General features: G+C 42.9%; 1 long non-coding RNA gene across 7 annotated transcripts; it reads left to right on the forward strand.

Moving 5' to 3' along the window:
* The first annotated feature begins 8,434 nt into the window (after positions 1 to 8,434).
* Positions 8,435 to 38,575, forward strand: LOC106730947. 7 transcript variants are annotated; one of them, XR_004317881.1, is made up of 7 exons: positions 8,435 to 8,635; positions 26,297 to 26,388; positions 26,939 to 27,041; positions 28,900 to 28,991; positions 32,312 to 32,414; positions 35,989 to 36,109; positions 37,826 to 38,575. It is a non-coding gene; the product is annotated as an uncharacterized LOC106730947 (long non-coding RNA). The 7 variants fall into 7 exon arrangements; XR_004317882.1 differs by lacking the exon at positions 8,435 to 8,635 and adding an exon at positions 22,409 to 22,425; XR_004317877.1 differs by lacking the exon at positions 8,435 to 8,635 and adding an exon at positions 23,726 to 24,087 and having other exon boundaries at positions 37,826 to 38,572.
* The last annotated feature ends 33,514 nt before the right edge of the window (positions 38,576 to 72,089 follow it).

Genomic DNA, 72,089 nt, shown 5'->3' on the forward strand with positions numbered 1-72,089 from the left:
GAAATTTCATTGCCCTAAAATCCCTTCTGCTCCATCTATTCATTCCTCTCTGCCTCCCTCTCCCTAAGCCCCTGGAAACCACGATCTTTTCATTGTTTCTGTAGCTGTGCCTTTTCCAGAATGTCATTGTGTTGGAAAGGTACAGTTTGTAGCCTTTTCAGTCTGGCTTCTTTCATTTAGTAATATGTCTTTGCAGTTTCTTCCGTGTCTTTCATGGCTTGATAGATCATTTGTTTTTACTGCATGTATAGTTTTGAATTTCCATATATGTACTCTTCATTGTTTCCAAGAACGCTGAGAATTTTAGCTTTTTTTTTTTTTAAATTAAGTTTCAGAGTTTATTAGGGAAATAAGAGAGGCAAAGACACCCCAAATGACAGAAAGAAAACTCTGAAAACATCCCTTTGCAAGCCAAGTGGAGGCCTGGACTTGACCTCCCGCAAAGGACAAGAAACTGGTGTGTTAGCACCAACATTCTCTGGCAGCCACCTTGCCGGAGTGTGAGCGTCTCAGCCAGGACTGCTTCCCACCCCCAGCCAAAGGTGGGGAGGAGACAAAGGCTGTAGAGTCAATGCAGAGGCGATGAGAGCTGCAAGGAAAGGCTGAGAGAGGGAGAGAAGGAGGTGGGGAGGACCGTGACAGAGTCTCAAGCTTTTGGCTCTTAGCGCCTCAAATAGTTGACAAGTAATTCTGCAAAATGTTTCTGAAAAGGTAAAAACGCCTAACATTGTTGCCGAGAGTTCCCCTGGTCCTCTCCCAACGTGCCACCTCACGCTCCTGGGTGTACATGGCAGAGGCCAAAGTCCACTGTTTTGAAAATAAGAAAAAATGAAGAAACCCCGTTGTCCTGTAAGGAGAGAGGAAGGAGCCGGACCTTTGGTGCTTAGGGCCTTGTCTAGAATTGTTTGTGGCTTAAGAAGTGGGCTGATGGGTGGGGCTGTGTTGCTACCCTGTATGTTGTTTGGCCTGAGGCTTCCCTACAGGCTGTTGGGTGGGGCTAGGTCTTGGTGCTGATGATGCAATCAAGATGTCAGCCTCCAGGACAGCTCATGTAGATGAACACTCCCGGAATGTCCGCCACCAGCTTTTATGTCTCCTGGGTGAGCCGCAGCCATTCCCTACCACCCCAGGAGAGGTTTCCAAACCAGCCGGCAGGCCTGGCACAGGTTCCTATGAAATCACTGCCTCTGCCTTTAGACCTGGCACACGCCAGATTCTGTGTTCACTTCCCAAGTGAGTGAAGTCTCTGTTTACCCCATTCCCAGAGGGCTCCTGGAACTAAGCCCCACTGGTCTTCAAAACAGGTTGTCCTGGAGTTTCCTTCTTCTCCCAACACCAAAACCCTGGGCTGTGGAGCCTGTCATGGGGCTTAGAACTCTCACTCCTGTGGGAGTGCTTCTGCGACTTAATTATCCTTCAGCTTGTGGGTGGCCAAGCTGGGGGATATGGGGCCCAATTATATCAAGAGCACGCCCCTCCTACCATCCTGCTGCGGTTCTCTCTTCATGTTTCCAGTTGAAGGCGATCTTTTTTTCTAGGTTCTAGTCTTTTTTCTTTGAATAGTTGTCTAACAGTCAGTTGCAGTTTCTTTGTAGTCGTGAGGAGAGGCAAGCTCGTGGTCCTGCCACTCTACCATCTTGACCAGAATACGTATCTATTGTGTTTTTAACTTCATCTCTGTATAGTTTTTTAAAGCGTTTCATCTAGGAATTGAAATATATATACTTAACTCTTCGTAGACTACTGAGAATCAACATCTCACCATTTTGCATGTAAGTAGAAATCATACCACCATATAGGTCCCTTTATTCTCCCACTCTTTATGTTATAGCTGTCTTATATATTACAACGATATACATTGGAATCCCATCAGACAATGTTTAAATTTTTCCTTTCAGTCATCAAATATATTTTATTTATTTATTTATTTAGTTTGTGTGTGTGTGTGTGTGTTTGAGGGGAAAGGTAATTAGGTTTACTTATTTCTGTGTTTTTTGGAGGAGGTACTGTGGATTGAACCCAGAACCTCATGCTTGCTACGTATGCAGTCCACTACTTGAGTTTACCCTCCCCCTCAAATATATTTTTAATTACTTCAAAAAGAGAAGTCTAGTCTAGTATACGCGGCCACATACTTATCAATTTCATTGCAGCGCTTCCTTCATCCCTGATGTTCAAAGTTTCCTTCTGGTATCATTTCCCTTCTAGCTGAAGAATTCTGATTGCAATTCTTTCAGGTCTGCTAACCACATTTGTCATTTTTCTTCATCTGCAAATTTTTTTAAACATGTGCTTTCCTGAAAAACATTTTTACTAGACAAAGAACTTGGGGTTTACATTTCATTACTTTCAGCATTTAAAAAATGTTGAGAGAGGGGGCCAAGATGGCGGAGTAGAAGGACGCTTGTAGCTCACCCTCTCCCACAAACACACCAAAACTAACATCCACGGAACCACCCAGCCAATCAGAGCACCTGCCGCACTCTGACAGAACATTGCCCTCTTGAATAGATGAAGACGCCACAAATCTGGTAGAAGAAAAGGAAAGAAGAAAGAAGAAAAAGCAGAACAGTGTGGGATCGGTCCCACGAGGAGGGAGTGGCAAAGCAGGAATAGCGCTCATTCACTGGGTCTCACCCCTCGCCAACGGAGAGGTCAGCGGGATGGAGGGGGACCCTCCGAGGCTTGGATCTGTATGGAGCACCCCTTGACTGACAGAACTAAGTTAAACAGGCACAGGGGGTCTCTACAACTCCCAGCCCTATAGGCTAAGTGATAGTTGGGGGACAGGACAGGCTGCCTGAGCCAGGCAGAGGACTGGGGCAGGCTGCACAGCGGCAACCCCAGGGAAATGCAAGGTGCTGTGTGCCTGAGATGAGTGGGTACACAAGGCAGAACAAACTGAGCCCTGCATAAAATATGAAAAAAAAAAAAAAAACAAAAAACGCAGCTTATGTTCCCTGGGGGGAAGAGGGCCCATACCGCCATCTCCAAAAACCCGTGGAATGTTTTCTGGAGAAGAGAGGCAGAACTCACCCACTGCCGCCATATCCTCTGGTGCTTAGCACCCAGCAGGGGTGAGGTCAAAACCTGAATCCGTACCTAAGGGCTTAGCAGCCTCAAAGGCGAGAATGAGACTTGTTTGTAGCCCGAGGCATATAGGATCTTTTTGTCCTGGTACCTCAGAGAACTTGTTCTGCCAAAACAAACAAGGAGCTGAGTTTTGGCTTGGAGCAGGGGCGGGGCTGTTCCTCTGTCTTCCCCAAGCCTGTGTACTGAGGGCGGACCCAGGGTGGAGTGGGCAGCTGCACAGAGCAGGGGAGAGACCAGGTGCCAGGAGTGGGCTGGTGGCCACCTGCCTTCCCGGCAGGAGCTCAGAACCTGACCGTGGTGCAGGGAGCGGGTGTGATTCACCCGCCTACCTCCCATGAGCACAGGATCTGACCGCGTCATCAGGAGGGGGAGTGACCTGCCTGTCCACCATGTAAGAGTGTACCACCTGACCGCAGTCTTGGTAGGGGGCACGATCTGCTTGCTGATAGACAATGGGAGCAGCACAGACCAGGGTTGCCAACGGAGGGCCTCTGGAAGCAGCAAGCTGAGTTCGCGAAACAGGGCAAAGACAGGAAGACCTCGCATTAAAATCATTAAGAGCGCGGGGTCTCCATGAGAACACATTCCCGCCTTTTTAAGACGTCTCAACTCAAGTGCTAGTCTGATTCAACTTACTCTTCTGTTATTGATTATACACTGTTTTCAAACCTTTCTTTCTCACTTCTTTTAAAATTCTCTCTTTTTAAAAAGTTTTATTTCTGCATAGTCGTGACATATGTAAATAAATAAACTCCTTAAGGACCATAATAGATAACTGATACTGCATAAGCCACAGTGCCAGAGAGAGATGGGCAAGATGAAGAAGCAGAAGAACCACTCCCAATTAAAAGAGCAAGAGAAATCCCCTGAAAGAACTATCAATGAAATAGACATTGATGGCCTACTAGATGAAGATTTCAAAAAAGGAGTGATCAAAGTACTGAAGGAACTAAAATAGATAGAGTGTAGAGATATAAAATATGCCAAAATGAAACTGAAGCTATAAAGAAGAACCAAGTAGAATTGGTAAACTCATTTGCTGAGATGAGAGCTGATCTAAAGGCTGTACAAAGCAGGCTAGATAAGGCAGAGGAACGAATAAGTGACCTAGAGGGCAGGTTAACAGAAAGCATCCAAAAAGAAGAGCTGAGAGAAAAACAAATAAAAACCAATGAAAACAATAGAAGAGACCTATGGGATAATATAAAGCATGACAATCTACACATAATAGGGGTTCCAGAAGGGGATGAGAGAGCAAAGGGGATTGAGAAGGTATTTGAAGAAATCATGACTGAAAACTTCCTAAATTTAAAGAAGGAATCAGATATCCAAGTACAGGAAGCTCAGAGGGTCCCAAACAGGAAGAACCCAAACAGATCCACAGCAAGACATATCATAATCAGGATGGCCAGAGTCAAGGATAACGAAATGATCCTAAAGGCAGCAAGAGAAAAACAAAGAGTGACTTACAAGGGAACCCCCGTAAGGCTTTCAGCTGATTTCTCTACACAAACACTGCAGGCCAGAAGGGAGTGACAAGGATGCCCACTATCACCACTGCTATTCAACAGAGTCCTGGAAGTCCTAGCCACAGCAATCAGGCAAGAGGGAGAAATAAAGGGATCCAAATCGGAAAAGAAGAGGTAAAAGTGCAGTATATGCCGACGACATGTTACTATATATAGAAAACCCTAAAAGGTCCAACAAAAAATACTGGAGGTGATCGAGGAATTCAGCAAGGTAGCAGGTTACAAGATTAACACTCAAAAATCAGTTGCAGTTCTTTACACTAATGATGAATCAACAGAAATAGAAAGTAAAGAAACAATCCCCTTTAAAATAGCACCCAAAGTAAAAAAAGTTAGATTTTTACTAACCAAGTAAAAATCTAACCAAGGAGGTGAAAGAATTATACACAGAAAACTATAAACCAGTGATGAAGGAAATTAAAGACGACTTTAAAAAATGGAAAGATATCCCATGCTCTTGGATTGGAAGAATCAATATTGTTAAAATGGTCATACTGTCCAAGACAATCCACAGATATAACCAATCCATATCAAATTACCCAGGACATATATCACAGAACTAGAACAAATCATAATAAAATTTATATGGAACCTCAAAAGACCTAGAATTGCCAAAGCATTACTGAAGAGAAAGAAAGAGGCTGGAGGAATAACTCTCCCAGACCTCAGACAATTCTACAGAGCTACAGTCATCAAGACAGCATGGTATTGGTACAAGAACAGACATATAGAACAATGGAACAGAATAGAGAGCCCAGAAATGAACCCACAAACTTTTGGTCAACTAATCTTCGACAAAGGAGTCAAGAATATACAATGGAATAAAGACAGTCTCTTCAGCAAATGGTGTTGTGAAAACTGGACAGCGGCATGTGAAGCAATGAAGCTAGAACATTCCCTTACACCACACGCAAAAATAAACTCAAAATGGATCAAAGACTTAAACATAAGACAAGATACAATAAGCCTCCTAGAAGAAAATATAGGCAAAACATTATCTGACATACATCTTAAAAATGTTCTCCTAGAACAGTCTACTCAAGCAATAGAAATAAAAGCAAGAATAAACAAATGGGACCTAATGAAACTTACAAGCTTCTGCACAGCAAAGGGAACCATAAGTAAAACAAAAAGACAACCTACAGAATGGGAGAAATTTTTGCAAATGAAACCGACAAAGGCTTGATCTCCAGAATATATAAGCAGCTCATACGACTTAATAAGAAACAACCAAACAACCCAATCCAAAAATGGGCAGAAGACCTAAACAAGCAATTCTCCAAGGAAGACATACCAATGATCAATAGGCACATGAAAAAATGCTCAATATCACTAATTATCAGAGAAATGAAAATCAAAACTACAATGAGTTATCACCTCACAGCAGCCAGAATGGCCATCATTCAAAAGTCCACAAATGACAAGTGCTAGAGAGGCTGTGGAGAAAAGGGAACCCTCCTACACTGCTGGTGGGAATGAAGTTTGGTGCAGTCACAGTGGAAAACAGTATGGAGATTCCTCAAAAGACTAGGAATAGACTTCCCATATGACCCAGAAATCCCGCTCCTGGGCGTATATCCAGAAGGAACCCTGCTTGAAAAAGACACCTGCACCCCAATGTTCATAGCAGCACTATTTACAATAGCCAAGACATGGAAACAAACTAAATGTCCATTAACAGATGACTGGATAAAGAAGAATTGGTATATTTATACAATGGAATACTATTCAGCCATAAAACCCGACAACATAATGCCATTTGCAGCAACATGGATGTTCCTGGACAATGTCATTCTAAGTGAAGTAAGCCAGAAAGAGAAAGAAAAATACCATATGAGATCGCTCATATGTGGAATCAAAAAAAAAAAAAAAAAAGAACATAAATACAAAACAAAAACAGACTCATAGACATAGAATACAAACTTGAGGTTGCCAAGGGGTGGGAGGTGGGAAGGAATAAACTGGGAATTCAAAATTTGTCGATACTGACAGGCACATATAGAATAGATAAACAAGATTATACGATAGAGCTAGCACAGGGAAATATATACAAGATCTTGTGGTAGCTCACAGCAAAAAAAATATGACAATGAATATATGTACATCCATGTATAACTGAAAAATTGTGCTCTACACTGGAAATTGATACAACATTGTAAAATGACTATAACTCAAGCAAGAAAAGTTAAAAGAAATGTTGAGACACTTCCTCCTTGCCTACATGATTTCTGATAAGAATTCTGCAGTCAACTGAATCCTTGTTCTCTTGTAAGTAATGCATCTTATTTCTCTCTCTGCTTTCAAGATTTTTTTTTGTCTTCAGTTTCCAGCAGTTTCATTCTAATATGGCCAGGTATGGATTTCTCGGGGTCTAACCTGTTTGGTGTTTGCTGAGCTTACTGAATCTGTAGGTTTATGTCTTTTGCCAAATTTGTGTAGTTGTCAACAATTATTACTTGAAAATTTTTATTTTTAATTTCCATGTTCTTTCACTTTTCCTAGGTTTCTGAAGGAAAATTATATATGTTTTGTTTAAAAATTATACATCTTTTGGTATTTTCCCACAGGTCCTGGAGATTTTGTTTATTTTTCTTTCAATCAATTTTTTTCCTGAATCGTTCAGACTGAATAATTTCTGTTGTTAACCTTCTCATCTCCATTGTGCTATTAAACCCATGCAGTGAGATTTTTATTTGGTTATCATATTTTCACCTTCTAAAATTTCCATTTCTTTCTTGAAATATAAGCTCTCTCTCTATGTGTTTTGGTGTTAAGTATTTCTGTTTTTACATTTGTTTCAAACGTGAGCATGATTGCTTTGTTGAAGTATTTGTACAGTAGCTGCTTTGAGGATGTTGTCAGATAATCCCAGCATTTCATTCTTTTCTGCATTGATTTTCTTTCCCATGTGAGCTTAGATTTCCCTGTTGTTTTCATAGTCTGAGTATTTTTACTTTAATTTTAAATAGAATATTAGAGGTCACTTTCCACTTACAGGTATTACAAAATATTGGCTCTTATTCCCCATGTTGTACATCCTGGAGCATATCTTACATCCAACAGAGTGTTCCTCCTACTGTCTGACTTCTATTTTGCCCCTCCTACCACTGGTAAACACTAGTTTGTTCTCTGTATCTGGTTCTAGTATTTGGTTATATTCACTGGTTTATGTTTTAGCTTCTACACATAAGTGATATTGTCCGGAATTTTCCCTGTTAGACTTATTACATTTCGCATAATCACCTCCAAGTTCATCCACGTTGCTGCAAATGGCAAAATTTTGTCCTGTTTTAAGGCTGAGTAACATTCCATTCTTTATGTATGTATATAGATCTATGTCTATCTGTATAGACACTATATATATATAAAATAGCTTCTTTATCCAGTCATCTGTTGGTGGACATTTAGGTTGCTTTTATTGCTGTGCAATTGTAAATAGTGCTGCTACGAACATTGGGCTGCATGTATCTTTTCGAATTAGTGTTTTTGTTTCTTTTGGATATATACGGAGGAGTGGAATTGCTAGCTCATGTGGTAGTTCAGTTTTTAGCTTTTTGAGTATTCTGAGTAATTTTTAATCATATACTGGACACTGTGAATATTAGGTTAGGAGATTCTTGATCTTGTGTAAATCCTATGGAATATATTGCCAGTTTATTTCAGAAGGGATTCTACTGGCAGCCACCACAGCCATCGTCTTCATGGTGGGGTGGGACAAGGGAGGATGGTGGGCGGCGGAGGGGAGGGGTGACTCTTGGGGGCGTTAATTGCATATCTGAGCCCTGGAGGCACCAGGAACTGTCCATAGAGCAAAGATCCGGGAATCCTGGTGGGGTCCCATGGGAGGTGGGGAATCCGGCCCATTCGGCACAGGAGAGAGACAGTGCGCATGTTCGTTACTGCTCGCCTCCCATCTTCCCTTGTCGTGTAGCGTGTGCAGCACATTCTGGGTGCTGAACTGTGCGCCTGGCGTCTCACTGTCTGGCCTGTTTCTACTCGGCTGCGATCAGCTGGTAGGTCCACAGATCTGTCCTGCCGGGAGTTTAAGTGTGCATTCGTGTAAGGGGGTGCTAGTGGTCTTTGTGTGGATATGGGGCGGTGGCAGATGGTCGTGCGATCTGTGGACTATGAAGAGGTGGGTCCTCGAGGTTGTTGTCCTCACAGGTGTGGCGACAGCCATTGCTGTCGTGGTGGCAGGTCTGGGAGAAGGAACGATGGTGGGCGGTCGAGGGGTGGGGGTCAGATGAAGATGGGGTGACTCTTGGGGGCGTTATTTGTGTTATCTGAGCCCTGGAGGCACCAGGAACTGTCCACAGAGCAGAGATTCGGGAATCCTGGTTGGGTCCCATGGGGGACGGGAAACCGGCCCACGTGGCTCAGGCCAGATACAGTGCGCATGCCTGGGGCTGTGCACCTTCCCATCCGCCCTTGGCATGCAGTGTGTCAACGCGTTCTGGGTGTCAAGCTGTTTGCATTGCATCTCACAGTCTTGTCTGTTTCTTCTCGGCTGAGATCAGCTGGTAGGTCCACAGATTCATCCTGCCGGGAGTTTCAGTGTGCGTGCGTCTGAGAGGGAGCCAGCAGGCTTCTAGCGGTGCGATCTGCGGCCTTGGAGGAGAAGGATTCTCGAGGTCATTGTCCTTCTCACAGGTGTCACGGTGGTCATGGCTCTCGAGGTGGCGGCTTGAATAGGGGAACAGTGGGAGGTACAGGGTAGGGAGACAGGTGATGACGGGCTGCTACTTGAGGGCGTTATTTGAGTCATCTGGGTCCCGGAGGCCCGAAAAATGCCGACAGGGCACAGAAACCAAAGAAGGCAGTGGGGCCACAGACAGTGGGTAGTGAGCAAGCTGCCGGTAAAGAAAGGCCTAGAAATGCACCGATGTTTGATTTTGATTGTGTCCTGAAATTAGCAGTGCCCCGAGCAGAGTACCAGGGAGGAGACTGATACAAGAGATTTTACTACCACCACTCAAAGCTGCCATTTTAGTTCAACAATAGACGGAGACAGTTTGTAAAAGAACAAGTGTGGCTTTGTGTTTCAATAAAATGTGATTGCGGGGGGACCGAGAAAGGCCTTAATAAATGAAAGTGTGCCAAAAATGGTAGTTACACAGGTATTAATTCTCTAGTGGTAATTTCTTTTTCCTTTAAATTAAGTATAGTTGATGTACGATATTAGGTGAGTTACAGGTGTACAATATAGTCATCCACATTTGTAAAGGTTTTAGTCTGTTTATAGTTATTATGGAATATTGGCTATGTTTGCCATGTTGTACAATATAACCCTGTAGTTTATTTTATACCTCAAGTTTGTAGTTCTTACTCCTCCCCCAGTATATTACGCCTCCTCCCTTCCTTCTCCTAAGTAGCCAGTAGTTTGTTCGCTGTATGTGTGAATCCGCTTCTTTTTTGTTATATTTACTGGTTGTATTTTTCAGATTCCACATGTAAGCGATATCATACAGTATTTGTCTTTGTATGTTTAACTGATTTCACTTAGGTCAATATGCTGCAAGCCCATCCCTGTTGCTGCAAACGGAAAATTTTGTTCTCTTTTATGGCTGAGTAGTATTCCATCGTATATATGTACCACTTCTGTATCCCTTTGTTGATGGACAGCAGGTTGCTTCCGTATCTTCCCAGTTGTAAATAGCGCTGCTCTGAACATTGGGGTGCATGTATCTTTTTGAGTTAGTTTTTTTTTTTCTTTTGGATATATATCGACGATTGGAATTGCTAGGTTATATGGTTGTTCTTTTTTTAGGTTTTTGAGTATTCTCAGTAATTTTTAGTCACACGCTGGGCATTTTGAATAATAGGTTATGACTCTCGGTGTTGTGTAAATCCTATTGAGTATATTGCCATTTCTGTTTTAGCAGGCATTCTGCTGGCAGCCACCACAGGCCTGGTCTTGGTGGTGGGCTTGGAACAAGGGAGGACGGTGGGCAGGGGAGGGGAGGGGGTGACTCTTGGGGGCATTATTTGCATATCTGAGCCCTGAAGGCACCAGAAGTGCCACAGAGCACAGATCCAGGAATCTCGGTGGGGGCCCCTAGAGGGCGGGGAAACCGGCTCACGCGGCTGAGGCAAGACACAGTGCGCATGCCCGGGGCTGCCCGCCTTTCCATCGGCCCTCGGCGTGCAGCGTGTGCAACGCGTTCTGGGTGCGGAGCTGTGCACATCGCGTCTCACCGTCTGGGTTGTTTCTACTCGGCTGCGATCTCCTGGTAGGTCCACAGATCCGTCCTGCCGGGAGTTTAAGTGTGCGTGAGTGTGATGGGGAGCTAGCAGGCTTTGCACGGATCGGGGCTGCGGGGGGTCATTGTGCGATCTGTGGCCTCTGAGGAGGAGGGTCCTCGGGGTCGTTGTCCTCACAGATGCGGCGACAGCCATTGCTGTCGTGGTGGCATGGCTGGGAGAAGGGAAGATGGTGGGCGGTCGAGGGGTGGGGGTCAGATGAAGATGGGGTGACTCTTGGGGGTGTTATTTGAGTTATCTGAGCCCTGGAGGCACCAGGAACTGTCCACAGAGCAGAGATCCGGGAATCCTGGAGGGGTCGCGTGGAGGGCGGGGAAACCGGCCCACGCGGCACAAGAGGGAGTTGGTGCGCATGCTCGTTACTGCTCGCCTCCCATCGTCCCTCGTCGTGCGGCGTGTGCAGTGCGTTGTGGGTGCTGGGCTGCGTGAATGGAGTCTCACCGACTGGGCTGTTTTTACTCAGCTGCAATCACCTGTTAGGTCACAGATCCGTCCTGCCGGGAGTTGAAGTGTGCGTGCGTATGAGCGGGAGTCAGCGGGCTTCGGGCGGTGCGATCTGTGGCCTTGGAGGAGAACGGTTTTCGAGGTCGTCGTCCTTCTCACAGGTGTCACTGCCGCCATGGCTGTCGAGGTGGCAGTGGGAACAGGGGGACAGTGGGAGGCGGACGGCAGGGAGTCGGGTGAAGACGGGTTGAGCCTTGAGGGCATTATTTGCGGAATCTGTGTCCTGGAGACACTGAAAGTGCCGACAGTGCAGAGAATCCGAAGTCGCCACTGGGGCCCCTGGGTAGGGACAGGGGACAAGGTGACGGTAGAGGAAAAGCCTAGAAACGGATGGATGTGTGGTTTTGACTGTGTCCTGAGACTTGTAGTGCACTGAGCATTGTGCCAGGTTAAGAGAGTGCTACACAGAGGTTTTATTGCCACCAGTCAACGCTGCCGTTTCAGTGCAGACAAAGAACAAGTGTGGCTTTGTGTTTCAATAAAATGTGATTGCGGGGGGACCGAGAAAGGCCTTAATAAATGAAAGTGTGCCAAAAATGGTAGTTACACAGGTATTAATTCTCTAGTGGTAATTTCTTTTTCCTTTAAATTAAGTATAGTTGATGTACGATATTAGGTGAGTTACAGGTGTACAATATAGTCATCCACATTTGTAAAGGTTTTAGTCTGTTTATAGTTATTATGGAATATTGGCTATGTTTGCCATGTTGTACAATATAACCCTGTAGTTTATTTTATACCTCAAGTTTGTAGTTCTTACTCCTCCCCCAGTATATTACGCCTCCTCCCTTCCTTCTCCTAAGTAGCCAGTAGTTTGTTCGCTGTATGTGTGAATCCGCTTCTTTTTTGTTATATTTACTGGTTGTATTTTTCAGATTCCACATGTAAGCGATATCATACAGTATTTGTCTTTGTATGTTTAACTGATTTCACTTAGGTCAATATGCTGCAAGCCCATCCCTGTTGCTGCAAACGGAAAATTTTGTTCTCTTTTATGGCTGAGTAGTATTCCATCGTATATATGTACCACTTCTGTATCCCTTTGTTGATGGACAGCAGGTTGCTTCCGTATCTTCCCAGTTGTAAATAGCGCTGCTCTGAACATTGGGGTGCATGTATCTGTTTGAGTTAGTTTTTTTTTTTCTTTTGGATATATGTCGACGATTGGAATTGCTGGGTTATATGGTTGTTCTTTTTTTTTCGGTTTTTGAGTATTTTGAGTAATTTTTAGTCACACGCTGGCCATTTTGAATAATAGGTTATGACTCTCGGTGTTGTGTAAATCCTATTGAGTATATTGCCATTTCTGTTTTAGCAGGCATTCTGCTGGCAGCCACCACAGGCCTGGTCTTGGTGGTGGGCTTGGAACAAGGGAGGACGGTGGGCAGGGGAGGGGAGGGGGTGACTCTTGGGGGCATTATTTGCATATCTGAGCCCTGAAGGCACCAGAAGTGCCACAGAGCACAGATCCAGGAATCTCGGTGGGGGCCCCTAGAGGGCGGGGAAACCGGCTCACGCGGCTGAGGCAAGACACAGTGCGCATGCCCGGGGCTGCCCGCCTTTCCATCGGCCCTCGGCGTGCAGCGTGTGCAACGCGTTCTGGGTGCGGAGCTGTGCACATCGCGTCTCACCGTCTGGGTTGTTTCTACTCGGCTGCGATCTCCTGGTAGGTCCACAGATCCGTCCTGCCGGGAGTTTAAGTGTGCGTGAGTGTGATGGGGAGCTAGCAGGCTTTGCACGGATCGGGGCTGCGGGGGGTCATTGTGCGATCTGTGGCCTCTGAGGAGGAGGGTCCTCGGGGTCGTTGTCCTCACAGATGCGGCGACAGCCATTGCTGTCGTGGTGGCATGGCTGGGAGAAGGGAAGATGGTGGGCGGTCGAGGGGTGGGGGTCAGATGAAGATGGGGTGACTCTTGGGGGTGTTATTTGAGTTATCTGAGCCCTGGAGGCACCAGGAACTGTCCACAGAGCAGAGATCCGGGAATCCTGGAGGGGTCGCGTGGAGGGCGGGGAAACCGGCCCACGCGGCACAAGAGGGAGTTGGTGCGCATGCTCGTTACTGCTCGCCTCCCATCGTCCCTCGTCGTGCGGCGTGTGCAGTGCGTTGTGGGTGCTGGGCTGCGTGAATGGAGTCTCACCGACTGGGCTGTTTTTACTCAGCTGCAATCACCTGTTAGGTCACAGATCCGTCCTGCCGGGAGTTGAAGTGTGCGTGCGTATGAGCGGGAGTCAGCGGGCTTCGGGCGGTGCGATCTGTGGCCTTGGAGGAGAACGGTTTTCGAGGTCGTCGTCCTTCTCACAGGTGTCACTGCCGCCATGGCTGTCGAGGTGGCAGTGGGAACAGGGGGACAGTGGGAGGCGGACGGCAGGGAGTCGGGTGAAGACGGGTTGAGCCTTGAGGGCATTATTTGCGGAATCTGTGTCCTGGAGACACTGAAAGTGCCGACAGTGCAGAGAATCCGAAGTCGCCACTGGGGCCCCTGGGTAGGGACAGGGGACAAGGTGACGGTAGAGGAAAAGCCTAGAAACGGATGGATGTGTGGTTTTGACTGTGTCCTGAGACTTGTAGTGCACTGAGCATTGTGCCAGGTTAAGAGAGTGCTACACAGAGGTTTTATTGCCACCAGTCAACGCTGCCGTTTCAGTGCAGACAAAGAACAAGTGTGGCTTTGTGTTTCAATAAATGTGATTGCGGGGGGACCGAGAAAGGCCTTAATAAATGAAAGTGTGCCAAAAATGGTAGTTACACAGGTATTAATTCTCTAGTGGTAATTTCTTTTTCCTTTAAATTAAGTATAGTTGATGTACGATATTAGGTGAGTTACAGGTGTACAATATAGTCATCCACATTTGTAAAGGTTTTAGTCTGTTTATAGTTATTATGGAATATTGGCTATGTTTGCCATGTTGTACAATATAACCCTGTAGTTTATTTTATACCTCAAGTTTGTAGTTCTTACTCCTCCCCCAGTATATTACGCCTCCTCCCTTCCTTCTCCTAAGTAGCCAGTAGTTTGTTCGCTGTATGTGTGAATCCGCTTCTTTTTTGTTATATTTACTGGTTGTATTTTTCAGATTCCACATGTAAGCGATATCATACAGTATTTGTCTTTGTATGTTTAACTGATTTCACTTAGGTCAATATGCTGCAAGCCCATCCCTGTTGCTGCAAACGGAAAATTTTGTTCTCTTTTATGGCTGAGTAGTATTCCATCGTATATATGTACCACTTCTCTATCCCTTTGTTGATGGACACCAGGTTGCTTCCGTATCTTCCCAGTTGTAAATAGCGCTGCTCTGAACATTGGGGTGCATGTATCTTTTCGAGTTAGTTTCTTTTTTTTTCTTTTGGATATATGTCGACGATTGGAATTGCTGGGTTATATGGTTGTTGTTTTTTTTTTCGGTTTTTGAGTATTTTGAGTAATTTTTAGTCACACGCTGGCCATTTTGAGTAATAGGTTATGACTCTCGGTGTTGTGTAAATCCTATTGAGTATATTGCCATTTCTGTTTTAGCAGGCATTCTGCTGGCAGCCACCACAGGCCTGGTCTTGGTGGTGGGCTTGGAACAAGGGAGGACGGTGGGCAGGGGAGGGGAGGGGGTGACTCTTGGGGGCATTATTTGCATATCTGAGCCCTGAAGGCACCAGAAGTGCCACAGAGCACAGATCCAGGAATCTCGGTGGGGGCCCCTAGAGGGCGGGGAAACCGGCTCACGCGGCTGAGGCAAGACACAGTGCGCATGCCCGGGGCTGCCCGCCTTTCCATCGGCCCTCGGCGTGCAGCGTGTGCAACGCGTTCTGGGTGCGGAGCTGTGCACATCGCGTCTCACCGTCTGGGTTGTTTCTACTCGGCTGCGATCTCCTGGTAGGTCCACAGATCCGTCCTGCCGGGAGTTTAAGTGTGCGTGAGTGTGATGGGGAGCTAGCAGGCTTTGCACGGATCGGGGCTGCGGGGGGTCATTGTGCGATCAGTGGCCTCTGAGGAGGAGGGTCCTCGGGGTCGTTGTCCTCACAGATGCGGCGACAGCCGTTGCTGTCGTGGTGGCATGGCTGGGAGAAGGGAAGATGGTGGGCGGTCGAGGGGTGGGGGTCAGATGAAGATGGGGTGACTCTTGGGGGTGTTATTTGTGTTATCTGAGCCCTGGAGGCACCAGGAACTGTCCACAGAGCAGAGATCCGGGAATCCTGGAGGGGTCGCGTGGAGGGCGGGGAAACCGGCCCACGCGGCACAAGAGGGAGTTGGTGCGCATGCTCGTTACTGCTCGCCTCCCATCGTCCCTCGTCGTGCGGCATGTGCAGTGCGTTGTGGGTGCTGGGCTGCGTGAATGGAGTCTCACCGACTGGGCTGTTTTTACTCAGCTGCAATCACCTGTTAGGTCACAGATCCGTCCTGCCGGGAGTTGAAGTGTGCGTGCGTATGAGCGGGAGTCAGCGGGCTTCGGGCGGTGCGATCTGTGGCCTTGGAGGAGAACGGTTTTCGAGGTCGTCGTCCTTCTCACAGGTGTCACTGCCGCCATGGCTGTCGATGTGGCAGTGGGAACAGGGGGACAGTGGGAGGCGGACGGCAGGGAGTCGGGTGAAGACGGGTTGAGCCTTGAGGGCATTATTTGCGGAATCTGTGTCCTGGAGACACTGAAAGTGCCGACAGTGCAGAGAATCCGAAGTCGCCACTGGGGCCCCTGGGTAGGGACAGGGGACAAGGTGACGGTAGAGGAAAAGCCTAGAAACGGATGGATGTGTGGTTTTGACTGTGTCCTGAGACTTGTAGTGCACTGAGCATTGTGCCAGGTTAAGAGAGTGCTACACAGAGGTTTTATTGCCACCAGTCAACGCTGCCGTTTCAGTGCAGACAAAGAACAAGTGTGGCTTTGTGTTTCAATAAAATGTGATTGCGGGGGGACCGAGAAAGGCCTTAATAAATGAAAGTGTGCCAAAAATGGTAGTTACACAGGTATTAATTCTCTAGTGGTAATTTCTTTTTCCTTTAAATTAAGTATAGTTGATGTACGATATTAGGTGAGTTACAGGTGTACAATATAGTCATCCACATTTGTAAAGGTTTTAGTCTGTTTATAGTTATTATGGAATATTGACTATGTTTGCCATGTTGTACAATATAACCCTGTAGTTTATTTTATACCTCAAGTTTGTAGTTCTTACTCCTCCCCCAGTATATTACGCCTCCTCCCTTCCTTCTCCTAAGTAGCCAGTAGTTTGTTCGCTGTATGTGTGAATCCGCTTCTTTTTTGTTATATTTACTGGTTGTATTTTTCAGATTCCACATGTAAGCGATATCATACAGTATTTGTCTTTGTATGTTTAACTGATTTCACTTAGGTCAATATGCTGCAAGCCCATCCCTGTTGCTGGAAACGGAAAATTTTGTTCTCTTTATGGCTGAGTAGTATTCCATCGTATATATGTACCACTTCTCTATCCCTTTGTTGATGGACACCAGGTTGCTTCCGTATCTTCCCAGTTGTAAATAGCGCTGCTCTGAACATTGGGGTGCATGTATATTTTCGAGTTAGTTTTTTTTTTTTTTCTTTTGGATGTATGTCGACGATTGGAATTGCTGGGTTATATGGTTGGGTTTTTTTTTTTTTCAGTTTTTGAGTATTTTGAGTAATTTTTAGTCACACGCTGGCCATTTTGAATAATAGGTTATGACTCTCGGTGTTGTGTAAATCCTATTGAGTATATTGCCATTTCTGTTTTAGCAGGCATTCTGCTGGCAGCCACCACAGGCCTGGTCTTGGTGGTGGGCTTGGAACAAGGGAGGACGGTGGGCAGGGGAGGGGAGGGGGTGACTCTTGGGGGCATTATTTGCATATCTGAGCCCTGAAGGCACCAGAAGTGCCACAGAGCACAGATCCAGGAATCTCGGTGGGGGCCCCTAGAGGGCGGGGAAACCGGCTCACGCGGCTGAGGCAAGACACAGTGCGTATGCCCGGGCTGCCCGCCTTTCCATCGGCCCTCGGCGTGCAGCGTGTGCAACGCGTTCTGGGTGCGGAGCTGTGCACATCGCGTCTCACCGTCTGGGTTGTTTCTACTCGGCTGCGATCTCCTGGTAGGTCCACAGATCCGTCCTGCCGGGAGTTTAAGTGTGCGTGAGTGTGATGGGGGAGCTAGCAGGCTTTGCACGGATCGGGGCTGCGGGGGGTCATTGTGCGATCAGTGGCCTCTGAGGAGGGAGGGTCCTCGGGGTCGTTGTCCTCACAGATGCGGCGACAGCCGTTGCTGTCGTGGTGCATGGCTGGGAGAAGGGAAGATGGTGGGCGGGTCGAGGGGTGGGGGTCAGATGAAGATGGGGTGACTCTTGGGGGTGTTATTTGTGTTATCTGAGCCCTGGAGGCACCAGGAACTGTCCACAGAGCAGAGATCCGGGAATCCTGGAGGGGTCGCGTGGAGGGCGGGGAAACCGGCCCACGCGGCACAAGAGGGAGTTGGTGCGCATGCTCGTTACTGCTCGCCTCCCATCGTCCCTCGTCGTGCGGCGTGTGCAGTGCGTTGTGGGTGCTGGGCTGCGTGAATGGAGTCTCACCGACTGGGCTGTTTTTACTCAGCTGCAATCACCTGTTAGGTCACAGATCCGTCCTGCCGGGAGTTGAAGTGTGCGTGCGTATGAGCGGGAGTCAGCGGGCTTCGGGCGGTGCGATCTGTGGCCTTGGAGGAGAACGGTTTTCGAGGTCGTCGTCCTTCTCACAGGTGTCACTGCCGCCATGGCTGTCGATGTGGCAGTGGGAACAGGGGGACAGTGGAGGCGGACGGCAGGGAGTCGGGTGAAGACGGGTTGAGCCTTGAGGGCATTATTTGCGGAATCTGTGTCCTGGAGACACTGAAAGTGCCGACAGTGCAGAGAATCCGAAGTCGCCACTGGGGCCCCTGGGTTAGGGACAGGGGACAAGGTGACGGTAGAGGAAAAGCCTAGAAACGGATGGATGTGTGGTTTTGACTGTGTCCTGAGACTTGTAGTGCACTGAGCATTGTGCCAGGTTAAGAGAGTGCTACACAGAGGTTTTATTGCCACCAGTCAACGCTGCCGTTTCAGTGCAGACAAAGAACAAGTGTGGCTTTGTGTTTCAATAAAATGTGATTGCGGGGGGGACCGAGAAAGGCCTTAATAAATGAAAGTGTGCCAAAAATGGTAGTTACACAGGTATTAATTCTCTAGTGGTAATTTCTTTTTCCTTTAAATTAAGTATAGTTGATGTACGATATTAGGTGAGTTACAGGTGTACAATATAGTCATCCACATTTGTAAAGGTTTTAGTCTGTTTATAGTTATTATGGAATATTGACTATGTTTGCCATGTTGTACAATATAACCCTGTAGTTTATTTTATACCTCAAGTTTGTAGTTCTTACTCCTCCCCCCAGTATATTACGCCTCCTCCCTTCCTTCTCCTAAGTAGCCAGTAGTTTGTTCGCTGTATGTGTGAATCCGCTTCTTTTTTGTTATATTTACTGGTTGTATTTTTCAGATTCCACATGTAAGCGATATCATACAGTATTTGTCTTTGTATGTTTAACTGATTTCACTTAGGTCAATATGCTGCAAGCCCATCCCTGTTGCTGGAAACGGAAAATTTTGTTCTCTTTTATGGCTGAGTAGTATTCCATCGTATATATGTACCACTTCTCTATCCCTTTGTTGATGGACACCAGGTTGCTTCCGTATCTTCCCAGTTGTAAATAGCGCTGCTCTGAACATTGGGGTGCATGTATCTTTTCGAGTTAGTTTTTTTTTTTTTTCTTTTGGATGTATGTCGACGATTGGAATTGCTGGGTTATATGGTTGGGTTTTTTTTTTTTTCAGTTTTTGAGTATTTTGAGTAATTTTTAGTCACACGCTGGCCATTTGAATAATAGGTTATGACTCTCGGTGTTGTGTAAATCCTATTGAGTATATTGCCATTTCTGTTTTAGCAGGCATTCTGCTGGCAGCCACCACAGGCCTGGTCTTGGTGGTGGGCTTGGAACAAGGGAGGACGGTGGGCAGGGGAGGGGAGGGGGTGACTCTTGGGGGCATTATTTGCATATCTGAGCCCTGAAGGCACCAGAAGTGCCACAGAGCACAGATCCAGGAATCTCGGTGGGGGCCCCTAGAGGGCGGGGAACCGGCTCACGCGGCTGAGGCAAGACACAGTGCGTATGCCCGGGGCTGCCCGCCTTTCCATCGGCCCTCGGCGTGCAGCGTGTGCAACGCGTTCTGGGTGCGGAGCTGTGCACATCGCGTCTCACCGTCTGGGTTGTTTCTACTCGGCTGCGATCTCCTGGTAGGTCCACAGATCCGTCCTGCCGGGAGTTTAAGTGTGCGTGAGTGTGATGGGGAGCTAGCAGGCTTTGCACGGATCGGGGCTGCGGGGGGTCATTGTGCGATCAGTGGCCTCTGAGGAGGAGGGTCCTCGGGGTCGTTGTCCTCACAGATGCGGCGACAGCCGTTGCTGTCGTGGTGGCATGGCTGGGAGAAGGGAAGATGGTGGGCGGTCGAGGGGTGGGGGGTCAGATGAAGATGGGGTGACTCTTGGGGTGTGTTATTTGTGTTATCTGAGCCCTGGAGGCACCAGGAACTGTCCACAGAGCAGAGATCCGGGAATCCTGGAGGGGGTCGCGTGGAGGGGCGGGGAAACCGGCCCACGCGGCACAAGAGGGAGTTGGTGCGCATGCTCGTTACTTGCTCGCCTCCCATCGTCCCTCGTCGTGCGGCGTGTGCAGTGCGTTGTGGGTGCTGGGCTGCGTGAATGGAGTCTCACCGACTGGGCTGTTTTTACTCAGCTGCAATCACCTGTTAGGTCACAGATCCGTCCTGCCGGGGAGTTGAAGTGTGCGTGCGTATGAGCGGGAGTCAGCGGGCTTCGGGGCGGTGCGATCTGTGGCCTTGGAGGAGAACGGTTTTCGAGGTCGTCGTCCTTCTCACAGGTGTCACTGCCGCCATGGCTGTCGATGTGGCAGTGGGAACAGGGGGACAGTGGGAGGGCGGACGGCAGGGAGTCGGGTGAAGACGGGTTGAGCCTTGAGGGCATTATTTGCGGAATCTGTGTCCTGGAGACACTGAAAGTGCCGACAGTGCAGAGAATCCGAAGTCGCCACTGGGCCCCTGGGTAGGGACAGGGGACAAGGTGACGGTAGAGGAAAAGCCTAGAAACGGATGGATGTGTGGTTTTGACTGTGTCCTGAGACTTGTAGTGCACTGAGCATTGTGCCAGGTTAAGAGAGTGCTACACAGAGGTTTTATTGCCACCAGTCAACGCTGCCGTTTCAGTGCAGACAAAGAACAAGTGTGGCTTTGTGTTTCAATAAAATGTGATTGCGGGGGGACCGAGAAAGGCCTTAATAAATGAAAGTGTGCCAAAAATGGTAGTTACACAGGTATTAATTCTCTAGTGGTAATTTCTTTTTCCTTTAAATTAAGTATAGTTGATGTACGATATTAGGTGAGTTACAGGTGTACAATATAGTCATCCACATTTGTAAAGGTTTTAGTCTGTTTATAGTTATTATGGAATATTGACTATGTTTGCCATGTTGTACAATATAACCCTGTAGTTTATTTTATACCTCAAGTTTGTAGTTCTTACTCCTCCCCCAGTATATTACGCCTCCTCCCTTCCTTCTCCTAAGTAGCCAGTAGTTTGTTCGCTGTATGTGTGAATCCGCTTCTTTTTGTTATATTTACTGGTTGTATTTTTCAGATTCCACATGTAAGCGATATCATACAGTATTTGTCTTTGTATGTTTAACTGATTTCACTTAGGTCAATATGCTGCAAGCCCATCCCTGTTGCTGGAAACGGAAAATTTTGTTCTCTTTTATGGCTGAGTAGTATTCCATCGTATATATGTACCACTTCTCTATCCCTTTGTTGATGGACACCAGGTTGCTTCCGTATCTTCCCAGTTGTAAATAGCGCTGCTCTGAACATTGGGGTGCATGTATCTTTTCGAGTTAGTTTTTTTTTTTTTTTCTTTTGGATGTATGTCGACGATTGGAATTGCTAGGTTATATGGTTGGGTTTTTTTTTTTCAGTTTTTGAGTATTTTGAGTAATTTTTAGTCACACGCTGGCCATTTTGAATAATAGGTTATGACTCTCGGTGTTGTGTAAATCCTATTGAGTATATTGCCATTTCTGTTTTAGCAGGCACTTCTGCTGGCAGCCACCACAGGCCTGGTCTTGGTGGTGGGCTTGGAACAAGGGAGGACGGTGGGCAGGGGAGGGGAGGGGGTGACTCTTGGGGGCATTATTTGCATATCTGAGCCCTGAAGGCACCAGAAGTGCCACAGAGCACAGATCCAGGAATCTCGGTGGGGGCCCCTAGAGGGCGGGGAAACCGGCTCACGCGGCTGAGGCAAGACACAGTGCGCATGCCCGGGGCTGCCCGCCTTTCCATCGGCCCTCGGCGTGCAGCGTGTGCAACGCGTTCTGGGTGCGGAGCTGTGCACATCGCGTCTCACCGTCTGGGTTGTTTCTACTCGGCTGCGATCTCCTGGTAGGTCCACAGATCCGTCCTGCCGGGAGTTTAAGTGTGCGTGAGTGTGATGGGGAGCTAGCAGGCTTTGCACGGATCGGGGCTGCGGGGGGTCATTGTGCGATCTGTGGCCTCTGAGGAGGAGGGTCCTCGGGGTCGTTGTCCTCACAGATGCGGCGACAGCCATTGCTGTCGTGGTGGCATGGCTGGGAGAAGGGAAGATGGTGGGCGGTCGAGGGGTGGGGGTCAGATGAAGATGGGGTGACTCTTGGGGGTGTTATTTGAGTTATCTGAGCCCTGGAGGCACCAGGAACTGTCCACAGAGCAGAGATCCGGGAATCCTGGAGGGGTCGCGTGGAGGGCGGGGAAACCGGCCCACGCGGCACAAGAGGGAGTTGGTGCGCATGCTCGTTACTGCTCGCCTCCCATCGTCCCTCGTCGTGCGGCGTGTGCAGTGCGTTGTGGGTGCTGGGCTGCGTGAATGGAGTCTCACCGACTGGGCTGTTTTTACTCAGCTGCAATCACCTGTTAGGTCACAGATCCGTCCTGCCGGGAGTTGAAGTGTGCGTGCGTATGAGCGGGAGTCAGCGGGCTTCGGGCGGTGCGATCTGTGGCCTTGGAGGAGAACGGTTTTCGAGGTCGTCGTCCTTCTCACAGGTGTCACTGCCGCCATGGCTGTCGATGTGGCAGTGGGAACAGGGGGACAGTGGGAGGCGGACGGCAGGGAGTCGGGTGAAGACGGGTTGAGCCTTGAGGGCATTATTTGCGGAATCTGTGTCCTGGAGACACTGAAAGTGCCGACAGTGCAGAGAATCCGAAGTCGCCACTGGGGCCCCTGGGTAGGGACAGGGGACAAGGTGACGGTAGAGGAAAAGCCTAGAAACGGATGGATGTGTGGTTTTGACTGTGTCCTGAGACTTGTAGTGCACTGAGCATTGTGCCAGGTTAAGAGAGTGCTACACAGAGGTTTTATTGCCACCAGTCAACGCTGCCGTTTCAGTGCAGACAAAGAACAAGTGTGGCTTTGTGTTTCAATAAAATGTGATTGCGGGGGGACCGAGAAAGGCCTTAATAAATGAAAGTGTGCCAAAATGGTAGTTACACAGGTATTAATTCTCTAGTGGTAATTTCTTTTTCCTTTAAATTAAGTATAGTTGATGTACGATATTAGGTGAGTTACAGGTGTACAATATAGTCATCCACATTTGTAAAGGTTTTAGTCTGTTTATAGTTATTATGGAATATTGGACTATGTTTGCCATGTTGTACAATATAACCCTGTAGTTTATTTTATACCTCAAGTTTGTAGTTCTTACTCCTCCCCCAGTATATTACGCCTCCTCCCTTCCTTCTCCTAAGTAGCCAGTAGTTTGTTCGCTGTATGTGTGAATCCGCTTCTTTTTTGTTATATTTACTGGTTGTATTTTTCAGATTCCACATGTAAGCGATATCATACAGTATTTGTCTTTGTATGTTTAACTGATTTCACTTAGGTCAATATGCTGCAAGCCCATCCCTGTTGTTGCAAACGGAAAATTTTGTTCTCTTTTATGGCTGAGTAGTATTCCATCGTATATATGTACCACTTCTCTATCCCTTTGTTGATGGACAGCAGGTTGCTTCCGTATCTTCCCAGTTGTAAATAGCGCTGCTCTGAACATTGGGGTGCATGTATCTTTTCGAGTTAGTTTTTTTTTTTTTCTTTTGGATGTATCTCGACGATTGGAATTGCTAGGTTATATGGTTGGGTTTTTTTTTTTCAGTTTTTGAGTATTTTGAGTAATTTTTAGTCACACGCTGGCCATTTTGAATAATAGGTTATGACTCTCGGTGTTGTGTAAATCCTATTGAGTATATTGCCATTTCTGTTTTAGCAGGCATTCTGCTGGCAGCCACCACAGGCCTGGTCTTGGTGGTGGGCTTGGAACAAGGGAGGACGGTGGGCAGGGGAGGGGAGGGGGTGACTCTTGGGGGCATTATTTGCATATCTGAGCCCTGAAGGCACCAGAAGTGCCACAGAGCACAGATCCAGGAATCTCGGTGGGGGCCCCTAGAGGGCGGGGAAACCGGCTCACGCGGCTGAGGCAAGACACAGTGCGCATGCCCGGGGCTGCCCGCCTTTCCATCGGCCCTCGGCGTGCAGCGTGTGCAACGCGTTCTGGGTGCGGAGCTGTGCACATCGCGTCTCACCGTCTGGGTTGTTTCTACTCGGCTGCGATCTCCTGGTAGGTCCACAGATCCGTCCTGCCGGGAGTTTAAGTGTGCGTGAGTGTGATGGGGAGCTAGCAGGCTTTGCACGGATCGGGGCTGCGGGGGGTCATTGTGCGATCTGTGGCCTCTGAGGAGGAGGGTCCTCGGGGTCGTTGTCCTCACAGATGCGGCGACAGCCATTGCTGTCGTGGTGGCATGGCTGGGAGAAGGGAAGATGGTGGGCGGTCGAGGGGTGGGGGTCAGATGAAGATGGGGTGACTCTTGGGGGTGTTATTTGAGTTATCTGAGCCCTGGAGGCACCAGGAACTGTCCACAGAGCAGAGATCCGGGAATCCTGGAGGGGTCGCGTGGAGGGCGGGGAAACCGGCCCACGCGGCACAAGAGGGAGTTGGTGCGCATGCTCGTTACTGCTCGCCTCCCATCGTCCCTCGTCGTGCGGCGTGTGCAGTGCGTTGTGGGTGCTGGGCTGCGTGAATGGAGTCTCACCGACTGGGCTGTTTTTACTCAGCTGCAATCACCTGTTAGGTCACAGATCCGTCCTGCCGGGAGTTGAAGTGTGCGTGCGTATGAGCGGGAGTCAGCGGGCTTCGGGCGGTGCGATCTGTGGCCTTGGAGGAGAACGGTTTTCGAGGTCGTCGTCCTTCTCACAGGTGTCACTGCCGCCATGGCTGTCGATGGTGGCAGTGGGAACAGGGGGACAGTGGGAGGTGGACGGCAGGGAGTCGGGTGAAGACGGGTTGAGCCTTGAGGGCATTATTTGCGGAATCTGTGTCCTGGAGACACTGAAAGTGCCGACAGTGCAGAGAATCCGAAGTCGCCACTGGGGCCCCTGGGTAGGGACAGGGGACAAGGTGACGGTAGAGGAAAAGCCTAGAAACGGATGGATGTGTGGTTTTGACTGTGTCCTGAGACTTGTAGTGCACTGAGCATTGTGCCAGGTTAAGAGAGTGCTACACAGAGGTTTTATTGCCACCAGTCAACGCTGCCGTTTCAGTGCAGACAAAGAACAAGTGTGGCTTTGTGTTTCAATAAAATGTGATTGCGGGGGGACCGAGAAAGGCCTTAATAAATGAAAGTGTGCCAAAAATGGTAGTTACACAGGTATTAATTCTCTAGTGGTAATTTCTTTTTCTTTTAATATAAGCATAGGGGATGCATGTATTAGCTAAGGTGATACGTGTAAAATATAGTGAATCACATTTTTAAAATTTATAGTGTGTTTAAAGTTATTATAGAATATTGACTGTATTCCTCGTTTTGTACAATATGTCCTTGTAGCTTAATTTATAGCTAATTATTTGTAGCTCTTACTCCTCCCCCTGTACATTGCCCATCTACCACTCCTTCTCCACACTAGTAACAGTAGTTTTTCTCTATTTTGGTGAATATAGTGTTGTTTTTATATTGAGGTGTTCTATTTTCTAGATTCCATATATAAACGATATCATACAGGATTTATCTTTCATTGTTTAACTTATTTCACTTAGCGTAACATGCTGCAATCCCATCCATAGTATTGCAAATGGCAAAGTTTTGTTCTTCTTCATGTCTGAGTAGTATTCCATTTCATGTATATGTGTGTGCGTGCAACGTCTCCTTTATCCGTTTGTCTGTTGATGGACATTTATGTTGCTTCTATGCTTGGCAGTTGTACGTAGTGCTGGCATGAACATTGGGGTGCATGTATCTTTTTGAAATAGTGTTTTTCTTTCTTTTCAATAGATCCCCAGGAGTGGAGTTGCTATGTCATTATGGTAGTTCTATTTATATTTTTTGAGACCCCTTTACTGTTTCCACAGTGGCTGCAGCAATTTACTTTTCTAGCAACAGTGTGTAACGGTTTCCTTTTTCCCACATCCTCCCCAACACATGTTGACTTTTGACTTTTTAATAATAGCCGTTTTCTCTAGTGGTGTTTTCATAAATGTCTCTATAATGGTCAATCAACTTGTGAAAGCAAACTCTTTCAGAAATGTGCTCTTCTCTTCCCAGGTGCCTTATGTTGATTTTCCTGTCAGCTTGGGCATGACATAAACAATTGCTTTTGCAAATTTCCACATTTTGTGTGATTGGGAAGCACACAGGATAAAATTACTTTCAGACTTATTTTCAAACTATTTTCAATATTCAAAAATCAGTGTGCATCACCATTTGGGCATGGAAGTGTTCAATTATATTCATTCTAATAAATGCAATTTCCAAATCACAATATTGTATTTTCAGTGGGAAATATGAGTTGGAGCATAAAGTCAACGTACAAACGTAAGGAAAGAGGTTATGATGAAGGATGTGACAATCCAGTTGAGCCTGTGGTTGTAAGTGCTTTAACAGTTGATTTTTTTGGTGGGGGAGGGGTATAGCTCAGTAGTAGAGTGGGTGATTAATATGTACAATGTCCTGGGTTCAGTCCCTAGTACTTCCATCAATAAATGAATGAACATTTGATGTTTTTATTAGTAGAAATTATATTTTGTGAAAAGATGTTGAACTAACAGAGACGCACTTTGAAAGGTCTTCTGTGTGATACAGAACGTTGATCCAGGAAGATGACATTCTGATGTTGTCTTGATGGATGCTGTTATATTCCCTGGGAATATAACTGATGACTTCCTTCCCATACTTATAAACAACGAATTCACACATCCCTCCCAACATTGAGTAAAATAGCTTCCAAAATCCTTGTAACTTTTCTTAGAGTAGCGTCTCTGTTGGAAAAGTAAGTTTATTAAAAGTAAGTATACCAACTAGTATTGAAGAAGTAATTTTAGATTTGCTTATAGTCAAATATATCTCTGTATTCTGTATATTTATTTTGTTGACATTTAATGGTAACAAAACTTTTTATTTGCACACACATATGTGTAGGCCCACGGTGATAAGCAACCTGAAGAATGGGAGCCACCAAGTACAAGTCAGGACATTAGACCTGGTGAAGAGGAAAAGGATGAAGGAGCATCTTCATTTCAAGGTGAAGGGAAATGGAAGAGGAATGCCTCTTTTGGGTGTGTGTGTGTGTGTATGTGTATGTGTTTGTTTGTGTGTATGTGTGTGTTGTGTATGTGTATGTCTCATACGTGGTGATATGCCAATAAGAGAAAGAAAGAAAACAGTAGAAATGGATTCCAAACACTGCCTGAAAATTGGCTGGAAAATTGAAGAGAGTATAGTTTGCAGCTTCAGCCAATCCTTCACTAGAATACATTTCCTCCATTTTATAAATGCAAAAATTGAAACTCAGGGATCGTGTTTAATAGAGAGCACTTGACTCTTGATGACAAAATTTGTATTTCATTGCAAAGTTTGTGTATTACTGCAACCTATGTTATTGTGAAAAAAAAAAAAAAGGTGAATGATTTTGCTTAACACTCAAATGTGTGTACTATAATTCAGCTCCGTTTTGGCCCAGGAGTAGATAGGTCAAGTGGAGCAGGATGGAGACTTCAGAAATGAATCATGAATGATGGCCACTGTTAATTGATATTTTTAATGGTAAGTTAGATAAAAGCTGGGTAATTCAGGATACTGGCATACAAGTAACTGGTTTTATATAAAATTAATGCAGCTTTTAAAAGGTGGGTGTATACTTCTATGGTCAGAAAAATCAAAAGATTAGTTATTTTAAGATTAACATGAGACAAATTATTTTTCCTGGATATCTAGTATTTTGAAACAAAATATTTACATAATTCCTGCCACTGTTAAAGGATTCTAGACTGTAACTCACAACAATGCCAGTTCATTTCTTTCTACCCGATTTCCTTTATGCTCACTGCTAGACAGTATATTTTCTGTTATTCATAAATAATTTTGGTATTAATTTTGGTACTTTCTTCTACATGGGTGTCATTTGTGGAATGTTGCATAGAGGACCTTTGGACCTAAATATAGCGTTAGTTTTTCTTTTTAATTGAAGTGTAATCAATTTGCAAAGTTGTGTTAATTTCTGGTGTAAAGCCTAGTGATGTGTATAGTTATGTATATAAATTTTCATATTTTTTAGTTAAAGACTGTTACAAACATTGAATATAGTTGCTTGTGCTGCACATTAGGACCTTGTTCATCTGTTTCATTTATATATAGTAGTTACTGTCTGCAAATCCAGAGCTTCCAGTATATCCCTCCACCTCGTCTTTCCCCATGGAAATCAGAAGTTTGTTTTCTATGTCTGGGAGTCAGTTTCTGTTTTGTAAATAAGCACATTTGTGTTATTTTTTTAGATTCCATATATAAGTGATATTGTATGGTATTTTTTTTTCTCTTCTGGCTTACTTCACTTAGAATGACATTCTCCAGGGCCATCTGTGTTGCTGCATATGACATTATTTCATTTCTAATGCTGAGTAGTATTCCACTGTGTGTCTGTGTGTGTATATTTTTAAGATACCTCTACGGTTTCCACAGTGGCTGCAGCAATTTACATTCCCAGCAACAGTTGACAAGAGTTTCCTTTTTTCCACATCTTCTCCAAGAACATGTTGTCTTTTGACTTTTTGATAATAGCCATTTTCTCTAGTAGCATTTTCCTAAATATCTCCATGATGGTGAACCATGTTGTGAAACTCAACCCTTTCAGAAATGTTTTATTGTCTTTTCCTCATGTGCCTATGGTGATTTTTCTGTCAGCTTGGGCATGACATAAACAATTGCTTTTGCAAGTTGCCAGATGTGGTGTGACTTGGAAAGTCACACACAATTAAATTACCGTGAGACTTATTTTCAATATTTTCCAATTAAAATTAGGTTGCATCGCCTTTTGGCCACTGAAGTATTGAAATATAATTATTCTCTTAAATGTATTTTCCAAAGTACAAGTATTTTATTTTCAGTGGGAAATATCTTTCGGAGAGTAAAGTCAACATACAGACCTAGGAAAAGAAGTTATGATCAAGCATTTGTCAATCCAGTTGTGCCTGTGGTTGTAAGTGTTTTGACAATTGATTTTATTTTTCTGGAGGGGAGTGGTATAGCTCAGTGTTAGAGTGTGTGCTTAACATGTACACGTCCTGCGTACAATCCCTATTACCTCCATTAATAATAAATAAAACATTTGATGTTTTTTATTAGTAGAAATTAATTTCTGTGATAAAGTTGTGGAACTAATACAGGTATACCCTTGAAAGGTCCTTCTGTGTGATACAGAACGTTGATCTAGATGGATGAATTTCTGGTGTTGCCTGGATGGATGCTGTTATATTCCCAGGGAATATAACTGATGACTTCCTTCTCATGCTTATTAACAACCGATTGCACACATCCCTCCCAACATAGATTAAAATAGCTCTCCAAGTGCTTGTAACATTCCTTGGAGTAGCATCACCATGGGGAAAAGTAAGTTTATGAAGAAAAATTATACCCAATAGTATTGGAGAAATATCTTTCGATTTACTGATAGTAATATATCTGTGTATTGTGTATATTTATATTGTTGGCATGTGTTAGTAACAAAACTTTTTAATTTACACACACATATGCTGTAGGCCCATGGTGATAAGCAACCTCAAGAATGGGAGCCACCAACTACAAGTCAGGACATTAGACCTGGTGAAGAGAAAAAGGATGAAGGAGCATCTGCAGTGGAAGGTGAAGGGAAAGGAGAGGAATGCCTCTTGTGGGGTGTGTGTTTGTGTGTGTGTGTGTGTGTGTATGCATATGTCTCATGCATGTTGATATGCCAATAACAGAAGGAAAGAAAACAGCAGAAGGGATCTCAAACACTGCCTGGAGAATTGACTGGAAAAGTGAAGAGAGTAGTTTGCAGCTTTAGGAGAATCCTTCACTAGAATAAATTGCCCCACCCCCTTATAAATGAGAAAATTGAGGCACACGGATCTTTTTTATCAGAGAGCAGTTGACTATTGAATACAAAATTTGTATTTCATGCCAAAGTTTGTGTCTTTCCTGCCACGTGTTATCCTGAAAAAAAAAGGTGAATGATTTTGCTTTATAACTCAAATGTCTGTAGTATAATTTAGCTCAGTTTTGGCCCAAGAGTTGATAGTTAATGGAGTACAATAGAGAGTTCCGAAATGAGGCATGAGTGATGGCTCCTGTCTCTTTAATTGAAATTTTTATATGTTAAGTTTGATAAAAGCTGGATAATTTAGGATACTTGAATACAAGTAGCTGGTTTTATATGACTTTAATGCAGCTTTTAAATGGTTGTCATACCCTTTAAGGTCGGAAAAATCCACAGGTCAATTATTCTAAGATTAACATGAGACAAATTATTTTTTTTGGACATCTAGTATTTTGAAACAAAACATTTGTATAACTCAGACCACTCTTAAAGGATTCCAGATTGTAACTTACAACAATGTCGGTTCATTTCTTTCTACCCCATTTCCTTTATGCTCACTGCTAGACAGTGTATTTGCTGCTATTCATAAATAATTTTGGTATTAATTTAGGTAGTTTTTTCTAAATGCGTTTCATTTGTGGAATGTTGCATACAGGACGTTTGGACCTATATATAGCTTTAATTTTTTTAAATTGAAATGTAGTCGATTTGCAATGTTGTGCTAATTTCTGGTATAAATCATAGTGATTCAATTATGTATATATGTTTTCATATGTTTTCATTATAGGCTATTACAAAGTATTGAGTATAGTTCCCTGTGCTGCACAGTAGGACCTTGTTTAGCTGTTTTATTTATATATAGTAGTTACTATCTGCAAATCCGGAACTCCCAGTTTATCCCTCCACCTCGCCTTTCCCCATGGTAACCATATGTTTGTTTTCTATGTCTGCGAGTCTGTTTCTGTTTTGTAAATAAGCTCATTTATGTCATTTTAAAAAGATTCCACATATCAGTGATATCATATTATATTTTTCTTTCTGTTTCTGGCTTACTTCACTTGGAATCAAATTCTCCTGGGCCATCTATGTTGCTGTGTATGACATTATTTCATTTTTTATTGATGAGTAGTATTCCATTGTCTATATATATACATATATATACACCACATCTTCTTTATCCCTTTGTCTGTTGATAACATTGAGGTAGCTTCCATATCTTGGCAGTTGTAAGTAGTGCTGGTATGAACAGTGGGGTGCACATATCTTCTTGAATTAGTGTTTTTCTTTCTTTTCAATAGATACTCAGGAGTGGAATTGCTAAGGCACTTGTGGTAGTTCTATTTGTAGTTTTTTGAGACACCTCTACTGTTTCCACAGTGGCTGCAGCAATTTACATTCCCAGCAACAGTGGGCAAGGGTTTCCTTTTTCCACATCCTCCCCGATACTTGATGTCTTTCCACTTTTTGATAATAGCCATTTTCTGTAGTAGTATTTTCTTAAATATCTCCATGATGGTGAATCACGTTGTGAAACCCAACCCTTTCAGAAACGTGTTTCTTGTGTTTTCCCATGTGTCCTATGGTGATTTTTCTGTCAGCTTGGGCATGACATAAACAATTGCTTTTGCAAGTTGTCAGATGTGGTATGATTGGAAAGCACACACAATTAAATTACCTTGAGACTTATTTTCAAAATTCAAAAATTAGTGTGCATCACCATTTGGCCATGGAAGTGTTCAGATATAATTATCCTCTTAAATGCATTTTCCAAAGCACAATATTTTATTTTCAGTGGGAGATATCTTTCGGAGAGTAAAGTCAACATACAAACCTAGGAAAAGAAGTTATGATCAAGCATGTGTCAATCTAGTTGGGCCTGTGGCTGTAAGTGTTTTGACAATTGGTTTTTTGGGTGGGGAGTGAGTGGTATAGCTCAGTGGTAGAGTGTGTGCTTAACATGTACAGTGTCCTGGGTACAATCCCCATTACCTCCATTAATAAATAAATAAAACATTTGATGTTTTTATTAGTAGAAATTAATTTTTGTAAAACATTGTGGAACCAATACAGATACACCTTGAAAGGTCTTCTGTGTGATACAGAACGTTGATCCAGGGGGATGATGTTCTGGTGTTGCCTGGATAGATGCTGTTATATTCCCTGGGAATATAACTGATGACTTCCTTCTCATGCTTATTAACAACTGATCACACACATCCCTCACAACATAGATTAAAATAGCTTCCAAAGTGCTAGTAACTTTCCTTGGAGTAGCATCACCATGGGAAAAGTAAGTTTATGAAGAAAAATTATACCCAATAGTATTGGAGAAATATGTTTTGATTTACTGATAGTCAAATGTATCTCTGTGTTGTGTATATTTTGTATTGTTGGCATGTGTTAGTAACTGACCTTTTTAATTTACACACACATATGTGTAGGCCCACGGTGATAAGCAACCTCAAGAATGGGAGCCACCAACTACAAGTCAGGACATTAGACCTGGTAAAGCCAAAGAGGATGAAGGAGCATCTGCAGTTGAAGGTGAAGGAAAAGGAAAGAGGGATGCATCTTGTGGGAATGTGTGTGTGTGTGTGTGTGTGTCATGCATGTTGAGATGCCAATAACAGAAGGAAGGGAAACAGCAGAAAGGGATATTAAACACTCCCTGAGAATTGACTGGAAAAGTGAAGAGAGTGCAGTTTGCATCTTAGGGCAATCCTTCACTAGAATGAATTTCCCCCTTCTTTATAAATGAGAAAACTGAGGCACACGGATCTTGTTTATCAGAGAGCAGTTGACTATTGAATACAAAATTTGTCTTCCATGCCAAAATTTGTGTCTTTCTCCCACCTATTTTATCGTAAATAATGGTGAATGTTTGTGCTTAAAACTCAGATGAATGTACCATGATTTAGCTCAGTTTTGGCCCAGGAGTAGATAGTTCAATGGAGTTGGATAGAGACATCAGAAATGAATCATGAATGATGGCCACTGTTTCTTTAATTGATATTGTTAAATGGTAAGTTTGATAAAGGCTAGATAATTTAGGATACTTGTGTACAAGTAGCTGGTTTTATATGATCTTAATCCACCTTTTAAAAGGTGGTTAAATCCTTCTATGGTTAGAAAAACCCAAAGCTGAATTATTCCAATCAGCATGAGATAAATTATTTTTCCTGGATATGTAGTATTTTGAAACAAAACATTTGTATAACTCAGGCCACTGTTAAAGGATTCCAGATTGTAACTGACAACAATGTCGATTCATTTCTTTCTACCCCGTTTCCTTTATGCTCACTGCTAGACACTATATTTGCTATTATTCATGAATAATTTTGGTATTAATTTTGGTACTTTTTTCTACATGGGTTTCATTTGTGGAATGTTGCATAGAGGACTTTTGGACCTAAATATAGCTTTCATTTTTTTTAATTGAAGTGCAATCGATTTGTGACATTGTGTTAACTTCTAGTGTAAAGCATAGTGATTCAGTTATGTATATAAGTTTCCATATTTATTCATTATAGGCTATTAAAAAGCATTGAGCATAGTTCCCTGTGCTGTATAGTAGGACCCTGTTTATTTGTTTTATTTATATATAGTAGTTAATATCTGGAAATCCAAAACTGCCAGTTTATCCCTCCACCTCGCCTTTCCCCATGGTAACCATTTGTTTGTTTTCTATGTCTGTCTGTTTCTGTTTCGTAAATAAGCTCATTTATGTCATTTGAAAAAGATTCCACATATCAGTGATATCATATGATATTTCTCTGTCCCTTTCTGGCTTACTTCACTTGGAATGACCTTCTCCAGGGCCATGTATGTTGCTGCATATGACATTATTTCAGTTTTTTTTTGCGCTGAGTAGTATTCCATTGTGTATATATAGGACATCTTCTTTTCTAATCATCTGTCGATGGACAGTTAGGCTGCTTCCATGTCTTGGCTGTTGTAAATAGTGCGCCTATGAGCATTGGGGTGTGTGTTTCCAAAATAGAGTTTCCTTCGAATGTATGCCCAGGAGTGGGATTGCTGTATCATAGGGTAAGTCTATTTTTAATTTTATGTGGAATCTCCATACTGTTTTCCATAGTGGCTGCATCAAATTACATTCCCACCAGCAGGTGAGGAGGGTTCCCTTTTGTCTGCACAACCTGCTGCATTTATCATTTGTGGACTTTTGAATGATGATCATTTTGACTGGTGTGAGATGACACCTCACTGTAGGTTTAATTTGCATTTCTCTGATAATTAGCAACATTTAGCATTCTTCTCATACCTATCGGCGATTTGTACGTCTTCATTGGAGAAATGTTTGTTTAGGCCTTCTGCCCATTTCTTGATTGAGTTGTTTGGGTTTTTTTGTTACTGAGTTGTATGGGCTCTTTATGTATTCTGGAAATTAAGTCCTTGTCAGTCACGTTGTTTGCAAATATTTTCTACCAGTCCATAAGTTTCCTTTGCTGTACAAAATCTTATATGTTTCATTCGATCCCATTTGTTTGTATTTCCTTTTTTTCTGTTGCCTGGGTTGCATCTCCTAGGAGAACATTGCTAAGATTTATGTCTGAGAATGTTTGTGTATGTTTTCTTCTAGAGGTTTACACTGTTTTGTCTTATGTTTAAGTATTTAAGCCATTTTGAGTTTATTTTTGTGTACACGGTGAGGGAGGATTGTAACATCGTTGATTTACATGCGGCTGTGCAGCTTCCCCAACACCACTAGCTGAAGAGGCCGTCTTTTCTCCATTGTATATTCTTGCCTCCTTTGTCAAAGATTAATTGACCATAAGTGTGTAGGTTTATTTCTGGGCTCTCTGTTCTGTTCCATTGATCCACGTGTCTGTTTTTATGCCAAAACCATGTTGTTTTGATTCCTGTAGCCCAGTATTCTTGTCTGAGGTTTGGGGGGGTTATTCGTCCAGCTTCGTTCTATTTCTTCAGTAGAGGGGAGGGTATACCTCAAGTGATACAGCACATGCTTAGCCTGGATGAGGTCCTGGGTTCAATCCCCAGTACCTCCTCTAAGAATAAAGAAAGAAGCCTAATTACCTGCCCCCTGCCAAAAATAAAAAAAAACCTCGTCTTCCTCAAGTACAATGCAGTTGTCAAGTATTCACTTTAATTTTTCCTTTATATTCCCAAAAAACATAAAATTTACAGAAAAGTTGCAAGAATGGTACAGTTAACTCATCTATTTTCACCTCAATTTGCCAAGTATTAAATTTTTACCACATTGGTTTCATATCCTCTTCCCTCTCCCCTCCCCATGTGTGTATATGTATACACACACATACACACTTATTGATATGTTTGTTATTATTAAGACTGAGTCATTTAGATAAAGTTTCAACTGTTATGACCCTTTAGCCTAAGTCCATTAGTGTATATATATAGCCTTAGAAGAAAGAAAAAGTCATTCTCTTGGCTAATCACTGTCCTAAATCAGGAAATTCAACCATAGGAAAATGCAATCATTAAAATTTTCTCAGTGTATACTCAGATTTCCCCAGTTGTCCCTATACTTCCCTTGATAGAATTTTGCTTTTGATCCAGAGTCCAGTCCAGGATCATGCATTGCATTTAGTTGTCATGTCTATTTAGTCTTCTTTCGTCTGGAATAATTCTTCAGTTTTTCTGTCATTCATGACACTGACATTTTGGAAGAGGATACAGCAGTTGGTTTGCAGAATGTTAATCAATTTGAGGTATTGTCTGAGTCTTTTTCCCCTACTCAACACTTACTGTTTAATCATTCCATGTAACATGCTGAGTAAACTGAGAGACATGGTTTCAACCTTGAGCTCACAGTCTAGTGAGAGACCCAAACAAATCACTGATAAGTACAGTCACACGTATAACACAGACAGGTACAAAGGGAGCACCTAAGTTGTGTGAGGGCAGTCTTGGGAAAGGAAGAGGATAATGAAACCCTGGTTTCTTAGTTTCTGGTAACAGACTCCTGAAATAATGCTCTTGTGGTTCTTCAGCATCACATTTGTTTCCACACGAGCCTAAGGCTTTTATTTCGTGAACAGTGAAAGAGTGAATGTTATCAACTCTTATTCGCATCTCATGTTTCAGTTCTTAAATTGATCAACTTTTTATTTGCAAGGGCCTGTCCCGGAAGCTGATCAACGGGAAGTGGCTAAGCCAAAGACTAGGCGTGAGCGTGGTCGCGGTTTCAATGGGAAGAGACTGCCAAAGCCAGAGCCCTTTTAAAATGCCAGAAGCAGGTATGTTCTCCATTAAGTGTGCAAATTATAGGGTGTCTGTTTCCACAATATACTATTTTTAATGATACAGGGGTAACAGTACTGTTTCTTTATAACTGAGTTCACTTATAAAGGTGATTTGAAATGTAGTTTCGACCTTAAGTGCCTGACTTACTGGACTATCAGGTATAGAAACAAATTTGTTAAAGCCATACTGGATTATAAAAGATGAAAATATTTTCTTACTTTTAAGTATGAGTCCTTTAACCAACAGTTGTTAAATTTCACATGCTTTTGTAGAGTTCTGCGTTTAACATACACGTAGTGCATTTGTAACACACATCAGTTTGTATGACATATGCTGAAGCCTTGAAGTAGGTTCCAGTACCAGCTCTAACCCAATTTCTGTGACTCTGGGCCAATCCCTTAACTTCTAAACCCATCTTTGCTCGTATAAAAATAGTGAATTCAAATCAGATATTTAAAAATCATTTTCAGGTCTGATTTTTGCATACTCTGTTTCTGTTGCATTGAACACGAAGATACATGATTTTATTTATGATAAATCATCAAACTCTGACCTGAGTCAAGTTACAACACCTGAGTGGACGTTTCCTCACTACTAAGAAAAGGAACACTTTGCTTGACGGTTGTTTTTCTGTAGGAGTTGTGAATGCCCATCCTCAGATTCCGCCAAATTCTGAAATCTCTGGCTCTCAACAATTGCATTTTGTCTTTTTTTCCTTCCAGTTTTTATTGATATATAATGGACAAAAATGTGAACAGTTGCATTTTAAATCCTTCCCCAAATGAAGCCTCAAATGACTAATTACTAAACTTTCAAGAGACAATCTAGTTTCTAGTCTCTATGTCTGATCAGGTAGAGAAAGTGCAGATAGTCAGTGATGCTCAAGGCGGGTGCAGGATGCATATGCTTAGCACACTTTCTATCCCACTGTCCACTGTCAGTCTTAATGAGCCAGTCTTCCTAAGAAAATGTAGGCACTATGATATAATCATCTCTAACCATGTGACATGTGGCATGAAAATTTTGTGTCCCGAGGTATCAGGTTGGTAAGATTGAAATGCAAAGACCATAACTGAAGTACTTCCTGAGTAATCAAGTTAAGTGTGTCTTACGTGTGTGTTTTGCAGATTACCAACTATTAATTACATAGCTTCTGAATTTAAAGGAAGCACTTGATGTTTAGGAAGTAAAATGCCTTTCACTGCATTCCTAGCCCATTCCAAACTCTTTACATTAAAAGATAGTTTTCAGGCTACTTTCAGGAACCTATTGAATATGGTTAAAATATACTCATGGGAAGATCATAGCCTTCAATACATATGCTATTAAAAAAGGAAAAGATTATAAATTACATGTGCGTCCAATATAAAAAATAATCAAAGGTCAAAAAAGTGTAGACCTAAGGGAAAAGGAAGGAGAGTCTTAAGAAAATGCTTAAAGTGTGAGCATTAGGAAAAGGAAAAATAATCCAAGTAATCAATAAATCAAAGAGCTTGCTCTTTTAGAAAATATTTGTGAGTAGAAGATCCACTAGTTTAGAGAGTCTTGCAGAGAGTAGACAGAAGGCCAAGTATACCTAATAAGGAACACGAAAAAGACGCAAGCAGATATGGAGTATGTTATCTGTCTCTCTTTACCTTTCTATGTGTACATATGGCTTTCCAGGTTTTTCCCCCTTTTTTCCACCCCACTTTCTGTCTTTGTTCCAGGCTGTGAGAAACGGTACTATTTTCCTTCACAATTTGATGTTACCTTTGATGGTACTGACTTAAAACTAGTGGAACTATTTGATACATTATACAAACTGGAGTGCTTTTAAGAATGTAAAGAGCCACCGTTCATAATTACAGCAGGAGTATGGATGAAAACAGGGACAAATGGTTAACCTACTACCACATAAGGGTGACTTACGCTAGCTCCTAGAAACAGTTTTGCACTTTTCCACAGACGGAGCCGAAACAAATGCAATACTAGCCTTTCTCTTTATTTCATTTAAGCAATTCTAAGTGTGATGTTACTGTTTTAGATATCCTATATTCAGAATGTTATTCAAGTCAACGCATTTATATGAAATTTTAAAAATTCCTTCTGTTTCCTAGGTGTTTCACTTGTTTTGATTTTTACTAAAAGTATAAAAAATGTTGCTTTCCACTTAAAACTACCTCGGAATAGAAGTATTGGGTTTAGTCAGTTCTGAACTTGAACAGTCGGTTTGTTTCTCTGTACCAGTAGAAAGAATGATGTGTTTAGCAAATATTATTAATGTGTCTGAAAGTCTACCTTCAGAGTCTCTACAGAGGTTTAACTGGATATAAGCCAAGGGTCACCCTTAGGGTTCTGGTTTTAGTCCATGTTATAAAACTGAAACTGTAGTGTCCTCTGTATGCTTTAGTGCCATCTAAATAAAATTTTAAGTAATATTCCCAAATGTTATCTTACAGATGAAGGGAAACCACAGGTTGAAACGAAGACAAGCTGTAACCATGTAGGGTGTTCTTATGTTGGAAATGTACCTGTTCAAATTCTCTCAATAAAGTTTTGCGGTTTTGTGCAAAGAATTCTTGCACATCTTTTGTTAATTTTATTCCTAGGTATTTGATTCTGTTGAAAATTGTTCCTGTTTTGGAAATATTATATTTTGTTTGATCTGCTATAGAGAGACATATAGTGTTACAGAAAAATATGACTAGATTACTAAACCTTTTGGGGGCAATTTATCGGGAGACAGAGAAAAGAAATATCCCTTAAGCCTCATGGCAAAATGCCACAACATCCCCTGCAAATACCTGTCCTTTGGAGTTATTTAGAGGTTGGGAGGGAGCAGCAACAAGTACATTTCCTCTGCAAAATCTGTTGGCCTGACTGTCACAGATTTCACTCAGAACCGCACAACTGCCTGATTCCAGCCCTATACCCCTATTAATACAAAACGGCAGCAGGTTACATCTCGCAGCTCCCATTTGTATCCTCAGACACCAAAAACAGTTATGAAAAAAGACCTTACTTAGAATTCACCCTGCTTAAGGAATGATAGAGCTTTAATTATGATCAGCAATCATTTCTCCCTCTTACATAGGGTCAAAAATATTTCCTGATCTAAAAGGACTGAAATTCTATGGTTCAAATTAAAAAATGTGACTAAATGTCAGGTATCCTAATTTGGCAGAAAATATATGAGAAGTTCCTAGGCCTAGACCTGGATGAAAGGATTAGAATGTAGGAAGAAGGAATGGGACCAGGACAGCTTGCTGAGGCAAAATGACTTGGGTCCTGCCTACTCTGTCTCCTTATAGGCCATGGTATGGAATAGCCATTGGTTTTGATCCTGGCTCTAACATACACTGTGTGATGTTGGGAAAGGTAACTATGTCCTTCGAGTCTGTTTCCTCATTTCTAAATTAGGAATTAAAATATTTACACTAAATTACCACTGTGGTGAATAAGGGAAATAACGTATGGATACATGTGGTGTTTTCCATGGGGACTGTTACATTGGTGGGGCAGAGAGACTCATAAACAGAAGGGCAGTTGAAGTGCAAAAGGGGAGCACAGGGAAGGGACCTAGGAAAAAAGTGGTGAGTGGGGGTGGCCACAAGCAGGAGGAAAATAAGGAGCGGAGACTCACGAGGGTGGAAGAAGTCAACTGGGCTTCCCATACTCACTGATCACTGGGTTCACATACTTGATTCTGTTGCTGCAAGGCCAAGTGACATCTATGCCTTACTCTTAAAACTAAAATAACCAGATTGACAGTGTTGTTTATTCAAGAAGTGTTTACTGAGAGCTTAGTTTTTTCCTCAGCCCCTTTGTATATGGGAAGACCTTAGCGAATTAGCCAAAGGAGCCCCTAACTGAGGTTGATCTGAGAAAGAAGCAGTGACTAAAATCCATTATAAATATAAAAGTAGGCAATACCCTGGTACTAGATGCTTCTGAAACAGTGTGGGGTAAAGAGCAATCACTCCCTGTGGCAGACATCCTCAAGACCACCCTCAGGCTTAATGATCTGCTAGAAGGACTCAGAGGGCCCAGAAGCTGTTAACAGTCATGGTTCGGTTTATCACAGCAAAAGGTTACAGATTAGAATCAGCAAAGGGAAAAGGTGTGTGGGGTGAAGTCCAAGGGAAACCAGGTGCTAGATTCCTCCCCAGGGGTCCCTTCTCAGGAGAATTGCATGAGGACACACTTATATATTCTCCCAGTAATGATGTGGGACAATACATGTGAAGCATTTACCAACCAGGGATGCTCATCTGAGCCTTGGGGGTCCATATTTTTTCTTGGGAGTTAGTCACATAGGCATGCGGAGTTCATGTGACTGTCCTCAGCTACTCAGATGCTATGTCCCCAAAGCAAAAACAGATATTCACCGTAAATCACATTGTTAGGATAAACTTACTCAATCCTGCTGGTACAGTGTGGCCCAAGGTCTCAAGAAGGCAAAATATTCCAAGGGCTCAGAGGTTATCTCTTAGGAGCCATCCAAGGGTCAGTACTGGAGGCAGTCTTCTTTGGTATGTGCAGGATTGGAGCAACCCAAGCCTGCTGAGGTAACTTTCCTGCACACCTCCCTCTAAGAGAACAGAAGCTTGCACAGAGATATTTCCTATGATCTCTTGTTTATAATGTATTGTTTCCAATAACCAAATGCTGGTTTAATAATGGTATAGGGAGGAAAAAAATATTTTTCCCTACCCTTCTAAGTTCTTGGCTGGGGCCATTGAAACAAAGGAAAAGTAACAAGAGTTAAAAGCATATTAATTTAATATAGTAAGTTTTACATGACCTGAAGAAATGGTTACACCTAAGCGTTTTATGCTATTTTTGATGAAGGGTGGAAAGTCCTGAAAACATGGGTAAGATAGAAAAGAGTGTGAGCTGAGTATAGTAAACTAGGGGAAACATCAAGGCCTGTCTGTTCAGATTCTTGGCAGTGTCCTTGTGTCTTTGGCTATAAGGATGCTCCTTTCCTTCAGATAGAGGGAGGGCAGCTCCCACGTGAGAGTCTTATGACCTACTTCAGAGAAAGGTCAGAAAATCCTGCCTGTACCTGCCATTTCTTAAATTACTTCAACTTGAAATATTCCACATGCCAGGGTGCCATATTTTGAGGTCAGTGTGTCCTGAATCCTATCATCACTATACTTGATTAAATGAGCATTGCCTGTCGTCATCACTCAGACCAAAAACAAAACAAAACAAAACAACCCCAAACAAACAACCCAAACCCAAACCCAATCCAAAGCCAAAAAACAATCTTTTCTGAGCACCTGCTGGGAATCAAGCTCCTCGCTCTGGAATAGGCAGGCTCTGAGGACATAGGAATGATTGATTCCTGCCAGGATATGTTCTCAAAGAGCTCCGAATTAATGAGTAAAGAACCATCCAGAAGGTAATGACAGAACAAGGATGATGAGAGCAGTGACAGGGGAGAGCGAGGGGATGCTCAGAACAGGAGAGCCCTGTAACCCAGGTGGTCAGGGAATGGCTTCTCCTAGGGGATGATGTATGTGCTCTGGTACTTCTTCACTGTAAGTACATGTTAGTCTCTCTGTTACTATCCCTCTTTCATTAAAAAAAAATTCATCCCTCTATTATCCTTATTTTATAGATCAGGTAATTGAGGATAAGAGAAGATAAGTATCTTATTGAAGATAAGTGTCTTATTCAAGGTCAAAGCACTAGTCCCCAGTGCAGCTAGTTTTCAACCCAGGGTTCTTAAACCCCTGTGTACTTCTCCTTATCTATTTGCTTTCAGTATTTTCTTCTGTCTTACTTCAAATTCATCATAAATACTTTTCTTTGCTCTGCTTGCCCCATAAATTCCTTTTATTGTAAATGTATCATTGATTTTTTTAAATTGAAGTGTAGTCAGTTTACAATGTTGTGTCAATTTCTGGTGCAGAGCATAAAGTTTCAGATATATATATATATATCTACACGTATATTCGTTTTCATGCTCTTTTTCATTATAGGTTACTACAAGATACTGAATATAGTTCCCTGTGCTATACAGTAGAAACTTTTTGTGTATCTATTTTATTTATTTATTTTTAAAAATTTGGAGGGCGAGGTAATTAGTTTTATCTATTTATTTATTACTTTTGGTGGAGGTACCAGAGATTGAACTCACGACCTCGTGCATGCTAGGCACACACTCTACCACTGAGCTATACCCTCTCCCTTTGTATATCTATTTTATATATAGTAATTAGTATCTGCAAATCTTGAACTTCCAATTTATCCCTTCCCACCCCCTTTCCCCCCAGTAACCATGTTTGTTTTCTTTGTGTATTTGTTTCTGTTTTGTAGATAAGTTCATTTGTGCCTCTTTTTTTTTTTTTTTGAGTCCACATATAAGTGATATCATACGGCATTTTTCTTTTGGGCTTACTTCACTTAAAATGACAATCTCCAAGTCCATCCATGTTGCTGCAAATGGCATTATTTTATTCTTTTTTATGGCTAGGGAGTATTCCATTACCATAGATTCTTTTTCTTTAATTCCTCTGGAGTTTATTGATTTATTTATTTCTACAACCTTAGTGCCAAACTGCCAAAATATTTTTCAAAGTGGTGCATCCTCACCAGCAGTGTATGAGGGCTCCAGTTGCTCCACATCTTCATTAACTCTTCGGATGGTCAGTCTTTTTCATTTTAGCCATTCTAAAAGGGGTGTGTGTAGTGGCATCTCCCTGGGGTTGGAATTTGCATTTCAACATGTTGAGCATATATTTTCATGTGCTCATTTTTCATCAATATGTATTGTTGTCTGTTCACATATCTTGTACATGTTTTATTGGGTTGTCTTCTTTTTTGAGGATTTACTGTTTATTTTTATTTTTTCTTCATATTCTGAAATTTTCCAGTAACACCCCTTTGTCTTTTATTCATTTGTGTTGGATACACTTGGCTTTCATTTTTTAGGAGCATTCTTGCATTATTTCTTTGATAATTTTCTTTGCCTTTTCTCCCCTGTTCTCAGTATCTGGAAATTTTCTCAATCTAACTTTAGACCACCGTATTAAGACTTAAAAAAATTGTTTCACTCCTTTTGTCTGTTTATTCAACTTTCTGGAAGATTTGCTCAACTTGTTTTTTTAAGTCTTCCATTAAATGTTTTATATTAGCTACCTGATTTCCAAGAGATTTTTTTGAAATCTATTTTTTTCTCTTCAAAAAAGTTTTTAAAAACATAAAAAGCAAAAAAAAACCCACCTACTTTTGTACTTTTCCTTAATTAATGGATGCTTAAAATATAAACATACAATTTACCTTATCCATTTAAGTTCTCTTTGTTGAGTTCTGATACCAATATTATGGCAAATTCCTACAAAATATTGGAAACTCATTGTTTCCCTCCCTAGTGGAAGACTTTACAGAGCACTGGAATTGTATGTTGCCCATGGGCTTACAAACCCTGGCCTCCCCAGCTTTGACAATAACCTTTTGTAAAGGACAAAAGATGGCCCAAGGGAGCAGAAATTCTTAGGTTGTATCAACTTTGGAGTGTTTTCAATGAGCTGAAAGCCAAGGAAAACTGGTTGATGTCTGGTTTTCACTACAAGTCATCTGATAACTGGTCTTTGATTTAGAAATTTAGGTGAAGAAGCACTCAAAGGGAAGACAGAAAATACACAGAATGAGGGAAGGTAGGGAATTTTTTTTCTTATGGAGGAAGACAAATCTCTGACATCTGGTCTGTTTAGACTCAAGTCTACCCATTCAAGGTGTTTGGAAATCTCTTTTTATTGCTCAGGCTTTGGATCACAGACCATTGTCAGGCACTGTGTGTCCAGGTCAGAAGCCATGCTGAAGATTGGTGTCAGCACCCTCAGCTTGGGACCTTTGGAGAAGAAATAGTTATCTAGGCCTGAGTACAGCTTATAGTTGCACAAATTGGTCTATGTCACAGGAACAAAGGCCTCAGGATGACCAGAGACCACCAGATGTGTCTGCTGGGCATCATGAGGCTGAGAATCCGATAATGAATTTCCAAAAGAGGCACCAGCCTCTCTAGGCTGCTCAGCTCAGGTCAGTCAGGGCCATGGGCAAGTGGAATTCCAGTACTTGCAGCATTTGCGGCAGTTGTGGGTAAGCAGCCTCCTCCTCCTTCACTGAAACATCCTGCTTTGGGGTACTGATAACAACCATTGCTAAGTTTAAAACACTATTTATTTATTTTTAAATTGTGATTAAATACACACAACATAAATTTTACCTTTGTAACCATTTACAAGGGTACAGTTCTGTGGCATTAAGTACATTTACATTATTGTGAACGATCACATCTCCAAAACTCTTCATTTTGCAAAACTGAAACCCTGTACCCATTACACACTAACTCCCTATTTCCCTCTCTGTCTCTCTTTCACTCCTGATATTGGTATTTGTCTTCTCTTTGATTTGTTTGTGGTTTTGGTTAGCCCGGCTAGAGTTTTTTTTTTTTTAATTATCAATTTTATTGATCTTTCCAAGCAATTAGCTGTTAGTTTCATTGAGTTTTTTCTATTGTTATGTTTTCGATTTTCTTAATTTCTTGTCTGTATTATTTCCTTCCTTCAACTTGCTTTAGGCTTGTTTGTCTTTTTCTAATTTCATGAGTTGGAAGCTTGGATCATTGATGGGGTTCAGGATGTGCTACTCCAAAATATGGCACCTTGGCTTATTGAATACTTTAAGCTGAAGGAGTTTGAGAAGACAGCAAAAGCAGGGAGGTCACTCTGACCTTCCCCCTGCCCCTTTCCCTGAAACAGATCATATGCCCTCATGTGAGAAAGGAAAGAAACATCCTTATTTCTGAAGATAAAGGAATCCTAATAAGAATCTGAACAAACAGGCCTTGCTAACTTTCCCCCCAGTTTACTACACTTACCACATGCTCTCTGACCCTATCCTATTTCTCCATGACTGTCCACTTGTAATCAAACCTAGCATAAAACTACTTGGGTCTGTTTCCTCAGGTCTTTATTTCCTTATGATGGCTCCCGTGTCACGTGAGATTTGTATTAAATAAATTTGCATACTTTTCTCTTGTTAATCTGTCTTTGTCATTCTAATTTTCAGATCCAGCCAAGGACCCTAAGTGGGTCAAGGGAAACTTTCCTCTTCTATAACCTTCCTTTGTAAGATGAGTATTTACTGTCATAATTGTTCCTCTAAGCACTGCTTTAGCTGCAAACCACAAATACTGTTATGTTGCATTTTCAGTGTCATTTAATACAAATATTTTCTAATTTGCTTTGTGACATACTCTTTGAGGCACTCATAGGTTATTTGTAAGTGTCTTTAATTTTCAAACATTTGGAAATTTTCCAGATATTTTTCTGGCATTGATTTCTAGTTTGGTTCCATTATAGCCCAGGAACATACTGTGAATTATTTCAGTTGTTTTAAATTTGTTAAGATTTTGTTATGACCCAGAATATGGTCCTATGGACACTGATTTTCCTGCCTCCTCCTTTCACTTATAAGGATCTTTGTGATTACACAGAAGCCATCCAGATAATCCAGGATAATCTCCCCAGCTCAAGATTCTTAACTTATCACACTTGCCAAGTCCTTTTTGCCATGATGCATTCATAGGTTCTGGGGATTAGAATGTGGACATCTTTGGGGGAGGGGGTCATTATTCTGTGTATCACACCTCCTTTCCTGCTCCCAAACCTTTGTGGTAACTGTCACTGTCCTCAAATGGGTCCGTAGGGGTGGACAGATGGGGCCTACCTCTGAGAGCGGCAAAGGTCCCCATCCCACAAAGGAGAAAAATACTGCAACAGTCAATGGCCACCAGGAATAATAATAGTGACAGTGTTGATCGTAACAGTTACTGTTTGCCCTAGGCTTGCCGTGTGCCAGTGCTTTGCGTGAATTATACATGCCACTGTCCTCATTTTACAATTGACAGTCTGAGTCCCAGCAAGGTTATATGATTTGCCCAGTGTCATGCAGATGGGAAGTAGTGGAGGTGTGAGGGTTAGAACTCCAGGTTTGTTTGCAGCCTGTGCCCCTAGCCCCTGCCTCAGGTTATGACCATGACCCCCAGAGGGATCAGGGGAGACCTCCTTAGAATGGATCATTATTTTTTAATGGCAGTACTGGGCATTGAACCCAGGACCTCGTTTATGCTAAGCACATGCTCTACCACTGAGCTATACCCTTGCCCCTAGAATAGACCATTCAGGGAGCTAGAACTGTAGGATGGATTTTAGGGTCTGCTAGTGGCCAAATCACTACCATTTATGAGCCTACAGAGAGGCCGTTTGGCTTCACTTGTCTCTGTGTCTCTGACTGTCTGATTCTCTCTCTGTTTCTCCTCCTTCCCTCCCCCTCTCTGTCTCTGTCTGTGTGTCTGTCTCTGTGTGTCTGTCTCTCTCATACACATAGAACATGGTATCTTACATTTGTGGTTTAATCTTCATAATTCAGGGGTTATGTATCTATGTAACTCAGGGGATTATGACCCTCAACACACCTTACACAAAGCTCTGCAGTTCTGTCCTCCATTAAAGTGGCCTAGTTGTTAAGCATGAGCAGGAGGCAGCCAGGGAGAGTGAAAGTCTCTCATCTGGGGGGAGATGGGCAGCAGAGTATGAAGAGCGCAGGTGTCTGGACCAGAACTTCCAGACACCTCAGCATGTCTGTTCCCTGATCTCCCCTCACCAGCCACCAGGCCTCCCCTTCCACCCCTGGGGCCTCTTTAGCCCCTCCCCCAGCCCTAGTCACAGGGCCTCAGTTACACCCCCACCCCAGTTCGCTTCCTCTCACCCAGCACCCAGCGCTGCCTCAGAGCATCCCCTCAGGACCCTCCCTGCTCCCTGCAAGGACAGAACATTCTGCAGGACACCTGTCTCCTGCCCACACACAGGGGTCGCGCATAAGGTCCCTGTTGGGGCACATCTGGAAATCTCTACAGGATCCAGATGAAACTCCAGACCCAGACCAGGAGTCCAGGGCAGTTCCCCCAGGGCTAGGGGGAAGGGAGAGGGTTTCTGAGGGGAGGAGCTGCAGTGAGTGTCCTGCAGGAGCTGGGATGACAGGGTGCAGGGCTGAGTCTGTGAGGACAGGTAGGAGACCCTGAGAGGTCTGGAGCTGCGTGAATGCCAGGACCGCCCCAGCTGCTGTCCTCATGGGTTTTGGCACCTGGCTGTGCTCTGCCCGGCCGGAGCTAGATGCTTGAGCCAGTTGCCTGCCTTCTCTGGGCCCAAGTGTCCTCACCAGTGACAGGGGTGACAGGATTTTCCTCTAAGGGGCCTAAGTGAGGATTAAGTGAGATGGCACCTAAGCAGTGCTTGGGATCATCCATAAAAAGGAAGGAAATCTTGCCATTTGCTACTAACATGGATGGACCTTGAGTGCATTGTGCTAAGTGAAATAAGCCAGACAGAGAAAGACAAAGACTGGATAATCTCATTTATGCGTGTAATCTGAAAAAACAAACTCATAGAAACAGAGAGCAGATTGCTGGTTGCCAGAGGTGGGGGGTTGAAGACGGTGGCTAGGGAATGGGTGAAGGTGGTCAAAAGGTAAAAACTTTCAGTTATAAGATAAGTAAGTCCTGGGGATCTAATGTACAGCATGGTGACTATCTCTAGTTAACAATCCTGTATTGTATATTTGAAAGTTGCAAGGAGACTAGATCTTAAAAGTTCTCATCACAAGGGAAAAATTGTAACTATGTCAGGTGATGGGTGTTAACTAAACTTACTGTGGTGATCATTTAGCGATATATGCATATGTTAAATCATTATGTTGTTGTACACCTTAAACTTATACAATGGTACATGTCAATTATGTCTTAATAAATTTGGGGAGAAAAAAGAAGTGCTTAGGACACTGCAAATGAGATAGATCTGTGATTACCTAAAAGAAAGTTATTCTTTAAAATTTAAAGTTTTGGAATTTTTTTTTACCATATCTCATTAAATCTCAGATGCCATAGACTGTGTCACACCATTATTTTAAGTGAGCCTCAAGAAAGAAAGGGTGCTAATTAACCTATGACCCATTGCCTTATCTCAGTGACTGAAAGATGCATTCCTGTTTTCTGATATGTTGAAATGTGAAAAAAAAGCATTTTAGAATCGATAAGATACGGTATTTTTCACTGTCTATTTTTACAGTTACCTCCTGTGGCAATACATTGTTTCCAACTTTGTGCAGTGATAGAATCTTTCCAAAATATTTCACTTAAAACGAGTGATTCGATCTTACAGAAAATTTGAGATGACTGTACTAGTCGGAATGGGGTCATGGCCCTTCGGCCTCTCCCAGCTGCCCAGAAAGGTCTTCTTAGGGTCAGGTACACAGAAGCTCACTCCCCATGGTGCCACACTGAGGGCACTCCGGATGTCCGCTCCTGGATGGAAGGGGGAGGGGTTACTCCACCAAATCAGCATCTGCTCAGGGAGGCCCATGCAATGTCAAGTATGTCCTTGCTGCTGGAAACCTGGCAGTCCCACAGGCATCACACAAACCCTCAGGAGTCACACAGTCTGGTGAGGGAGGCACACACACACACACACACACAAGCACAAAAAGGAAACAAAAAGGCAACGCAGTATGTGCTTATGAGGCTGGAACTCTGGATCCAGATGGCTTTGGGTTAAATCCTGGCTCCATGATTTCCCAGCTGTGTGACCTCTGGCAGGTTACTAAACCTCTCTGTTTCTCAGGTGCCACATTTATAAAATGGAGAAAACAAAACTACTTACCTCATTAGGTTGTTGTGAAAAGTATTCCATGAGTTAATATTTGTAAAGAATTTTGAACAGTTCCTGACATATAAGAAATATTTAATAAGGGCTTGCTAATGAAATCATTTTAAAGCATTGAATTAGGAGTGCAGCCCATGGAAGTTCAAGAAGGGATACTGGGGAAGAAGAGCCAACAGTCTCCTCATATATGAAATGGAGGTGATGACAGCACTACCCTCCGAAGTTTATTGTGCCTATTTTGTTACATCTTTCTTAAAGTGCTCCCTTTAGGAGAGTTCTAGCCTTAGTCCTAGCTAAGTCTCCATCCCTTACCATCCCTGTCCCCTCCTCCATTCCGGATGGTACTCCTGTTACTGAGGCTCCAAGATTTCCCTGTGGCTCCTAAGGGTCCCTTCCCAAACCGACATGGAACCCCCTTTCCCTGCCATGCAAGTGCCCAAGTGGTGCCAGGGCCTCATTCTGGGCCTTGTGTAGGTCACCCCACGAGGCCTGAATCCCCAGAGACTGTTAGGATCTGGAGATTCTTGTCCTCCCATTGTTGGTCTGGGTGAGCTTTCATCGCATCTTCATCCAAGTCATAAAGGTCACTCAGCTCACAGCATTTGCGAATGAATGAAGCTGAAAGGAATGGCTTACCCTCTCCCAGGCTCCTGAGCCAGTCGGCCCCAAGCCCCTAGGATAGCCCTGCGAGCGGTATGGAGCCAGATCTGCGGTGAACAAAGCCCAGTCCCCGCTCCTCCAGCAGGGATCGGGCACTAGCTTTTTGGGGTCGGACACTTTTCTCTGAACACACACGTTCCACATGCTTTTCTCTGTTAACAGCGTGTCCTGTAGAAGGCACTCCCCCTTGCCCCTGCAGGTACACAGAGTCCCACTCATTTTGTATCATATCTAGCGGGTGCTGTGTGGTATAACATGAACCCTAGTCATTAATTTTACTCTGCAAGTCGTTGGCTATAAATGGTCATTGAGAGCACCACTCCCCAGCCCATCGGTAGTTCGCTTGTACCACCCTTGTGCGCACAGTAATGTGCACATGTGTGTGTTTCTTTAGCACACAATCTTATAAGTGTAATTGCTGAATCTAAGGAGTCAGCCCTTCAACAACTTAAGGAGTGCCTACTCTGTGCCGGACACTGCTCTAGGTGTTGGGAAGACTCAAGGAACTAGAAAGCTACATGTTCCCGCTTTGGTGGAGCTGACATTCCAGTGGAAGATACTTTCAGTTTTTATTTTCGTCAATTCTTTTTTTTTTTAATTGAATGAAAGCTTCTTTATATTTCCAGTTTTTTTATTTTGATAGATGCTGCCACATTGCTGTCCAATGATCGACATCCTCAGCCCACTCCTGGGGCAGGAGCTTTAAGGCAGGGGGTTGTAGTCCTTAGCCTTTGCTCTCTGCAAGGCCTTCAGGGTCAAGGCCTGGAGCAGTCCATTTGGGAACGTGGGTGTGGAGTGGGAGGAGATAGAGATGGAAGGGTCCACAGAATGGGAGGAGGCTGAGAAGGAACAGTTCACAGGGTATTGGCATTGAAGCCTCCTTGATCACACCAGTAGGGGGCCTCCGGACGCAGAGATGAAAAGTCGATGATAGAACCGTCCCCCAGGTTATACCACTGCGGGAGGCGCAGATGGAACAGTCAGCTCTGGAAGGTACCACTAGGTAGGTGGCGTCTACTTTGGAAGAAACCACTGTGGGGTTGGAGGGGACACTACGGGCCGCTACCACCTCCCGTGTAGGGGGTTTTCTGCACAAGCTCGTGATGGAGGCAGGAACGGCAGTCCGCAGCCCCCACCCATCCTCTCGGTTCCCATCCGAGTCCCGGGCAGGCACCCACTGTTGGAATGAGGCCGCCAACTTGCCCAGGCTTCACTCGCAGCTTCTCAGTCTCCTCCTTTCTAGGTTCTTTACCTTTGAATCGGCGGCTTGAGCGTGCAGGAGCAAGCGATTGGATCCGCGGAGAGGTGAGCGGGCCTCAAGGCTCATTTTGGGACCTGATTGGTCAATGCGAGTTTTTACCAATCCTGAGGATTTTCTGTGCTCACAGGGCATTAGCCCGCCTTCCCCGCAACCCCACCCCGGTCGCACGCCGAACTCCAGTTGGCCGCTGATTTGACGCAGGCGCAATGGTTGCTTAGCCAGAGTTCCCGGCTATGGCAGAAGGGCTTTTGGGGTGGAGAAAGGATTCGAATCCCGTCTTTGTGACTTAGTCTGTTCACTTGTCAAAGGTGCTGAAGATGGTACTCTTGTAACAGAATTTACAGCTATGCCTCTTAGTGCAGCAGTGATGGGGTCTGTCCTCGTGTGAGCAGCTGCAGTCTCATGGTCCATATTCACCCCTCAACTCAATCCCAAGCCCAGCAGGCGCCTCTGCCTCCTTGCATTCATTAATTCATGCATCCATTCATTTATTCATTCATTCTCTCCATTGCTAAAATTGCGTCGTCGGATTTGTGATTTAGGGAAATTTCACAAAAGTTACTTTATTAAGCAGAAATCCTGCCCTGGTGGAGGGCCTATGATCCCAGGACCACAGAGCAGGGCTCCTTAGGCGAACCCAGTTTCCAGCAGTTGGTGCTTTTGCAATGAAATATTTCCCCAGGTGGGTTTTCTTTTTGCTGTTAGTTGCAGAAATACACTAAGGACCTGGAACCAGGTTTATCAGGAAACCGTACTGCCATCTAGTTTTAAAACACAACAGAAATCTTTATCTAAAGGCAACAACACACTCTTGTGTTTGCAGCGTATATTTCCAACATTTCCTCTTGTGATGCATAGGAAAGTGGGGAAAGCTACATAGTCAAAAATTAAAAGTAAATGGGAAAGGATGGGAGGAAAAAGCAAACTCTAAAAGTGAATACAGGCATACACAATTGAACCAAACTCTCGATCAGATTGATAGTTCACAGAGAAAAGTATTCTTCCAGATAACTTTCTCTGGTTGTGCCAATATTGGTCATCATACAGAGAAAAGTCTCCATCCACACAGCCTTCAGTAGTCAACTCAGTTTTGTTTTCTTTTTTGTCAAGATTTCTGAATGATTCCTGTTTATTTTAATCAGGATGCTGTCATTTATCCTGACTAATTTCTCCAAGACAAAGGCAGACTGGGTAAATGGTCTGTTTAAATCAGTTACTTGTCTGGAATTGCCTCAGTACAAGAGTCAGAACTTTGTAAGCAGGTGGCTGGAGCAGTCTCACTTTCCTCTCAGGTCCCTTCACCATTTCTCCAGCTCCTGGAGTAGCCCAGGTCGCTGTAGCTGCTGAGAGCCTAACCCAGCGTGGTGCTTGTCATTAACCCTTTCTTAGAATCCCATTCTGATCTCTCTCTGTTTTTCCATGTTAAAGTGGCTGCTGAGAAGCCATAATTTGTGGCTGCCTCTACTTATGACGGTCTGCCCTCCTGGTGCCCTCATGGCTCTAAAATCCCCGCATTATACTCTTCTGGAAAAAGCATAGGAACAGGACTGTTTACATTGCTATTGGCAGCTATTAATAGCCTGGTGGATCCTGATTAATGAGTCACTTAGCACATGTCTAAGGGGATGTGACCCACAGGGATGATGAAGAATGGGTCACTTCTGGTGGTCAGGGGAGTTTGATGGGGGAAAAGGTCCTGGAGGTTTGCGAGGGACCCAGGTCCCAGTGAGAGTTCACATGATTAATGGAGGAGAAGGAGGAGGGAGAAGGGAAGACCCTGAAGGAACATAACCCATTTTACAATGTTATTGAGTGTTACTGAGAGTTACATTCTTTAGTGTAGCCCCCTCTCCACACATGCCTCCATCTGCTTCCAAGGAAAGGAAAATAACAGTTTTGCTTGAGATAAAAGCAAAGACATCAATTGACCTCACATAGCTCTTAATAAAGAACTGATTCTTAGAGGGGGCGGGTATAACTCAGTGGTAGAGCTCATGCTTAGCATGTACGAGGGCCTGGGTTCAATCCCCAGTACCTCCATTAAAAAATAAATAAACCTAATAAATAACCCCCCCACACAAAAAGAGTAAAAAAAAGTAGATTAAAAAAGAACACACCTATACTACCTGCAAAATCTCTGTTAAAGTATAATTTTCAAACAGTTAAAAATAACACTAATACTCTAAAATATGGAATGAACACATGTCACATGGTGCATTCTCTGGAGACAGCTGGGGGCAAGACATTTATTAAGGACCAACACCTGTGAAAGAACAGGACAGAAGTGGAAATGAGCAGAGGAAGAAGTAGAAATGTGACTGAAAGCCTAACAAAGCCTCAGCCAGCCAATCCAGGAGGGAACCCTTGAGTAAGTGTCTCAGTCTGCTTGTGCTGCTACAATAAGTTATCATAGACTGGGCGGCTTCAGCAACAATATTTATTTTACACAGTTCTGGAGGCTGGAAGTCTGAGATCAAGGTGCCAGCGTGGTTGGGTCCCAGTCAGGGTCCTCTTCGGGGCTGCAGGCTGCCATCTTCTCGTTGTATCCTCACCTGGCAGAAAGAGAACCAGCTACGTCTATGGCCTCTTTTACAAGAGCACTGATTCCACTTGAGGGCCCCACCTTCATGACCTATTTACCTCCCACAGGCCCACTTCCAAATACCATCATGTTGGCATAGGGTTTCAATATATGAATTCTGGAGAGACACAAACATTCAATCCATTGCAGTTAAGTACTGCCCATCAGAGTGTCTTATGTTGGGTGGAGCTGGTCAGGCCTTTATCCCCTCTTCCTCCCTCAGTCACTGCTTGTGTGCTGTGCTGGGAAGGCTGTATCTTCAGGCCAGGTGGCTCTCTGAAGCTGAGGCAGGTGCTGAAGGAGCTTGAAGAGGGTCTGGATGGCTCTTGTTTGTGTCTGCACAGCCCACCCCTTGTGCCAAATGGATCCCCTTCTCCACATATGATGAGGGTGCTGCTCCCCCCAAATTCTGGTGGGCCCCTGTTCCTGAGGGGTAACTTAGAAGAGGGAGATTAGTGGGATGAACAGTAGCTCCTGCCACTGTAACTGGTTTTGGACAACTACACTGGGGAAGGGAGATATACAGATTTTTTTTAAATTGAAGTAGAGTTGATTTCCAATGTTGTGTTAGTTTCTGGTGTTCTGGCATTTTCATTTTTCTATTTTATATATAGTAGTATCTGTGAATCCCAGACTCTTAATTTACCCCTCCCCCTCCCCTTCCTGCTTTGGTAACCACAAGTTTGTTTTCTATGTCTGTGAGTCTGTTTCTGTTTTGTGAATAAGTTGATTTGTATTATTTTTTTTTAGATTCTACATATAAGTGATATCATATGATATTTGTCTTTGTCTGGCTTACTTCACTTTGTATGATAGGTCCACCCATGTTGCTGCAAATGGCATTATTTCATTATTTTTAATGGCTGAATAGTATTCCATTGTATAAACATAACACAACTTCTTTATCCAGTCATTTGTTGATGGACATTTAGGTTGCTTCCATGTCTTGGCTATCGTATATAGTGCTGCTATGAACATTGGGGTGCATGTATCTTTTCCAATTAGAGTTCTCTCCAGATATATACTGAGGAGTGGGATTGCTGGATCATAGGGTAAGTCTATTTTTAGTTTTTTGCAGAATCTCCATACTGTTTTCCATAATGTTTGCACCAAACTATATTCCCACCAGCAGTGTAGGAGGGTTCCCTTTTCTCCACACCCTCTCCAACATTTATTGTTTGTGGACTTTTTAATGATGGCCATTCTGAGCGGTGTGAGGTGACAGATTTCTTAAGGACTGTTGGACACAGGGTCTGAATTAACATTGATAACTGGAAACTTTAAGTGTCATCATGGCCTCACTGTTAGAGTGAGGATGTATAAGGACCTGGTAATAAATGGAGTCCTGCCCAAGTCTAGCTTAAAGTGTGACTTGGTCTAGTCTACAGTGGGGGCATTGAGTCCACAGTTCCAACCTGTGGTCATTTTGCCAGTCTTTGAATGTATAATTGGGATTGAGATAATGGACAGTTGGTGCAACTTCTGTATTGGTTCCTTGGCCTGTGGGGTAAGAGCTATGATAGTAGGGAAGACTAAGTGGAAACCTCTGGAACTGCCTGTGTGCATTTCCTGGGGATGCTCTAGCAAAGAACCAAAAACTGGGTGGCTGAAGTAACAGAAAGTTATCATCTCACAGTTCTGAAAGCCAGAAGTCCAAAGTCAGGTGTTTGCAGGGTAGGTTCCTTCCGAGGCTGTGAGAGAGAATCTGTTTGTGCCCCTTCCTAGCTTTTGCTGGTTTGCTGGCCATCTTTGGCCTTCCTTGGCTTGTAGAAACATCACCCCAATCTTCGCTTTCATCTTCACATGGCCTTCTCCCTTTGTGTGTGTCTCCAAAGGACATCATAAGGACATCAGTTATATTGGCTTAGGGGCCCGCCCTACTCCAGTATGACTTCATCTTAACTAAGTCCATCTGCAACAACCCTATTTCCACATAAGGTGACATTCTGAGGTTTTGGGAGTTAGGACTTCAACATATGAATCTCAGGTGGCCACAATTCAACCCATAACACTACCTTTCACTCAGCAAAGGCAGTAAATCAGCGTCAATTTTATATCCTGGGAGTATAGCCAAGATTAGTGCCACCTTTAAGGATCTAAAGGATGCAGTAATGGTGGTCTCCATTGTCTCTCCATCTCATTGGCCATTCTGGCTCCTGCAGAAATTGGCTGGATTCTGAGGGTTGACAGTGGACTGCCACAAGCTCAACCAAATAACAACAATCCCAGTGGCAACCAGGTGTGGTATCACTAGAGAAGACTAACATGGCCTCAGATACATGATTTGTGGTCTTTGATTTGTCAAATGCATCCTCTTCTATCCATATCAGAAAATTAAAAAAAATACAGTTTACAGTCACACAGAATGGACATTAATATTAATTTACAGTTTTTCCCCAAAGCTCTTTTAACTCTCCTGTCTTCTGTCGTCATTAGTACAGTATAATCGGGACTGTCTGGACACCTCACAGAACATCACATTGATTTATTACATCAGTTACCAGGTAAGAGGTTGGCCAGCCCACTGAGGGATTTGGTAATGTGCTCCAGATGGTGGGAGATGAACACTGAAAATTCAGGACTCTGACACATCTAAAAATGTTAGGATTTCAGTGGTCTAGATTTCAGTGCCAGAACATCCCTTCCAAAATAAAAGATGAATCATTGCATCTTGCATCTCCCATCACAGAGGAAGGATAGTGCCTGGTGGGCCTCTTCAGATTTTACAGGCAGCATATTGGACACTGCAGGTTATTGCTTTGGCCCACGTGTCGGGTGACATAGAAGGTTGCTGCATTTGATTGGAACCCAGAGCAGGAACGTGCCTGTATCAGGTTCAAGGTGCAATTCACACAGCTCTAGTGCTTGGGCCATGACCTGGCAGACATTAGGGTGTTGTAAATATCAGTGGTAGGAAAAAGATGGTGGAGAATGTATGGCAAGCCCCAGTGGGAGAGTCCCAACTCAGACTCCTGGGGCGCTGGGGCAAGTCTATGACATCTTCAGTGGAGACTTACACGTTAAAAAAAAAAAAAAGATACGTCCTGGCAAATCCCAACCCATGCTACAACACAGATGAACCTTGAGGACATTAAGCTAAGTGAAATAAGCCAGTCACACACACACACAAAAAAACCCAAAAAACAAATACCGCATAATTCTGCTTATATGAAATAGAACAGGACCTACAATGTTGCAAAGACTGACATCCAAGTGTTGCTGTGGCTAACAAATCCCACTGAAATGTACACTCCCCCAGCCCATACTCACAACAGGATGTATACATTTCCAGGTGAAGACCGTGTCAGCAGTTTTTCTTGAGGATTGGTTTTGTTAGATGTGTGATGGGGGTAAGGTGGGAAGAATAAGGTTTCTAACATCTGAGAGGTGTCCCTACGGGAAACCAATAAAGCAGGCAAGAGAGGTTCTGATTCATGAAAACAGATGTTTCCAGCTTCCCAGTGTGGGAGAGTTGGCCCCATACAGAGGCTTTTCTCCATGAACTTCAACTTGCCTGTCACAAAATTTTTCCATAGGCATTTGCCCTCATCTAGATCCGGGCTATAAGTACTTGCCCAATATCACCAGATCCCCTAGCTTTATAATACACCTTTTGTATAAATATGAGGTAGATCATTGAATAACAGGAGTTTGAACTGTCTGGGTCCACATATATGTGATTTTTTTCCCCAACAAATACCTACTACAATACTATACAACCTGCAGTTGGTTGAATTTGCAGATGGGACCGCAGATATGGAGAGGGGACTGTAAAGTTCTAGGCAGATTTCCCACTGTGCTTAGAGGGGGTCAGGGCTCCTAACTCCTGTGTTATTCAAGGTTCAAGTGTATACTGATACATAAACTTGCTGACTCGTGTATGCATTTCATGTATGGTCTCTTTTTAAAGCATAGATTTTAAATTTTATAGACTAGAAAATATGGATGTTTCTTTGCTTTCTAAAATATGGTACTTTATTTAGAATGTTAAGCTATCCCCTGCCCATTTTCTAGAATCATAACCATCTTGAAAAACTGTTTGTTACATAAATATTTTCAAGAGCTGTGACTCTAATCCTGAAGTGGTTTCTAACCATTGTGAGAGGGGAGGAGCTGATCACTGCTATAAACATAGGGATTCATGAATCCGAGTGGCCACTTTAGCTCTGAGAGGCCAGTTACAAAAGATGCTAAAAAAGTCGAGTCCCACAGGTGTATAGGGGGTGCGGGTGAGTAGCAAATGCCATAAAAGAGTGACAACAGCAAACCCTGGTAAGAATATTAGGAACAATCGTCTTTATTTTAAAGCACTTATACCCTAGATCAGAGTCTCTCAGCCTCGGCTCTACTGACATTTTGGGCCAGATAATTCTTTGTTGTTGGGGCATCCTGTGCATTGTAGGATGTTTAGCAGCATCCCTGGCCTCTATCTGGTACCAGTGGCACCTCTCTGGTTGTGACAATCAGAAACGTCCTTAGATTTTGCCAAATGTCCCATGGGAGCAAAATGCTCCCCATTGAGAACCACTGCCCTAGAGTAAAAGGTTCTAAAGGTTTTTATTGAAGAGACAGCTTTACTGAGATACAAATCACATACCATACAATTCACCTTCTTAAAGTGGTTTTTGAAATGTATTTACAAGGTCAAGCAACCATCACCACAATCTAATTTTAGGACAGTTTTGTCCCTGCTAACAGAAACTTCATGCCTGTTAAAAGTCACTCCCTATCCCCACCCCCAATCTCAGGCAACCACTAATCTACTCCCTGTTTCTATGGATTTGCCTTTTCTGGACATTTCATATGAATAGAATCATACAATATGTGACTTTTGTGACTGACTTCTGTTATGTAGCATAATGTTTTCAAGCTTCATTCATTTTTAGCATGTATCAGTAGTTTGTTCCTTTTTTAAGGCTGAATAATATTCCATCACATGGATAAACCACATTTTGTTTATCTCTTCATCAGTTGAGGGACCGTAGGCTTGCATCTACCTTTTGGCTGTTATTAATAGTGCTGCCGTGAATTTTCACGTACAAGGTTTTGTGTGGACATATATTTTCATTTCTATTGAATGAAAGGAATGAAATTGCTGGGTCATATAAAACACTTTTTAAACAGCAAATTCTTCTTCTCAAGATACATTTTATGGGAAACTCCATAAATACAAGATAAATCAAAGTGGAGTACTTGAAGTGAAGTTAGTTGGAGCTCCAGAACCCTGCCTCTACTGCCACTTGACAGTCTTGGTGGCTTTGAGATGTCTCCACAGAGCATGGATGGTGGGAGGAGGTGGAAGGACAGGGTTTCCAGGAACACAGTCTGCATATCTGTGCCTCAGAAACTTCCAAGACCTTTCAACACAATAAAAAAATGAATGGTTATCAACTAAGCTCAGACCTTGAATCAAGAAAGAAGAAAAAGCACAGCATAGTTTGGCAAGTGCTATCTGCTTATTTGTGTCTAGGGCACCCCCAGGTTTAGTTCCCCAAGATGAACCCTTATCCTTCATCTCCTCCAGTCCCCATGTTTTGGCTTGCAGGGCCTTTCCAGTTTGCTTTTTCCTGTCCAGGCCCAGTTCTACTATCTGGATCTCTACTTTAATCTCCTCACTCCATGGTAATCACAGGTCCCTTAATTGGTTCCTCTGCAGCCTCCATCTGGTTTCTCCTCTGGCCTATTTGCCTGCCTCAACCAGGCTAACCTTTGAAACAGCATTGCTTTGATTTGGTCTCCACCTTTCTGTCAACCACATGTATTCAATCAATTCAATTCAATTCAATTCAATTCAATTCATCAGATATTTATGATGCCCAGAATTTTCTGGATATGCATTACAGTCCCTGTCTTTCATTAAGACAGATAAGACAGTTACAAAATACCCATCTGAGAAGATGGTATATGGTAACAGCCATTTGAATGGTACGAGCACAAAAATGGCTAGTGATCTTTTCTGGCAGGTGAGATTGGGGATGACTTTGTGAATGGGATGGCACTGAAGAATTGGTAGAAATTCTTTATATAGAGATGGTGGTGGTAGGGCATCTGGTGGAGAGGCTGGCATGAACAAGGACATGGAAATAGGAAAGCACAGATTATATTCTGGGATTCATAAGTCAAAAAATTGAAGTAGATGAGTAATGAAAGATCTAGTACAGTTATGTAGACTAAAGAGAGTGGAAGGCTTTGAAAGCCAGGCCTTGAAAGGGGTTTGAATTTTATGTAGTGGACATTGGAGAATAAGTGACCTGGGGTTATTATAAATCTCTGTTATTATAGCCCCTACCAGCCTATTGTCAGGAGATGCTGTGATGCAGTGAAAGGATTTTGACAAGAGGTTTGAGGGAACCCATTTTCCATAAATCAGAGGATCAAAATGACCTTCCCAGCATCCCTACCTCTGACTGTAAGCATGGACCAAGAAGCCCTGATGCTATTGAAGAGTTAGAGCTAAGGGCTGTGGGAAGATGGCAAGGATCATCTGTGGGATTTCCATGGAGAAATAAATGAGTCAGATTTGGAAACACTGGAAAATAAGAAAACATTTGTGTGTAGTCTACCCAGCTTCCCTCTTGCACATCTTTTTTTTTTTTCCTTTTAGTGGCTGCCTTCCCACCTTTAATCTAGAAAGCTGTAAAATTCTCCAGGGATGAAGCACATCTGCTTTGCCTCATCTTTGTACCCCTAGTGCATAGCACAGTGCCTGGCTCTTAGCCTCTTAGTAAGACTCTGCTGTGTGAATAAGTTCTTCCAACCTCCATCAAAACCTGCTCTTAGGAAAGAAATATGTAAGCAAATTCATACTAAAGTATAAGGTATATAACCATTTAAATTATGACCCATATACTAATAAGAATTTTTCTCATAAGGAATGTTTGCTAAAAACAAAACCCAGTTCTAATGGTGGCATACATAGAACTGAGGGAGGTTTCAGGATGGTACCAGTGACCTTTCCAGCTGGGTTCCTAGTCACTATTATCCTTTTCTCCTAAAAGGACCCCTGAGTTCCCACCTAGAGGTTAAATCTTGCCTCCTTCTCTACCACAAACTCTGTGTGTTCTCAGCGAAAATTTCTGGAGCCCCCCTTTAACGTTCTGGGCTCAGTGTTGGGCTCTGCTTGCTTCTAAAGTGGTTCTGGGTCTTCATTATCCAGTTCACAGAACTAGACTTCTGTCTCATTTCTTCAGCCTGGGTATCTGCCATGATGATATGTCTCCTCTCCTGGATGCTCTCAGATTACAACTCTGTGTTTGTCTCTTTCCAGGATATCCTAATACCTTCTCCCAATCTGATTACCCATGGGGTCGAGTTTTGGCTTCCATAGCTAGTCCAACACCCATAGTTTTGCTCCTTGTTGTAAGATGCCCCTGAGGATGACTGTCAATCTGCTTAGACTTCCAAGAATCACCATCCATGTGTAGCCAGCCCCTCGATACCCTGCTGCCATACTCTGAGAACTAGCTGGAATCCTTGGCACTTCAAATTGGAGCTTCCTCTGCCCCCTCATCCAACTCACCTAACCACTGACTTGGACTGCTCTCTGCCATTTGTTCCCACAGCTCCTGGGCACTTTATTTGTCCTGCCTCCACATCTGAAATTGAGCCAGCTCCCTTGTGAGGAAGGCTTTGTGAGTCTACTTCTAGGCTCTGGTTTGTCTAAATTAAACTTATGCTGCCATGTTCTGAAAGATGGCAAACAAGGGCTCATTTATCTGGAGCTTCTGATGTCAGACTCTGGAGATGACAGCCTCTCCTGCCAGGTTATAAAGAAATCCACATGGCTAACATCTTCCTGGGGGAGTCACCTAGGTGTCCGAGGTTGCCTTGTTGTCACAAGATGATAGCCTTCCATATGGATTATTTTCCTCCAGTTAGACACTTTTTACTCGATTCAGCTTTGGGTTGTATTTGTCTGAAATTCTCTTCCTTGGCATGTAGGAAAGTTGACCTAACTTCTGGCTATGATCTTCCATCTGCCTCCTCATGTTACATGCTTATTACATTCAACTTAGGCAGAAATGAATTTCATTGGCAAGAGGGGCCATATATCTGCCCAGGATGGGTAGATTCCTTTATGGTGTAATTTTAGGCATTCACGGAAAGTTTCTATACCCAAACATCACATTGATGTTAACTGTCCCATCATTATTTCCATCCAAGCTCTCCAATGGATGTGGCTCAATTTCTGCCCCACGTTTTCAAAGACTCAGAGTGACTTGGCTAGAAGGACACAGCAACAAGGCAAAAGCTATAGTTAGTACTCATGAGGACTGCTGGCTTTTTGCATCCTCTCTGTCATACATCAGAGTTTTTAGAGGAATTTATTGACTCACACAACTGGGAAATGTGTGTTCTATGCTTCAAAGCACAGCTGGATCTAGGGACTCAAATAGCATTATCAGGGCTGCCCCATGGTAACTTCCTTAGTAGGTTAAAAAAAAGGTCCCAGGAAGGACTCTGATTGGCTAATTTGTGTAACGTGCCCTCCCTTTATCCAAGTACTATGCTTAAGAGGGAGGTTGATGCTGATTGGCCAGCTTAGGTCACAGGAGTCCCAGTCCCATGGTCAGGAGGGGCAGATGGTTGCAGCTCCATCCAAACTGTAAGGATAATGGATTCTTTGCAGGATAAAGGGGTTCTCTTACCAGCGCAGGGCAAAGAGAGTCTGAGATAGAACAATCATGGTCAGATGTCTGTTTTAGGGATGGGGTGAATAAAGGGGCTTTATTGCATATTTGCGTAGACCCCCAACACCTTTGAGTTATACATTGCTCACTTCAGTTATCTTCTTTAAGAACTGAAAGGTAAGAGTGGAGGTGGGAGTGTGGGTAAGGAATCATGTTGGGTCATATCTCAGTGTGAAAAAGTTTGTTTGAAATATTTCTCTTGTGCTCCTTTTTTTTTTTTAATCATCCCCCCCATTTTTTAAAATTGAAGTATAGTTGATCTACAATGTTGTGTTAGTTTCTGGTGTACAGCATAGTGATTCAGTTATACATATACATATATACATATTCTTTTTTATTACTATAAGCCGTTGAATATAGTTCCCTGTGCATTACAGTAGGGCCTTGTTTATCTCCTCTTGTGTTCCTCTTGACCCAGGTCATAGAACATTTTGGAGAGCAAGTCTCCAAAAAGGACAGAGAGGAATATCAAGAACTAGGGAGATACTCCTGGCCTGCTCTACAGCATGGCCCAGGGCCAGGGGCTAGCCTGAGGATTCCCATGCCTGCATGCCAGTGGATGCTAGGTTCTGGCACTCATCTTCGAGTAGCTGGGCATGTATGGGGGCCTTTCTTTCCCTGTTTGTCTGCTCCCTCTCTCCAGAGTGCCTTTCCACTCCAGGGGCTATTCACAGCTCTTTCCTCAGAAGTCTTCTCTCTTCTCAGGTAAGATGGCTTTGTCCCCTTGGCCCTGCAGAGTAGGCTTTAAGGACGGTGGCACTTAACACATCTGGAGAGAATTCACAATCGCACCTTGATAAACGATGCCATTTTACTGAAAAGCACAGTCTGCAAGCCAATCTAAGGGCAGAAATTAAATTCTAAGCCAACACAGACACGTTACCAGTCAACAGTGTCATTGAAAAGGACTGTATCATTAAAACATTTGTGTGTTGTAGCTTAAATTCAACCATGGTAGGACATTTGAGCTATTTCATGGGGGGATAGGTTTTGCATAACAAGAAACTGAGTGTTCTCATCTCTTCCTACCAGAAGCCCTATTTCCACTAGTTTCTAATACCAACCTGGCATTAGCTTCAGCAAACTAATCATGAGCCTCAGTGGCTTTGTTCACTTCAGGGTTTTACTCTGATGGTATCCTTGCTAGTCCTTGAAAATCATGTCTGTCATAATTCCCTGTCTTGTGTCCTTTCCTTAAAGCCAATGACTTTGCAGTTAGTGTTGAAGGAAGGGGCCATGACACCTCTGCATCCATCAAGCTGCCAGCAGGTATGTCTCCCTTGGCTCCTTTAATACCTTCTGTCTCAGAGCTTCTTGCTTTATTTCCAGGTGTTTCTCTGCCTTTTCATGCCCAGGGTCCCTTTCTGGCCAGGTTCTGTAAAACACAGAGCAATTTGAGTGTAAGAAATACTGCTCATCAGAAAGTTCTTCCTGGTCACAATGCATACATTTCCCTTTCCTTAGCCCCTAATCCTTGGTCTCCTCGGACAAACTCTTGTGCCCTTCCTCCAACTCTGTGTGGCCTGGTTTTAGATACCAGTAGCTGAGACACTTGAGTGTATCAGCTGTTAGACATTTTCCCTGCTTCTGCCATTGAGTTGTAACAGTTGTCTCTGTCTCCAAATTAATGGCCTGCTGTTGTCAGAACCAGAATCCTTCCGAACAGTGGGGTTTCTCCTGCCTTGATGTTGGGCCATTCAGATGTACATCTCAAAAAAAAGGGAGTAATGTTCGCCATGTGTTTCTATATGTTCTGCAGGGGAACAACTTCTAAGTGACTCCTAAAGCCTTATGTCTCAGGAACAAAAGTCTAGACCAACAGGAGGAGCCTGTTGATGTGGAAGGATTTGGAGATCCTCCTATCCCCAATTCAGATGCCTTTCTGTCAAAAACTGAGACTCTCAATCCTTTAAAAATCCCAAGCTGCTCTAATCACCCAAGCTTGCCATTATGATATTTTTATTTTATTTTGTTTTGTTATTTTTTATTGAAGGATAGAATAGAGAGTCCAGAAGTAAACCCACAGACCTACAATCAATTAATCTTTGACAAAGGAGTCAAGAATATGCGATGGAGAAAAGCCAGTCTCTGCAGCATGTGGTGTTGGGAAAACTGGACAGCAGCATGTAAATCAGTGAAGTTAGAACACTCCTTCACACCATACACAAAAATAAACTCAAAATGGCTTAAAGACTTAAACACAAGACAAGACATTATAAACCTCCTAGAAGAAAATATAGACAAAACATTCTCTGACATAAATCTCAGCAGTGTTCTCCTAGGGAAGTCTACCCAGGCAATAGAAATAAAAGCAAAAATAAACAAATGTGACCTAATTAAACTTATAAGCTTTTGCACAGCAAAGGAAATCAGAAGTAAAACAAAACGACAACTTACGGAATGGGAGAAAATATTTGCAAATGATGCGACTGACAAAGGTTTAATTTCCAGAATATACTATACTTTACAATTCTTCTTTAGCCCACTTATTCCAAGCTACTACAGCACATTGGCACAACTGTTCTTCACAAGAGAAATCTAGGCACACAGCAAGCATCTGGCAGATGTGAGAGAAGAGCAGGCAGTGAATTTCAGGCTGATTTCTGTCTTGCCGCCTCTGCGTGTGGATGAAACCAATGGATCTTGGCAGAGATATTGAGACAGGAAAGGGTAATGTTGCATGAGCATTGGAAGAGATGATGATGGTTGGCACATTCACCCCTTCTTATGAGACCCTTCCCCATTCTCCTGGGGCTCCCTCCTTCTGTCTCCTGAAGCACCCCTGATATATTCTAAAATGCTCTCAGGGCAGAAAATGACCTAAAAAGCTGAGCCGGATAAAGCTATAGCTGGGAGGCAATTGCTTAAGGATTTCACCCCCTCAGGGATATTTGTGTTTTAATAGTAGACTCTAGAAGACCAAAAGGACTTTTGGGGGGATATATTTCTTAAAGTTAAAAAATGTTTATCTTGAAATAAGTATATACTTAGAGGAAATTGCAAAAATAGTACAACTTCATCCTTCACCCAGCTTTCCCCAATGGTGACATCTTACACAGCTGTATTATAATATCAAAACTGACATTGGTACATTATTCTTTTTTTTTAATTGAAGTATAGTTGATTTACAATGTTGTGTTAGTTTCTGGTGTGGTATATTAATCTTAATTAGACTACGGACTGTATTCAGTTTTCACTGTTTAAAAAAACTGTATGTGTGTGTGTGTGTGTGCACACGCATGTGGTTCTATTCCACTTCCACAATCAAGATACAGAACTGGTCCCCATCGCCACGAAAGAACCCCTTCATATTATCCCTTTGTACATATTCATTCTACCCTCAACTCTTCTCCAGATGGAGGCACCATTTTACATTCCCACCAGCAAAATAGAAAGATCTAATTTCTCTGTGGCTTCACCAGCATTTGGTATTTATCACTATTTTTTATTTCAACTGTTGTACCAGGTGTCTAGTGATATCTCACGGTGGTCTTAATTTCCATTTCCCTAATGGCTAGTGGTGTTGAACATCTTTTCAGATACTTATTTGCCATCCATATCTCCTCTTTGGTGAAACATATGTTCATGTCTTTTGCCTAGTTTCAAGTTGGATTGTTTGCTTTTTTTATTGTGGAGTTCTGAGAGTTCTTTATCTGTTCTGGACGTAAGGCCTTCATTGGGGATATAGTTGGCAAATATCTTCTCCCAGTCTGTGACTTGTCTTTTCGTTTTCTTAACAGGGTCTTTCAATAGAAGAAATATTTTTTAAAAAATTTATTTATTTGTATTTATCTTTAATTTATAAAATTTCTTTGGTGGGGAAGTAATTAGGTTTGTTTATGTCTAATGGAGGTGCTGGGGATTGAACGCAGGACTTGTGCATGCTAAGCACACGCTCTGCCACTGAGCTCCACCCTCCCCTTGGAAGAAATGTTTTTAATTTTGATAAAGTCCAACTCATCAATTTTTCCTTTTAAGGATTGTGCTTTTGGTGTCAAGTCTAACATCTGTTCATCTAGTCCTAGGTCCCAAAGATTTATTTTCCAATATTTTGTTTCTAAAAGTTTTAGAGTTTTACATTTTATATTAACTCCACAATCCATTTTGAGTTAATTTTTGTAAGGTTTGAGGTTTAGATCAAGGTTCTTTTTTTTTTTTTTCGCTTATGGATATCCAGTGGCTCCAGCACCATTTGTTGAAAAGGCTATCCTTCCTCCACTGGATTGCTTTTGCATCTTTGTCAAAAGTCAGTTGGAAAAAAGAAGTCAGTTTGGTGTATTTGTGTGAGTCTACGTGAGTTTTATTTCTGTTCCTTTGATCTATGTCCATCTCTCTGCTAAGACAATAATTACCTTGATTACTCTAGCTATATAGTAAGCCATCAGGTTGATTCCTCCCACTTTGTTCTTCGTTTTAAAAATATTTTATTTTTAATTCAATATTTTAGAAATTAAATTTAAAAATTAGGTATGTTTTATTTAAAATTCTATTTTATTATTGTTATTCTAGGGCTTGTGCCTTTCCATATACATTTTATTTATTTATTTATTTATTTATTTATTTATTTATTTATTTATTTATTTTTTCAGATGTACAGTTTGATAACTTTTTAAAACTTTTTTTTATTGAGTTATAGTCATTTTACAATGTTGTGTCAAATTCCAGTGTAGAGCACAATTTTTTAGTTATACATGAACATACCTATATTCATTGTCACATTTTTTTAACTTTTGATAGATGTATATACCAATGAAACCACCACCACAATCAAGATAGCTAACATTTCTATCACTCCCCAAGAGGTGCAAATTTCAAATTCCCAATTTATCCCTTCCCACCCCCTTTATCTCCTGGTAACCATAAAATTGTTCTCTATGTCTGTGAGTCTGTTTCTGTTTTGTAGATAAGTTCATTTGTGTCCTTTTTTTTAGATTCCACATATAAGCGATAATCATCCATATACATTTTAGAATAAGCTTGTTTATGTGTACAAAAAAACCTTGATAGGAACTGCATTAAATCTCTAGATCTATTTGGAGAGAATTGACATCTGTACTATTCTGAGTCTTCCAATCTATGAACATGATATGTTTCTCCATTTATTTTGTCAGAGTTATGTAATTTTCAGCATATAGATCCTGTACATACTTTTAGCTTTATATCTAACTATTTAATTTTCCTTTATTCCCCTTTCTTCTTCTTTTTTTGTATGTTAATGGAGATACTGGGATTGAACCTCCTGCATGCTAAGCTTGTGCTCTACCACTGAGCTATACCCCCCCTACTTAATTTTTTTAGCACAATTGTAAATGGTATTATGTTTTTAATTTTGGTTTCCACAAGTTTGTCAACCCTGGCTGCCCACTGAAGTTGCCTAGGAGAACTTTGAAAAAATATCAATTTTCAGGCCCCACCCTATACCAACTAATCTGGGCCTGGGGTTCAGGCATCAATATTCAAAAATTACTTCCCAGGGTATTCGAATGTGTGTCTAGGGTTGAGGAGGGCTGGTTGAGGACGTATGTTACTAGTAGACCTTTGGTAAAATGGTAGCGGTAGTGAGAGAGGTAAAAATGAGGCTCTTATCATCTTACAGTCAACCTGTTTATTGGAGATTGGTAGATCAGACACTTTTGGGAGGCCTTGCTTGAGAGAAATCAGACACAAGCTAGATATCTGAAGATGGTGAAGCAGAGAGCACTAGAGGGCATTAGAGCTGTGATTTTGGGTTTTCTGGGTTTCCCTCATAATATGAGGCTGTGACAATTACATTTTCTAAGTCTGTAGAGAGAAAAGCAGAATACAAGGAAAGAAGAAAACATAATTCCTAAATTTAGGGTATTTTGTAGTTTTTACAGTAGTACTTGAACTAGGTTATTATACAAAGTGGCCCATGATACATTCTCAACTCCTCTCTTTGGGCCTCCAGCAGCATTTGGCAGTCATAACTAATGGACTGAGAGACCAAGATAGAACACATTTAAGCTGTGTCTGCAGAAGAACATGGGACAAGGACAAGAAACCAGAAGAAGGTCCATTTTGTACAGATGTCCAGAAGGATGTACATTCAGGAAGGCTGCAAAAGTTAAAAGACATGCCTCACTCAACACAAGAGGTGACTAGAAAATATGCCCGTGAAGAGAATATAGGAGTTAAAAAGCCCTACAATTTACTGGGTTTTTTTTTTAGTATATTCAAAGTTGTATAACTGTCACTACTACCTAATTCTAGAACAATTTCATCCTCCTCCAAAGAAACTCAGTACCCATTAGCAGTCTTTTCCACTTCTCCCCTCCTCCCAGACCCTGGCAATCACATATCTATTTCCTGTCTCTATGGATTTGCTTATTTTGGCCATTTCGTATAAATGGAATCATAAAATATGCAGTCCTTTGTGCCTGGCTTCTTTCACTTTGCATAATGTTTTCAAGGTCCAACCATATTGTGCCATGTCTTAGTACTCCATTCTTTATTATGGCTGAATAATATTCCATCATATCTATATACTACATTTTGTTTGTCCATTCCTCAGCTGATGGACATACAAGCTATTTCCACTTTTTGGCTATTGTGAATAATGCTGCTGTGAACACTTGTGTACAATTTTTTTGTGTGAATTTATATTTTCATTTCTCTTGGGTGGAATCCTCCTATACCTAGGAGTGGAATGCTGGATCTTATGGTAATTCTATGTTTAACTTTTTAAGGACCTGCTAAACTGTTTTCTACTGCAGCTGCACCATTCTACACTCCCACCAGCAATGTATGAGCGTTCCCATTTGTCTACCTCTTTATCAACACTTGTTATTATGTCTTTTAATTACAGCCACCTTAGTGGGTATAAAGTATTTTCTCATTGTGGTTTTGATTTGCACTTTCCTTGATGACTAAGGACGTTGGACATCTCTTCATGTGCTTGTTGGTCATTTGTTCTAGTTCTTTGGAGAAATGTCTATTCAGGTCCTTTGTCAAATCAGCAGCTCTGTTGCAACCTGTGGGCAGGCCAAACCACAACCTCTGTAGGAATTGACCCCAAACCATCAGGATTTCATCAGTGACTGCCAGCTTCCTGAATTTGGGCCCCAGCTATTCACTCAGGACCAACCAGAGAAAGCAAAATCTGCTCCCCAAATCAATCACATAAGATGTCTCACTTCTAATTAGTCCACTTTCAGCTTTCCCTGTCAACAACCTCCAATCAGGCCTGAGAGGCTGAATATACCAAAGGACAATGGTCAGGCCATATATAAAAATAGAACTTTGACCCACAATCTGCAACACCCTGCCCAGGAAATCAACCCTTATCTCCCATAACCAGCCCAGGAAGCCAGCCTGCTGGAAGTCAGACTTGCAGGAAGCCAGATTACTAACTCTAGTGACAATCCGGGAAGCTAAACAATAACTTCTGTAACAATCAGCAAGGACTTGATTAAGAACTGACAGCTTCCCTAATTTTCGTCCCTACTTCCAACTGAGGACCAAAGGAAGAAAACCAAATATGCACCCCTAACCAATCCCATAGGATGCCCCGCTCCTAGTTAGCCTGCCTCCAGCTTCCCTACATCACCAGCCTCCAATCAAGGCACACCTGAAGCCTTCCCCTTTTTCCACTTTAAAGCTTTCCCACTTCTCTGCTGGCCTTTGAGTCTCTGCCAACACACAAGTAACAGTGTCTGACTCTCTTGCTTTAGCAAGCTCGGAATAAATAGCCTTTGCTTTTCTCATTTGGTTGGTCATTTATTTCCACAGGGCACACCTGAAGTCTTTCCTTTTATCACTACCAAGCTTTTCCACTCCCCCGCCTGCCTTTGAGTCTCAGCCAAACACAAGTGATGATAGTCTATGCCCTTTCTATGGCAAGCTCTGAATAAAGAGCCTCTTTGTATCATCATTTGGGTTTTCTTTATTTCCACAGTAGGGGTTTCCAGATGAAATATAGGGTTTCCAATTAAGTTTGAATTTTATATAAACAACAAACAATTTTTAAAACATAACTGTGTTCCCAATCTTGCCTAATTGTGATTTGCTAAATCTGGAAAATGTATGGAAAAATGGAGAAATGTAGTCCAGCCGCAGAGACTCAGAGAGTGGTATCACATACTGACTTGCTCAACACAAGGCAGCTGAATCATTCTGTTCGGCTGAGCCCTCTGGTTTGTGAAGTGCCAATTAAATGACATTTCTGTTTTCTGTTGTGTTTTGTTGTGTTTCTGTACCGCACCAGAGTTTATCTTCCCATCAATACATGCTTTGATTTGCCTTTATCAAGCTGGGGAACTTTCAAATGATTGTCTGGGTTTTAGCCCCAGACAATACAAAGCATTTCATTCTAAAAGCCCTTTGCTCCGTGTATGTTAATTACAGTCGTTTCAGCCGTCTCTGCTGCCAGTTTCCTCTGCTCTTCGATCCAAGTGATGTTAATTCAGTCGGCCCAAAACCCTGGAGATTCATGCAGGCTTCATGGCTGGTTTATTTTTGTCCTGACCAGATGGCTCCAGGTTCCTATGACTGCACAGGAGTCTTTTGGATTATCCTGTTTATCTTTCCTGGTGCCCAAGGTAAGAGTCGATCTCCATGAAGCACATTTCTCAGCAAGTTAAGTCGTTCACCACCACTGCTGCTTGGACACCATAACCAAAGTTATTCAATTTAATATATGTTTTCATAAACTCCATAGCAATAGCTGGAAGAGGATTGTTGGTTTGTTTTTTGATGCAGCCAGTGGAAGGGAAACAGCTGGAGGGACTCAGCAGAGAGGGAGGGTTGTCTACCTGGGCCTCCAAAGTCCGCTCACTGAGTCCTTTGCCTTTAAGGAGGTGGCCAGGAAAAAGATAAGCAGTGTGTCTTTAATGAAACTAATAAATATGCAAAGGAATATGTGATGTTTAAAGAAACAATGAATTGAAACTGACAAATGCAATATTTCACTGTGAGATTGAGGAACTTAATTCATCCAAAGGGAACACTTGGCTTTTGTTTAAAAAAAAAAATCCTCATATGTTCCTACACAATGAAAGCTCTTATATCAGTCCAGGCTAGAGCTGAGTATGCTCTGGTTAGTGTAGGTTTTGAAACCTTGAAAAACAAGCAGGCAGCCGCCCAACACAGTTTTGTGCCATTTGGACTCACATGGGCACCAGAACACATGCAATCCAGGAATTATGAATTACCATTGTCAGGGGTTTCAGTCACCAAAAAGGTTTATTGCTCAAAATGCCATGAGGTCTGACAATGAACCCTGATTGTCAGATTGTTGGTTCTCATTCCTAGATCAGTTCCACTGATAGCCTACCCCACTGCCATGCAGAACCCAAGTGGTCTCTAGAAGCAGGGGGAGCCACTTGGCGTTTCTCTTGGAAAACCCAAATCAAAAATTTCTGACTTTTGAGGTCTAGCTAGCCTACTATGTGTCTTGATTTGGCTGGCCCTGGGGAACTAAATGTTAATAAAGCAGAATGCTTGCCTCATAAACCAAAAAGAGGCTTTTGCCTACAAAAGCAATTACAACGCAGCGCTGTCCTTGAAGGGTGCTATGTAAAGGTAAAAATGTTGAGTGGTGGGCAAATGAAACTGGCAATATTTTCCCGATTTCATCTTGACGTTGAAAGCTACCAAGTGGCCATACTGCGCATGTCTGGGAGAGGTAGGATTCGGGTGTGGGGGGGTTGCGGCGGGGGAGTTACGGTGTATATTCAGCAGAAACAAAGGTAGAAGCCAGAAAAAGCAAGGAATGTTTATGAACCTGGGAACACAGTGATATTTTGCCAACATGATTACAAGGGGGGAGGTGAGAGAATAAAGAATAGAAAGGCAATGTTCACAATAGATAAACAAAATCACGATAACAACTACTCTATATTGCCTGCTTTATATTGGCACTTTGCTAAGTGCTTTTCACCCATTATCACATTTAAAGCACAGAACTCGCTGAAGTAGGTATTATTATTCACTGTTGTGGAAACTGAGGCACAGCAAACTTATACAACTCAAGGTTTCCATTTAGGGTATCAGCTTGTCACATGTGGTGCTGAGGAACTCTGTTGGTGTGATTCTGTTCCTCCACAG

This window comes from Camelus ferus, chromosome X (genome assembly GCF_009834535.1).
Source record: "Camelus ferus isolate YT-003-E chromosome X, BCGSAC_Cfer_1.0, whole genome shotgun sequence".
Lineage (NCBI taxonomy): Eukaryota > Metazoa > Chordata > Mammalia > Artiodactyla > Camelidae > Camelus > Camelus ferus.